Raw genomic sequence first — 72089 nt, 5'->3', positions numbered from 1 at the left:
TTCGATCCCTGCAGCTGTTCTGCTTGGCCTGCCTCTAATGATGGTAATTAGCATGGAGTGGGCCCAGGCCCAGAAACATCAGGCCTACAGCCTGACTGCAGCAAAGCAAGTCCTTCACACACACCACACATAACAGGTACACAGACAGACAGACAGACAGACACACGCACAACAGACGCGTGCACACACACAGACGCGTTGACACACACAGAGAAACAGACTTAGACACACATGTACAAAGACAGACAAACAGACACACCACACACGGACAAACTCTCACATACACACACAAAACACAGACACACAGACATAGCCACACTTACAAACCACACATATAACCAACCACACACACTCACAAACACACAAAGTCACACATACACACAAAAATGCTCACACACAGACACATACACACTCTCACACACACACACACTAGCCTATAATGCTCAATGGTCACTCTGAAAGGTTTCACAGAATCACAGAAACCCCACAGTGCAGATAGAGGCCATTTCGGCCCATCGAGCCTGCACCGACACATATCCCACCCGATCCCCGTAACCCCTACACCAACACATATCCCACCCTATCCCTGTAACCCCACGTATTTAATCCCACTAACACTAAGGGTCAATTTATCATAGCCAATCAACTTAACCCGCACATCTTTGGACTGTGGGAGGAAACCGGAGCACCCGGAGAAAACCCACGCAAACACGGGGAGAATGTGCAAACTCCACACAGACAGTCGCCCGAGGCCGGATTCGAACCCGGGTCCCTGTTCTGGAAGAACCCTTGATCCAAGTCTCTGACTGGTTAATTATGTAGCTCGCTCCACTTAATCATCTCCCTGTACACATGTAAAAGGTGATGTTTTAAGAGCCCAGAGTTTCCTCTTAATATTTTATGTATCATTAAGTTAAAATTCTCCTTTTTATATTCCAATCTGCACTCCCCCATGGCTAGTGCTGCCCCCTGCTGGGATACCATTCCACTGACACATCGGGCTGGATTTTCATTCAGGTGCGGGTTGGTGTCGTGTAATCCGCATTTCGTGTTATCCACACGGAACTAATTCGATGTGGGAGATTGATGCAATTTTAACTAAATTGCCCAATTGAGTTCCAGCGTGTGGGAACCCATGGCAAATGAGTTTCTCCAGTCTGAAAGTCGCCTCCGATGATGTCATCATTGCTGCTGCATTTAAGGTCTGCAACAAGCCTTGCTTCTTCTGCAGGCTGCCAACCTTTTGGCATTTGCTGATACACTGAGCTGAAGGCAGAATGGCCACAGAAAGACCGAGGTCTGCACCCCGATTCGACGACGTTGCCCTGCAGGCTTTAGTAGAGGGAGCAAGAGCTCACAAGGAGGTGCTCTTCCCTTCACCAGGGAGGAAGAAGCCTCCCCAGCAGACAAAGGCTGTGTGGCAACAAGTGGCAGAGGAGGTCAACTCCTTATCGGCTACCCGCAGAACCTGGATACAGTGCAGGAAGAGATTTCATGACCTTCAGCACATTGGAAAAGTGAGTATGAATTTCCCATCACTCTCAATCTGATCCCCATTGCCTTTCCTCACCAGCACTCAGCTTTAGCAATCTCTTCCTCCACATCCCACTTGACATGGACATCCATGCACCCTTACCCATTCCCTCTCTGTCTATGGTCACATTCACCTAACTATTCGACTATGCAGCCCTCACACTCCCTATCACTCTGATGCTATGAAAACAACTGACAACACACAGGAAGGGCCCTTGGTCTTGCCAACTCACTCCATCTTTGTCTCCTTCTACACATCTATGCAATGGATTCTCTATACTCACTCCTTCATTCTCACTCAACCTCCACTTGTCTCCCTCATTGCAGGAAAAGAGAGCTCACAATAAAAGAGAACGAGCGAGGACAGGAGGAGGGCCACCATCAGGAGCCCACCTCACCCCCTAGGAGGAGGCGGTCCTGGAGATCATAGGAGTGGAGGACGACGCGCATGTGGGGGATGGACAGATGGGTGCATCACAGCAAGCTGGTGACAGAATAGTTTTCCATCTCTCTCATTGACATAGCATGAGTTGCTGATAATGTTTCGGAAGCTCTAACAGATGGACCAATGATCATCTGCAATATGCAATGTGCATGTAACCTTGGCATCACATCTCTGACTCTTTCCTTTACCCTCCCACAGGACCATCGCAAGCACCCGTCCCCACTAGCCAGGAGGAACAGCATGAACATCAAGACTCCTCAGAGGAAGCTGCAACCTCTGAGAGCGCAGTGTCAGCAGAATTCAGCGCACCCAGCACCAGCGCAGACACTCACACCTCGGTGGGACCTTCGGGGCATAGAGTAGTGTTGTCACCTGGTGTATCACAGCTCACAAGTGAACATCAGCAGATTGTGGAGACAGGGACAGCAGTGGAGTGTCCTAGTCGGAGCGCGCAGGACTCTGCCAGCTCGGCTCAGCTGCATGTCGACCCTCTGCCTCTGGGTCCATCCACAGTATCAGCGGTGATGGCACTCCAGGAAAAGATGCAGGAATCTCTGGCAGGTTTTGTCTCCAGGGTCGCTGCGAGTGTGGAGCGAATGGAGGAGTCCATAGCGAACATGAGCAGAGCCTTTGTGGAGTAATTGGCACATGAACGCATCACCACGGAAAGGATGGCAACTTCCGTGGAAAGGATGGCTACAGTAGACGAGAGGATGGCTACGGCCATGGAGGAGCAAAGTTGCCAGAGTGCTGAAAACATGGTGAGTGTTCAGAATAGACTGACATCTCTGGAGGAGCGATGGGCAGCTATTGAACAGAGAAACCAGACCTTCATGGCAGTCCCCCTGAGTAGGACTGCCAGTGCAGATACGGGTCCCCATAGCCCCCCTGATGTGCAGCAATGCACTCTCAAGCCACGTGCAAGTGATGAGGGAGACCTGACCCATGAGAGGGAAGTTGGTGGCAGACATCAAGGAAGTGAGGGCTCCTCTCCAAGCGCTCACACTTCCATGCCACTGCAGAGCCATCGGTCAGAGCCCCACCAGAGTCCACACCCAACTGAGATCGGCGTCTCAACCCCTGCACAGCCACAGGAGCAGCAGACTGTTGACAAGCCCTTACAGGTTCGCACCCCAGAGGACGCCCGCCAAAGGTGTCAAGACAGGAGCAGCAAGAAAGTGAGCAAGGGGCCTCCACATCTGCTGAAGCCACAGGGGAAGCACCACGTAGGAGCAGGTGTAAGAGAAAGATACTGCACAAATAGTCACAAGGCTAGTCACTTGGGTGAAATTTGATGTTTTATATGTAAAAGCCATCATATTAATCATGTACATAAAAAATCTGATGGCTACTGCTGTAGTTGTGGCGTGTGTCATTTCGCAAATGAGACTTCCACATTGAGGACTTAGGATTAATTGCAATTGTCAGTATGGTGGTCAAATTGCTAGGAATCAGTTGGTTCGTGGCCATTGTTGATGCTCAAGTAAGAAGATGCGAGGCAAAAGTGCTTGAGTGGCTAGGCTAAGCAAATCTGGCCAAGACGAGTGCGTTCCTTGCATCCCGGGCAGCTATGTTCTCGCGTACTGCTGCCGCTGGTTGATGGGCCTCTGCAGGATGCTCGTTTTCGCTCTCCTCCTCCTCCTCCTCATCTGAGGAGGATATGTGAGAATCCACTTGGTCCTCAGGAATCTGCAAGCCACGACGCTGTGCCATGTTGTGAAGTGCACAGCAAACCACGACAATTCTGGAGACCCTGGCTGCTGAGTAATGCAGGGCTCCACCTGATCTATCCAGGCATCTGAAGCGCATCTTCAGCAAACTGATGGTTTGCTCGATTATGGCTCTGGTGGACATGTGGCTGGAGTTGTAGCTCTCCTCAGCTTTGTTGGATGGTCTCCTCAACGGCGTCATTCGCCACGTCCTCAGGAGATAGCGCTTGTCTCCAAGTAGCCATCCGTTAAGTTGGTCTGGCGGACTGAATAGGCACTCTAGACTGGCGCAGTATGAAGGAGTCATGGCAACTGCCAGGGTACTTGGCACAAACATGCAAAATGTCCTTCTTGTGGTCACACACCAGCTGAACATTAAGGGAGTGGAAGCCCTTGCGATTGACAAAAATACCTGGATTGCGAGGGGTGCCTTAAGGGCCACATATGTGCATCAACGACGCCCTGCACCCTTGGAAAGCCTGCTCAATCCTTGGTGAAATGCATGTGATGGCAAAGAGGGCAAAGAGGGCATCGGTTACCTGCGTGATGCAAGTGTGTGCGGCCGCCTGGGAGATGCTGCTGATGTCTGCTGCTGATCCCTGGAATGAGCCCGAGGCAAAAAAGTTGAGTGCGGTGGTGACTTTGACGGCCACTGGTAAGGGTTGTCCACCTGGTCCTCTGGCCTGCAGGTCTTGTTGCAGCATTGCGCAGATGTCACCCACTACCTCTCGCGAAAGCCGGAGCCGCCTTTGGCACTGCTGCTCAGACATGTTGAGATAGCTGACCCTGTGTCTCTAGACCCTGTTTGGGGGGTATCTCCTGCGCCGACGGGCTTCCAAGCGCTGGTCCCTTCTGGCCTGTGCATCTTCAGGTGGGTGAACAGCAGCCTGGCGCTCCTGTTGTTGCTGCTGCTGTTGGGGCTGCTGTTGTTGTTGCTGCTGTTGTTCGGCCTCATCTAATATCCAGAAGGGAAGGAAATAAATGGCTCCCATGCTTCTGGTACATGCCTCAGTTGAGGAAGTGCTCAGTGAAGGTGGTGAGAGGGGTTTCCCAGGAGGTCACACTGGAGATGGGTGTCAGGCTCCAAACTTCCACAGCTGTGGTTATGCCTTCTGAAAGTTCCCCCAGACCTGAGACTACAAAGCCCTGCCACTTGCAAATGGTGGCTCATCAAATCTCCTCTTTAATGGTTGACCTGCAGCTGATAGTCAGCAATCCAATTGTGCTCCCGCCAGGTTTCAGCTTCGTGTTTCCCACCAGGTGTGTTTCACGTGGGAAAAGGGTTAAAATCGCAAGGGCCATTCAAAATGGCATTATAGAGGCAATTTAGTGCTTGTTAAAGGCCTTGACAGCCTATCCCGCCTCTTGGAGGCAGGACGGAGACGGGACCATCAGACATGAATTTTTGAAAATTGCGTGGAGGAGGGATGGAGGTGGGGTCGGGCCCGCCCTCCAGTTTTTTCAACTTTAACCACCTGCACGCCTTCAATCCCGCCTCCACGGCCCAATGAAAATCCTGCCCATCAAATCTCTCCAGTACTTCACACCATCCTTTCCCTGCCCTGGGAGTGTTTGATGGGACAGAGTAGAGGAAGCTTTACTCTGTATCTAACCCGTGCTGTATCTGCCATGGGAGTGTTTGATGGGACAGTGGAGAGAAAGCTTTACTCTGTATGTAACCTGTGCTGTACCTGCCATGGGAGTGTTTGATGGGACAGTGCAGAGGGAGCTTTACTCTGTATGTAACCCGTGCTGTACCTGCCCTGGGAGTGTTTGATGGGACAATGTAGAGGGAGTTTTGCCCTGTATCTAACCCGTGCTGTACCTGCCCTGGGAGTGTTTGACAGGACACTGTACAGGGAGCTAAACTCTGTATCTAACCCCTGCTGTATCTGTCTTGGGAGTGTTTGATGTGACAGTGTAGAGGGAGCTTTACTCTGCACCTAACCCCTGCTGTATCTGTCCTGGTAGTGTTTGATGGGACAGTGTATAGGGAGCTTTACTTTGCATCTAACCCCTGCTGCAACTGCCCTGGGAGTGTTTGATGGGACAGTGTAGAGGGAGATTTACTCTGTATCTAACCCGTGCTGTACCTGCCCTGGGAGTGTTTGATGGGACAGTGTAGAGGGAGCTTTACTCTGTATCTGACCCCTGCTATATCTGTCCTGCGAGTGTTTGATGCGACAGCGTAGAGGGAGATTCACTTTGTATCTAACCTGTGCTGTACCTGCCCTGAGAGTGTTTGACGGGACAGTTTAGAGGGAGCTTTACTCTGTTTCTAACCCGTGTTGTACCTGCCCTGGGAGTGTTTGATGGGACAGTGTAGAGGGAACTTTATTCTGTATCTAACCTGTGCTGTACCTGCCCTGGGAGTGTTTGATGGGACAGTGTGGAGGGAGCTTTACTCTGTATCTAACCCGTGCTGTATCTGCCATGGGAGTGTTTGATGGGACAGTGTAGAGGGAGCTTTACTCTGTATCTAACCCGCGCTGTATCTGCCATGGGAGTGTTTGATGGGACAGTGTAGAGGGAGCTTTACTCTGTATCTAACCCGTGCTGTATCTGCCATGGGAGTGTTTGATGGGACAGTGTGGAGGGAGCTTTACTCTGTATCTAAAGTGTGCCAATGTGCTGGCTTTAGGTCCCTGCCTACCTGAAACTTCATTTGCTGCTGTTTATTCAGCTAATCGGTTCCATTTGGAGTACAGGGGGTGGAGATAGGGAGGAAGGAGTAAGTGAAATGCTGTGGGCTCCTGGGATTTGGGAATAATTGCTGACTTTGCTTTCCCCACCCACTGTATCCTTGCAGAGGTTTCCACTCCCCGTGCCCCTTCTTCTGTTTAAACTAACTCTCAGAACCTGTAAGAACACATCACACCTGGCACCAAAGGCCTATTAAACCCACAAATTCATGTTGTGTCGTGCACACCAAGGGAAGGGAGTGTGGTGGCGTGAAGTATGCACAGAGGCCACAGCTTTGCACCTCAAAGCGCAGTGGTATCAATGACCTGGGGCAAGGAAGAAGGGAGTAGTTGGAAGGTACGGCCCTGAGTTACAAAGGCCATGGAAAAGGCCGGGGTACAGGAGGGGTAACAGGTCCCTAGGGAGCCGAGGGTTGCCAACCCTCCAGGATTGCCCTGGAGTCTCCAGGAATTACAGACTGATCTCCAGGACACTGCTGTCAGCAAAAAATCAGGAGAAAAATCATAGGGGCAATAAAAAAAATATGGCCTTCTGCGCATGCGCGGTATACTAGAGCTGTGCACGCGCAGCCAAACCCCTTCTGCGCATGTGTGCGTTTTACAGAAGTCACGCATGCGCAGTACCCAACAGTTGCAGCCTGCAATGTGGGCCACACTTTCCTCAGCTCCAGGAGAAGGTCACTGGATCCATTGGTGTCTGGGGGGGAAAGAGAGAGGGATCGAGGGGGGGAGAGAGAGAGAGAGAGAGAGAGTGATAGAGAGGTTTGGACAGGGGAGAGAGAGAGAGAGAGAGCGATAGAGAGGATCGGACAGGAGAGAGAGAGGGGGATCAGTCGGCGGCGGGGTGGGAAGTGAGAGGGAGAGAGAGAGAGAGGGATCGGAGTAGGGAGAGAACATAAGAATTAGGAGTAGGAGTAGGAGTAGGAGTCAGCCATAGAGCCCTTCGAGCCTGCTCCGTCATTCAATACAATACAATACAATACAAATCGCTTTATTGGCATGATAAGGTACATCTTATGTTGCCAAAGCATCAAAATACATTTATGGTTGAACACATAAACGCGGTTCCATTCATACAGTGTATAAACAGGTATATCCCTGAGTTTATAAATATATTTTCGCCTTGTTTATATATACTCTTGTCTTAGTTTACTGGTTGTCCCTCTGTTCATGGCAAGCTGTAACATAGTGTGCCGCCAGTGTTACACAGCTTCTCTCCTCCCCCAGTAGGAATGGGAGTTTTTGGTTGTCAGTCAGATTTCTGAATTCAGGGCATATTTGTGAGAATTTTTGATAGAAATTCTCTCTGATGCCCTGATATTTTCCACAGGCTGTGAGGAAGTGCATCTCTGTCTCAACTACTCCCTGACTGCAGTGAGAGCATATCCTGTCTTCTCTTGGCAGCCTGGTCTGCCTGTGTCTGCCTTTTTCAATCGCTAGGCTATGTTCGCTAAGTCTGTACCTTGTCAAGGTTCTTCTCAGTTTGTTATCCTTTACCATGGTCAGGTAATCAGCTATGTTGTATTGTCTGTTTAGGGCCAAGTAGCAATTGAGTTTGCTTTGGGTTTTTGTTGTTTCTGCCCAATATGACAGATATTTTTCCTTTTGCTTAGCGACGATTGTGTTGGGTCGAATTCTTTGTGTTACCCTGTCACTGTCCTGGGGCTGGTTATTGTTAGTATTGTTATTAGTTACTTTATTGAGTCCCAGGACTAGTTGACTGAGGGTATTCTTCTTTATGGTCAGCTCTTGGCATTTCAGGGCGTCGTAGTGATAGCATTGGGGGTTGCTCATTTGTAGGTGATTCCAAAATTTGGTGGCTCTTTTTTGGATAGTGATTATTAATGGGTATTGGCCTAGTTCCGCCCTGCATGCGTTGTTTACTGTTTTCCTTTGAGTCCGGAGGATACTTTTACAGAATTCCGCATGTAGGATCTCAATTGGGTGTTTGTCCCATTTTGCAAAATCTTGTTGTGTTAGTGGTCCCCAGACCTCACTGCCATAGAGTGCAATTGGTTCAATTACTGATTTGAAAATTTTGAGCCAAATGCTAATTGGGATTTCTATTTGGATTGATTTTTTGATGGCATAGAAAGCCCTTCTTGCTTTCTCTTTCAGTTCATTCACAGCCAGTTTGAAGTTTCCCGTAGAACTGATTTTTAAGCCCAAGTATGTGTAGTGAGTGGTTTGTTCAATTTTGGTTGTTCCTACTGTGAAATTTATTGTGGGTCCATGTTGTTTGGATCTTTGCTGGAACACAAGGACTTTGGTTTTTTGGGGATTTATTGTCAGGGCCCAAGTCTGGCAGTACGACTCCAGCAGGTCCAGGTTCTGCTGTAGACCCTCCTTAGTTGGTGACAGCAGAACCAGGTCGTCGGCATAGAGGAGGAATTTAACCTTGGATTCATATAGGGTGAGGCCGGGTGCTGTAGATTGTTCAAGTAGTTTTGCCAATCCATTAATGTAAATATTAAAGAGTGTCGGTGAGATTGGCGAGCCCTGCGTCACCCCCCGCCCCTGTGGGAAGTATTTTGTTTGTTTGTCTCCAATTTTAACTGCACATTTATTGTTTGTATACATTGATTTAATTACATCATATGTTTTACCTCCTACCCCGCTTTCGATAAGTTTCAGGAATAAACCGTCATGCCAGATGGAGTCGAAAGCCTTCTGGAAATCTACAAAGCATGCGTAGATTTTGCTTTTGTTATGGTGAACGTGTTTGTCAATTAGGGTCTGTAGGGTGAAGATATGATCGGATGTTCTATAGTTTGGCAGGAATCCAATTTGGCTTTTACTCAAGACATTGTGCTCTTCAAGGAAGTTTATAAGTCTTTTGTTTATGATGCTACAGAATACCTTCCCCAGGTTACTGTTTACACAGATGCCTCGATAGTTGTTTGGGTCGATTTTGTCCCCACTTTTGTATATGGGTGTTATGAGTCCTTTGTTCCAGATGTCAGGGAAATAACCGACACTCAGAACCAAGTTGAAGAGTTTTAGGATAGCCAGTTTCAGTTTGTCGTCTGCGTGTTTAATCATCTCGTTTAGTATGCCGTCTGTCCCGCAAGCTTTTCCTGGTCGCAGGTCCTTGAGTTTTTCAAGAAGTTCTTTTTCTGTTATTATGGCGTCTAGCGGGTTTTGGTTATCTTTTATGGCCATTTCAAGCTTTTCAAGTTTTTTGCGTATTTGGTGTTGCTCTGGTCCTAGTGTGTTTTTCTGGTATAATTTTTCAAAGTGGTTTACCCATGTGTCCCCATTTTGAATGGACAAATCGTCGTGTTGTTTTTTGTGTAGTGTTTTCAAGTTGTCCCAGAAACAATTCGACTCAATGGATTCCTCCATGGAGCTGAGTGTATTCTTAATAAATTGCTCTTTTTTGGTCCTGAGTGTGTTTCTGTATTGTGTTAGCGTCTGACAATAAGTAAGGCGTAATTCCTCATTTTCTGGATGTCTGTGTTTTTGGTTTGATAGTTTTCTAAGTTTTTTCCTCATGTTATGGCAATCATGGTCAAACCATTTTTCATAGTTTTTTGTTTTGGGTTTGTTCTTGCGAGCTTTCAAGTTTGCATTTGTTGCCAAATTATCAAAAATATTGTTTAGTTTACTAACTGCCCGGTTTACGCCTTCTTTATTGTGAGTGTATATGTTATCCAGAAAGGTGTCTAAGAGAGCTTGAGTTGATGCATTGCTAATTGTTTTCTGGTATTTTTCCGTGTCGTTTTTGGCCCATCTGTACGATTTTTTGGTGTTGTACAGTTTACTGGGTTGTGTTTCTATGTTGTTTGTTTCTGTCTTTTTGAGAAACATAGTAATTTGACTGTGATCTGACAGTGTTGTTTGTGGTTTGACTGTGAATGCTCTGAAAGAGGATGGGTCCAAGTCTGTAATCATATAGTCTACTGTGCTGCAGCCAAGAGGTGAGCAGTAGGTCGATCTTCCTAGGAGGTCTCCTATGAACCTACCATTGACAATGTACAGACCCAGGTTTCGACAGAGCTGTAGTAGCTGTTTACCGTTGGTATTTGACTGCTTGTCGCAGTTATGCCTGTATGGAAGGGAAGGGATGTCAAAGTGGTTATTCCCGAATACGTAATTGTTTCCCTGATTATTGGTGAAGTCTGGTTCTTCGCCCGTTCTTGAATTGAGGTCAATAAGATCATGGCTGACCTTTGATTCAACTCCACTTTCCCGCCCGATCCCCATGTCCCTTGATTCCCCTAGAGTCCAAAAATCTATCTATCTCAGCCTTGAATATATTCAAAGACTCAGCATCCACAGCCCACTGAGGCAGAGAATTCCAAAGATTCACAACCCTCTGAGTGAAGAAATTCCTCCTCATCTTGGTCTTAAATGGCTGACCCCTTATCCTGAGATTATGCCCCCTAGTTCTAGACACTCCAGCCAGGGGAAACCACCTCTCAGCATCTACGCTGTCAATTCCCCTCAGAATCTTATGGGCTAGAAATTCCGTAGCGTCTTGTTTCAGGCGCTAACTTTTGAAAAGTAGAAAAAGTAGCGGCAGGCGCTAATGATTCTCTTCTGCCGGGAAATTCAACTTTAGCGCTCCAAGAGGGAAGTGGAGCGTTAAATCAAGCGCAAACCACTTCTCTTAGGGTGCTAAAGTCCGAGAGACCTGTTTATCCCTACTCTCTGTTTTCTGTCCATTAACTAATCCTCTATCCATGCTAATATATTATCCCCAACCCCATGAGCCCTGATCTTGCATAGCAACCTTTTATGTGGCACCTTATCGAATGCATTTTGGAAATATACGACATCCACTGGTTCCCCTTTATTTATCCTCAAAAAACTAATAAATTTGTTAAACACGTTTTCCCTTTCATAAAATCATGCTGACTCTGCCTAATCATACTATGATGTTCTAATGCTTCGTTACCACTTCCTTAACAATGGATTCCAGCATTTTCCCTACTACTGATGTCAGGCTAACTGGCCTGTAGTTCCCTGTTTTCTCTCTCCCTCCTTTCTTGAATAGCGGGGTTACATTTGCTACCTTTCAATCTGCTGGGAACGTTCTAGAATTGAGGGAATTTTGGAAGATCACAACCAATGCATCCACTATCTCTGCAGCCACCTCTTTTAGAACCCTAGGATGTCGGCCATCGGGTCATTGGGGAGGCCAGCCATTATTTTCTCAGGTACTTTTTCTCTACTGATATTAATTACTTTAAGTTCCTTACTCTCATTAGCCCCACGGTCCCCTACTATTTTCGGTATACTTTTTGTGTCTTCCACTGTGAAGACAGACACAAAATATTTGTTTAAAGTCTCTGCAATTTCCTTATTCCCTATTATAATTTCACATGTCTTAGCCTCTAAGGGACCAACGCTTACTTTTGTTCCTCTCTTCTTTTTTACATACTTGTAGAAGCTCTTACAATCTATTTTTATATTTCTTGCTAGTTTACTCTCCTATTCTATTTTCTCCCTTTTTATCAATTTTTTGGTCATTCTTTGCTAGTTTCTAAAGCTCTCCCAATCCTCAGGCTTACTATTATTCTTCACAACATTATAAACCTCTTCTTTTAATCTAATGCTATCCTTAACTTCTTCAGTTAGCCACAGATGGATCACTTTTCCCATGGAGTTTTTATTTCTCAATGGAATGTATATTTGTTGAGAATTTTGGAATTTTTTAAATGTTTGCCACTGCTTATCTACAGTCATACCTTTTCATTTAATTTCCCAATCTACCTTAGCTAACTTGCCCTTCATGTACAGGAAACTTTGTGCTATCCGGAGGTGAGCTATCCGGCAATCTGGAGCCACCGGCAAAAATCAGCAGCCGTTTTTTATTCTTTTTGTTTGTTTTTTTTGCTTTGTTTGAACAGTCAAGCTGTGCAAGGTCTGTAGCTATAGCAACAGCTTCAGCTACAGAGCTTTAGGGCCACACCTGAGTGTTTAGAAGCTGTTGCTAAGCAACAGTGTTTGTTGTCAAATACGGAGATAAGAATCTCCGTATCTCTCAACAATAACTCTGGAGAGTACGGCAGTTTTAAGGCAACGGCAGCAGCTCGGTCCCGTGGGTGCCGGATAGCACAAAGTTTCCTGTAATTGGCTTTTATGTTTAATACTCTGAGGGAGCGAGGATCGAAGGAGGAAGAGAGGATCGGGTGTGGGGGGGGGAAAGAGAGACAGACAGACAGACAGATATAGAGAGAGAGAGAGAGAGAGAGAGAGAGAGATCAAAGCAGACAGAGAGAGAGAGAGGATCAGAGGGGGGAGAGAGGGATCAGAGGGGGGAGAGAGAGAGGGGATCAGAGAGGGGAGAGAGAGAGAATTGAAGGGAAAAAGAGGATCAAAGGAGGAAGAGAGAAGATCAGAGGGGAGGGGAGAGTAGGTCAGGAACTCAGGGGCGGCAGGTAAAAGAACATGGAGAGCACAGTGGGAATGGGGGAAGAACGTGATCCAGGTCTAAAGTGGGGGGAATGAATGCAAGAACGTGATCCAGATGGTAAGATGGATCACATTCTTCCAACCCCAACCCCATTACACCCGCATCACATTCTTCCTCTCCTCCCTCTAGACCTGGTAGATTTCTCAGAATGTGTGTGGCAGGTTACATCATTGGACTGGATGAAATTCGGAAGTCATGACACTGTCACTATTCACTTCATACCCAATAAACCTGTTAACAATCCGTGACCCACACACAATGCCCCATCTATGGCGGGGTGGTGGGGGGGTGATGGCCAGGAACTTGTTGGGGGGGGGTGGAGGGAGGGTGGAGAAGGTCAGGGACTGGGGGGCGGGGAGGGAGGAGGTCAGAAACTTGGGGGGCGGAACCAGCCACTTGGGCAGTGGGAGGAGGTCAGAAACTTGGGGAATCAAGTCAGAAACTTGGGGGGTGGAGTCAGGCACTTGGGCAGTGGGAGAAGGTCCAGAACTTGGGTAGGGGTGGGGGGAGGTCAGGCTCAGGAACTTGTTGGGGAGGGCAAAGATCAGAAACTCAAGGGGTGGGAGGAAGGTTAGGAAAATGTTTGGGGGGTGGGAGAAGGTCTTACCCCGCGAGGGTGAACTCTGTTCTGTCTGGATCCTGGCAGTCAGAATGGCTCGAATTATACTTTGCAAAGTAATTGATTACTTAGGCAGGCAGGATCCAATTACACATTCCAGAAAAACTGCTAGGTGTGTCTTGTCCTCCAAGGGGACCAATCAAAAAATCAGGTCTTGTCCTCCAAGGTGACCAATCAGAAATATGGTGTTGAAAATAAACGCAACCATTTTTTAATTTTCTTTACTAGTTATAAAATATTGAACATGGGAAAAAAGAATGTTTGACTGACAGGAAGAATCATCCAATCAGGCAATGAAGAGTCTATTCGCTTTCCGATTGGTGTGGGAAGGCGGGGCTCTGCGAGGATGGACGAGTCAGGCGACCAAGGGCGGGAGTGTGGAGGCGGGGTGGTTAGAGGTCATATGATGAAACCTCCAGTAAGACGTACAACCAGAGTTGGCCACCCTAAGGAGCCTTTATCCACACTAAAGAGTCAACGTCTTCTGATGGGGCATGGTAGGTTCTGGTCAAGGGAGGAGGATATTGAAAAAGAACTTGAAAAGAAAGGGAGAGGAAGTGATTAGCTCATCACTCTCACACGAGATGACAGAAGGGTAAGGAGCGAGAGAGACAGGCCAGGGCCCTTTGTACCTGTCGAGGAGAATGAAGGGACCTGCCAGCTGTTTGCGAGCTAATGTCTGTCTGCCTGGCAGTTATCATAAGGCATCGCTCTTTGACTTGCCATGAGCGTATGTGTGAATAATTAATGGTAATTAATCCTCAATTACCATAATTACGCAAGTCACAGAAAATTAAGTGGCATCTGGAGGTGCCAGACCTCATGAACAGAGGCGGACAGTGTGATCCCAGGCCCGCTCAGCTCCTCTGACAGCCATCTGAGGAGTTCACCCTGTGCTGCAAAGTACCATCTCCAGAACATTTTAGTCCTCGGGAGGGCAGGAGGTCTGGGATTGGGGGAGTGGGCGGGTGTGGGGGCGTGCAGGAGAGGGCAAAGAAATTAACCAGGGTTCCTATTCCTGACACTGCACATTGACTCTCTTGCCGGGAAGTGTACGTGGGTTTTCCATTCTCCCCCCAGCCGAATAACCAGCTGCCACTCACTGTCTAGCCTCCCGGCAACAGGGACACCGGCTGCCATTCCCTGGAGTGGCTCAGCTGAGTGAGGTACCAGAAGGCTGCTGACGCCAGTGGAATCGTAACCCCAAGAACAGCAAGCTCCTTTGGGAGGAGAAGGGAGTGAGGGGAAAAAATACATCTGCAATGGTGCCTGGATTCCTGGTGGGTGGGCTGCACAGTGCCAGAACAACCTTGAACTCATTCCACTCGGTCATCCCAAAGTCACGATCCGTTGGCTAGCAGCGATCCCTACATTACAATAGTGACGACATGACAAAAAGTACTTCATTGGCTGTAAAGCGTTTTGGGAGGCCCTGAGGTTGTTAAAGGTGTATATAAATGCAAGTTCTTTCTTTCTATCTATCTGATGACAGACTGCATAAGCTTGGCGTGTATTCCCTTAAGTTTAGATGATTGCAGGATGAACTGATCGAGGTGTGATCGCTGTAAAGCCAGGCTGAACCACTCCAGAGAATGGCAGCCAGTGTCCCCATTGCTGGAGGCAATGGCAACCTCTAGCAGTGGCTCCCAGCACCAAGGCTGCCTCAGTTACAGTACACCCAACTCAACAAGGTGACTAAGCTATTGGTCTCACACCCTGCCGCATAATAGCTCACTGTGCAAGGGGCCTTTTACTCAGACAAACCGTATTAAATATCCTCTTTAGTACACCAGTTTATGGATTTTTTTATGGCTGCCATCAGGTGAGTGATACAGACGTACTGAACTAAATCATTGTACGGAATTAAAAGAGACCCATCAGTCGTTGCACCTTTATAAGCCAATGGGTGCCACTGAAAATAGGCTCCTGAGAAAATGCTATAGAAAGGACTTAAGTTCCTACTTTAGTGACCTGCTGCATTAATTTACCTCCAACACAATACCTTGTTGGATTTGTGAAATTCTCACTCTGTCAGAGTAAAATTAACCTTCTTAAAATCAATTTGGAAGAAATAGGATTAACTTCAATGTGTTTTTTAAAAAAAATCAGTTTAAAGGGATACTACTTGACAATCTCTTTGATCGTAGAGGGAAAGAATTTAATAAGTTCTGGAGCAAGGAAAGGCCACTTGGATTGATCAAGCCTTGGCTCATGGACTCCTCTGCCACAACACAAAGGGTAAACTCCACAATCCCAGGAGAGAGCTGCAATCACAGAGAGCGCGGGTCGGAGAAGTGGCACGACAGTATTATAGCTCCCTCCGAGGAAGCTCAGGTGAACTAACATAAGTTCCTTCCAAGCCTCTCCCCTGAGAAACAAGTGGTGGCATTAAATACCTCAATACTCCTGCTTCTCAAACACATCAGCTCCTATTAAAAGTTTTTTTTTGACCCCAAATCAGTTACCTCTGGGACTGAGTCACAATCCTGTGGAGGAAAACAAGTGTTTTCTAATCTCCATTCTTGTTCAAGGTGTGTGATTGTTGTACTTCAGTGGCTTACAACATGCTTCAGTTGGTAGCACTCTCGCCTCTGAGTCAGAACATTATGGGTTCGAGCCCCGCTCCAGAGACTTGAACACACAATCCAAGCCGACACTTCCAGTGCAGTACTGAGGGGGTGCTGCACTGTCGGAGGTGCTGTCTTTCAGATAAGATGTTAAACCGAGGCCCTTAGGTGAATGGAGAAGATCCCATGGCACTATTTCAAAGAAGAGCAGAGGAGTTCTCCCCAGTGTCCTGGCTGATATTTATCCCTCAACCAACATCACTAAAAGATAGATTATCTGGTCATTATCACTTTGCTGTTTGTGGGACCTTGCCGTGTGCAAATTAGCTGCTGCATTTCCTACATTACAACAGTGACAACTGACTGTAAAGCGTTTTGGACGTTCTGAGGTCAGCAACTAAGCTACATTCCCCAATTGATGCATCAAACAAACTTAGTACAATTGACTGTCTAATTACTTGCCCAGGTCCGTTCTCTGTACTGAGTGAATTAGACCGTTCACAGACAACAGAGGGCACATCTCAGCGGAGCTGCAGCTCGCTGGATACAGACATTCACCTGTTGAACTGGTTGGACGTATTCCTGGCGGTTTAATCACACATGACCACCCGCCTCCAATCACCCCGCCCCCCGCGCTCCCACCATTGGTCGCCCAACACCGTCCATCCTCAGAGCCCCTCATTCCCATGCCAACTGAAAAGTGAACGGACTCTTCCAATAGCTGATTGACTGAGAGTCAAGAATCATCCAAACAGCCTTTTCTCCCACCTCCAATTTTTTTTTGTGATCACTTTCATTATAACAAAATGAAAAAAAGCCCTACAATTTATTTTATTGCCCCTCTCTGACTTTTCTCCCGGGTATTCTGCTGGCAGCGGTGTCTGGGAGATTAATCTGCAATTCCTGGAGACTCCAGAGCAATCCTGGAGGGTTGGCCACCCTACTGACCACAAGGGAGAAGGGCAGTGTTCAAACTGCTGACACCGCAAAGCAAACTAAGCAACGTGGAGCAGGAGGAAGGGCAAGTAAACTTTGCCCTGGTAGTTGATGAGTCTGGCGTCCGACATGCAGACAGCGCACTGCGCAGGGATAAGTCATTCTCCCGGGTGGGTTCACGGAGCTCATATTAAGGATATGGAAAGCAGGGCAGAGGTCTTGATGAAGGCATCCAAAACTTTGCTGCCCGTATCCTAATTTGTACCAAGTCCCGTTCACCCATCACCCCTGTGCTCGCTGACCCACTCTGGCTCCAAGTCTGGCAACACCTCGATTTTAAAATTCTCATCCTTGTTTTCAAATCCCCCCATGGTGTTGTGTATGTACCTTTAAGAGAAGAACTGATTCTATACTGCAGTACCGGCAATGACCACCCCTGTATATAAAGCCATAGCAGGCTTCTGTATTTCAGTCTTAAGTTACCCTGACCCCCTGGAGGAGGATGGGGACTCGGTGATGGGCACGGAGGAAGATTTGGACTCCACCGTCCACGAGGCGCTGGATGACCTCGTGCCCCTCGCCGAGCCTCTCCTCATTCCCGTAAGGGAACTCCGGGACTTTATGGCCACGTGTCAGGGTCGGCAAAATAAGATCCGGCTGACCCTCGACAGGTGGTCGGAGCTGGCGCTGCTCATTGTGTCCGTCCGCGCCGCCGTTAAAATCATGGGTGCGGACGAGAGCGTGAACTCGCTCGAGCTGCGTCGGCTCAGAACGTTTCTCACTGGGCTGCTGAGGAAGTGGCGGCTGACCAGCGGCTGCGCGCCCTCCCCCCGTTAGGTGTAGGTAGAGGTTGCACTATGCTTCTGACATGAAGATAACCATAGCCAGCCTCAACATCAACAGCAGCAGGGAGGCGCGCCGCAGATTCAACAACTTCTCGGTCCTTCGGGACGGGAAGTATGCGGTGTGTTTCCTGCAAGTTTCCTGCAAGAAACCCACACCATTCCGGGAGATGAAGCCACATGGCTCCTGGAGTGGCAAGGAGGGGTCAGCATGAGTCACCTCTCCAACAATTCTAGCGGGGTGTCTATCTTGCTGGCCTCGCATTTTCAGCCGGAGATCTTGGGGGTCAAGGAGCACGTGCCGGGCCGCTTGCTCCAGGTCACTGTTCGCCTGGGCGGCATGCCGCTCCATCTAGTGAACGTGTACGCCCCTCAGACCGGTGCGCAGCCAGTGCGCTTCTTCGAAGAAGTGTCCGCTTTTTTGGGCTCCGCCGACGCGGGCGAGTGCGTCATCCTCGCGGGGGATTTTAACTGCACCCTCGAGGCGAGGGACCGTTCGGGTCCCTCGCGAAGCCCGGCGGCGATGGAGAAGTTGAGGGACCTGGTCGGGTCCTTCGACTTGGTGGACGTCTGCCGAAATCTCCACCCTGACTCCAGCGCCTTCACTAGCGTGAGGTCTGGGGGAGGAAGGTCCAGAATCGACCGCCTCTACATTTCCCGGGTGTACGTCTCCTGCGTTCCGGCGGCTTCCATGCGGCCGGTGCCATGCACAGACCACCAACTGGTGTGGGCGGAGCTCACTCCGCTGCGCGCGGGGGGGTCCGCGTACTGGCATTTTAACAACCTGCTGCTGGAGGATGCGCGGTTCCGGGATTCGTTTTGTTGGTTCTGGGCCGACTGGAGAAGGAAGCAGGGGGGCTTCCACTCCTTGAGGCTATGGTGGGACGTGGGCAAGGCTCACATCCATCTCTTCTGTCAGGAGTACGCGAAGGGGTCGACCAAGAGGCGGGAGGCCCGGGTCGGGCGGTTGGAGAAGGAGGTGCTCGACCTGGAGTCCCGTCTCGGTCAGGTCATCGAGGACCCGGCCCTGTGGAAGGTGTACGAAGAGAAGAAGGGCGCGCTGAAGGACCTGCAGCTCGTTGGGTCCCGAGGCGCGTACGTGAGGTCGTGGATCCAGCTCCTGCGGGACCTGGACCACGGCTCCCCCTTCTTCTACTCGCTGGGAAAAAGACGGGGGGTCCATAAGCAGCTCTTGGGGCTGCTGGCCGACGACGGATCTCTTGTCTCAGATCCGGAGATAATCAGCGCGGAGCCCCGCGCCTACTACGGGGCTCTGTTCTCTCCGGATCTGTCCAGCGAGGATGCGCGCAGAGTTTTGTGGGAGGACCTGCCGAAGGTCAGCCTGGAGGGCGCCGAAAAATTGGACGCTCCGCTAAGCCTGGCGGAGCTGACCGGCACCCTCTGCCAGCTCTCTAGGGGAAAGTCCCCGAGGCTGGACGGGCTGACCGTGGAGTTCCACAGGGCATTCTGGGACGTCTTGGGGGGCGACTACACGCGGGTCCTGGGGGAAAGTTTGGCGACCGGGGAGATGCCCCTCTCTTGGCGCAGGGCGGTCATTGTCCTGCTGCCTAAGAAGGGCGATCTCTGCCTCCTTAAGAACTGGCGCCCGGCCTCCCTCCTCAGCACGGACTATAAAATCTTTGCCAGGGCCATGTCTGCTCACCTTGGCACCGTGCCGGCCCACATGATCCACCCCGCCCAGTCCTACACGGTCCCGGGCCGGACCATCCACGATAACATCCATCTGGTCCGGGACCTGGTCCACCACTCCCAGAGGGCTGGTCTGTCGGTCGCCTTCCTTTCCCTGGATCAGGAGAAGGCGTTCGACAGGGTGGATCACGAATATCTCTTTGGGGCTCTGCGCGCATTTGGGTTCGGGACGCATTTCGTTGCCCGGATCCGACTTCTGTACACCGCCGCGGAGTGTCTGATTAAAGTTAACGGGTCCTTGACGGCGCCCCTTCGCTTCGGGAGGGGGGTGCATCAGGGATGACCCATGTCCGGTCAGTTATATGCCATTTGCGTGGAGCCTTTCCTGCGCCTCTTGCGGAAGAGGTTGACGGGACTGGCTCTGCAAGGGCCGGACGTGGAGATGGTCCTCTCGGCTTACGCCGAAGACGTGCTCCTCACGGTCACGGATCCCGCTGACTTGCGGAGGATGCGGGAATGCCAGCAGATTTACTCGGACGCATCCTCCGCCAAGATCAACTGGGAGAAATGTTCCGAACTCCTGGTGGGTCAGTGGCGGGTGGACTCCCTGCCGGAGGAGTTCAGGCCTTTCGCCTGGAGCACCACGCACCTCCTCTATTTGGGAGTCTACCTTAGCCCTGCCGAGGACGCCTGGCCGGCGAACTGGCAAGAGCTGGAGGCCAAAGTCACCGCTCGCCTAGGACGCTGGACAGGACTGCTCCGAGTGTTGTCCTACAGGGGTCGTGCACTGGTCATAAACCAGCTGGTGGCCGCCATGTTGTGGTACCAGTTGGTCACTTTGATCCCTCCCCCTGCGTTTGTCACCAAGATGCAGAAGAAGCTCATCGACTTCTTCTGGGACAAAAGGAAGCACTGGGTCTCTGCCACGGTTCTGTGTCTCCCGCTTAGGGAGGGCGGTCAGGCGCTGGTGTGCCTTCGCACCCAGGCTGCGCCTTTCCGTCTTCAGATGCTGCAGAGATACCTGTACGTCGAGAATCCTCCGAGATGGTGTGCGCTGGCGACGTTTTTCTTCCGCCAGCTGCACGGCCTCAATTACGACACGCAGCTCCTGTTCGCGAAAGTGGGCGGCAGGCGTGCCGGCCTGCAGGAGCTGCCTGTCTTCTACCAGGAACTGCTATGGGTTTGGAACTACGTCGCTTCCAGGCGGAGCTCTACCCCGTCAGGAGCGGCGGCTCTCCTTCGGGAGCCGCTGCTCAGGAATCCGCACCTCCATGAACGCGGGTTCGGGCGGCTGGCGCAGGGCAGGGCTGTGCTTGGCAAGGTGACCAGAGTCGGGGACCTGCTCGATGGTGGAGGAGCGGGCTGGATGGCGCCGGAGGAGCTGGCGCGGCACCTGTCCTGGGCCAACGTCCGGCTCGCGGTCGAAGCCATCGAATCGGTGAAATCGGCACTGGGCCCCGACTCCACTAGGTGTATCGAGGCGGCTCAAGCACGTGGGGCGATCCCATCCGAGCTTACCCCCGTTCGGACGGAATTCCTCATCGGCGCCCGGCCCCGAAACTCCCCTCGGGAACCGGCGCCTCACAACTTGAGCCATCTTCAGGAAATACCCTCCGTGCCTTTTCATTCCACGCGGAGGGGTTTCCTGTATGGGCTGCTCCTGCACACTCTCCATTTTGCCATCTTCGTCTACCATCCGGACACGCCTTGGCGTGGCGTCTTGCCGACTGGCTGGGGCGGAGGTCCCCAATGGAGTGCTCTCTACTCGGGAGTCCTCCCTTGTTCCATCGGGGACTTGGCCTGGAGGGTGTTGCACGGAGTGATCCCGTGCAATAAGGTTTTAAGTAGGTTCACGGACTCCCAGGCCGCCTGCATTTTTTGCGGCCTGGAGGAGTCTGTGTTTCACGTTTATATGGAGTGTGAAAGGTTGCAGCCCCTCTTTCACTACTTGAAGGGGCTGTTCCTCGATTTTTGGTTGCACTTCAGTCCCACGCTCTTGATCTACGGTCACCTGGTGCGGAGGGGAGCGGACAGGTTGGAGGACCTCCTTGTGGGCCTGCTCCTGGGCCTGGCTAAAAGAGCCATCAATTGGTCCAGGCAGCGGGCGGTCGAGGAGGTCGTCAAGCCGGATTGCCTGCCTCTCTTCCGCGGACATGTTCGCGCCCGGGTGGCACTGGAGATGGAGCACGCGGTGTCCGCCGGCGCGCTTGAGTATTTCCGTGACCGGTGGGCGCCGTGGGGACTGGAGTGCATTATCAACCCGGAAAACCATATTTTAATTTGATTTGTTAAGTTTTAGTTGAACTTTTGTTTATTTACAGTCCAATTGGGGTTTTTTTGGGTTCAAATAAAAGAGTACCCTCTGTTCAGTAAATACCTGTTATTATTGTTCTCCTGCAGTCCCTGTATTATTTACTCGCTGAAGTGCCCGGCGGTGCCGAGGGATTTTTGAGGGCATGTTGTTGTTGGAAGAGAGAGAGAGAGAGAGAGCAACTGGGGGGAAGAGAGAGAGCGACTGGGGGGAAGAGAGAGAGCGACTGGGGGGAAGAGAGAGCGCGACTGGGGGGAAGAGAGAGCGCGACTGGGGGGAAGAGAGAGAGCGACTGGGGGGAAGAGAGAGCGCGACAGGGGGGAAGGTGGGGGGGAAAAGGGGGGGAAAGGGGAGGGGGGAGGGGGGAAGGGGGGAAGGGGAGGGGGGAAGGGGGAGGGAAGGGGGGAGGGGAGGGGGGAAAGGGAGGGGAGGGGGGGAAAGGGGAGGGGAGGAGGGAAGGGGAGAGGAGGGGGGAAGTGGGGGGGAAAGGGGGGAAAGGGGAGGGGGAAGGGGGGAGGGGAGGGGGGGAAAGGGGAGGGGGGAAAGGGGAGGGGAGGGGTGGAAAGGGGAGGGGAGGGGGGAAGGGGGAAAGGGGAGGGGGAGGGGAGAGGGGAAAGGGGGGGAGGAGGGGAGGGGGAGGGGAGGGGGGAAGGGGAGGGGGGAAAGGGGTGGAGGAGGGGAGGGGGATAGAGGGGGGGAGGGGAGGGGGGAAAGGGGAGGGGAGGGGTGGAAGGGGGAGAGGGGGGAAGGGGAGGGGGAAAGGGGGGGAGGGGAGGGGGGAAGGGGAGGGGGGTAAAGGGAGGGGAGGGGAGGAGGGGGAGGAGGGGAGGGGGGGAGGGGGGAATGGAAGGGGAGGGGGAGAGGGGAGGGGGAGAGGGGGGTAGAGGTGGGTGAGGGGAGGGGAGGGGGGGAGAGAGGGGAGGGGTGGGGGAGGAGGGGGGGAGGTGGGGGAAGGAGGGGGGGAGAAATGGAGGGGGGAGCCAGCAGACCCTCTCCCCTCTGCCGGCGATGGCTCCACTGAGCTCCGTGCCGCCCCACGCACTGACATGCCGAGCGCAGCACCCCGGTTAGCCCGAGCCCCGCCCTCCCGAGGCCGGGCCTGAGGCGGCTTGAGATGGCCGATTGCGGCTGGCCGGGCCCGGTTGCCTTGGTAACCCTCCTCCCCTCTCCGCCTCCCGATCTCCGGGACCGGGCCTCGGCCTGAGCGGCTTGAGACGGCCGATTGCGGCTGGCGAGCCCGGTTGCCGGGGTAACCCTCTCCGCTCCCCATCCCACCCTGAGCACCGCACCCCCCCCGCTAACTTGCTCGCTTTCCTCAGGCCGCGCTCTGTGTGGAGGTGCGCGTGCGCCGTGCAGCGCGAGGAGCTTGCAGTGAGCCCAGCCAGCCTTTACCAAGATGGCTGGCCGCTGGTTCGGAATCGGGCCCAGCAAGGGGGGTGGGAGGAGCTTGCCACAAAACAATTGCCTAGGGTCCAGCATGGCTGGCAACAGATGCCCAGGCTTCGAGGCCTACCTGCAAAAACGGGGAAAGGTAGGATAATTAATGATATTAGATAAAAGATTTAGAAAGTAATTAACCTTTTTTAAAAACAATATGTGTTTTAAAAGCTACTTTTTTTTTAAAGATACAGAATGCGGGAAAAAGAAATGAAAAGTTTGGAATCAAGATGGCGGCGACTCACCTCGGTTCAGAACGATAAGGCCCGCCCACACACGCACCGATTGGTCGACCGTCAGGTCACCGAAGCGTAGGATTGGTCTATCGTCCCGTCACTCAATTCTAGGACGGCCTGCCTGCACGCGCCAGGAACCCACCCCCGCCACGCAGCGATTAGTCGACCGTACGATTGGTCGACCTCGACATCACTCAATGCTAATGAGCAGATAATGAGCGGAATTTTGAACGTTTTTTGGATACCGCAGGCACACTTTTTGTCTCACCGAAATGTAAATACGCTTACGACCGTTCTGGAATTGTAAGCTTTCTTTTGATGTAACACACGTGTAGGTACGCTCTATAACTTCTGATTGCATAGCCGGACAGCGAGACAGAAAGACAGACAGAGAGACATACCGTTTTATATATATAGATAGATACTCGGACACTACATTGGTGACGAACATGTTCGAACTCACCTGCAGTACTGCATCACCTCACGGGGACCTTTCCCTGCGAAGAAGCTTCTTGGAGTTTGAAGTCAGAACAACGGGCGTCGACCGCGGGCAACCGCCCAAGGATCCATCGGAGTTCAGAGAGTTGCAGGAGAGGCTGTGGAGAGCTGGGCTTGGCTCCCCAGTCAAGGTGTTCCAGCAAATCGTGCTGGTAGCAGGTCGTGCGCTGACCCTTCCGGACTGCGGCGGGCTCGAGCTCGATTGAGCAGCTCTGCAAAGGGGCCGTGCAGCGTCGTCGGGAGGAAAAGAGAGAGAGAGAGAGGGTGGAGCGCACAGGGCGTGGTCGGTGCTCAAGAACCGGGCAGCGTAGCGAAAATAAAACAAGGGGAAGGAAAAGTGAGACGCGCCGAAGCCGCGGGTCGCCACCATTACCCTGCAGAAAGCTACGAGCAGCGTGGCAGCAAGGGGAAGAAGGAAAAGCGTGGGAGGCGCCATTTTAATCCATTGGTGAAGAAGAAAAAGCGCGGGAGGCGCCATTGTAAATCACCCAAGATGCCGAAAAGTGGCAGTATCACTGCTTTCGACAACGAGTTGGAAGACTGGACCACGTATGTGGAAAGAATTGAAGTGTACTGCAAGGCAAATGAGGTGGCCGATGGAAAGAAGGCGTCGGTATTATTAAATTTGATGGGCGCGAGAATGTACGGCCTATTGCGGAATTTAATTACCCCAGCTAAACCAATGGAGAAAAGTTTTGAAGAGATTGTTAATATCTGACAGGAACACCTAAACCCTACACCGCTGCTGATAGCAGAAAGATTCAAGTTCCATAAAAGAAACCAGCACAAAGATGAGAGCAATGCTGACTATCTTACGGAACTATGCAAGTTATCGAAGCACTGCCAGTTCGGAGCAGGACTGGCAGACACCTTACGGGATAAGTTTGTCTGCGGGCTCCAGAGTGAAGGAACCCAGAAACGACTACTTTCAGAAAAGGACCTGGCGCTAGAACAGGCTTTCAGCGTGGCAGTATTCTACGAAGCAGCAGCGCGGGGAGCTACGGAAATACAACAGAAACCACAAGAATACAGCACTAACGAAATGGCGTATGGAGCAGAAAAGTGCTATCGCTGCGGCAGAACAACCCATGACCAGAAGGACTGCTGGTTTAAGGACAAAGTATGCAGGCAATGTGGGAAAATGGGACACATAGCAAGAGTCTGCAGGTCGGGAAAGCAAACCAACACTACAAGAACTACTGAGGAAAAGTACAAGAAAGTAAAGAAATTGACAGACAGTAGTTCGGAAGATCAGGAGAGTGATAAGGACTCTGGGAGCAGGAGACTAAGTTGTCTAAAGTTACACAACGTGATCACAAAGGAGGATCACTGAACCATTTGGGTCACCCTCATGATAGCAGGGTCCCCAGTAAAGATGGAATTGGACACAGGATCAGTCCTAACTGTCACGAATCGACGAGACTATCAGCGGCTATTCTCACACATGCCCTTGAAGGACACGTCCATTGTATTGAAGACATACACGGGCAAAAAGTCTACCCCAGAGGAAAAATAAGGGTGCCAGTTGAATACAACGGCAAGGAAACACAGAAACTGTATCTATATATACTACCAGATGGAGGACCACCATTATTGGGACGTGAATGGATCCGAAAAATACAATTGGATTGGCATTCCATTCAGGCGCTAACTGTGACTGATAAAAAGGATGATAACGTCACACCTGGACGACTGTCAAAAATTCTAACTGACGCGAAAGAGGTGTTCCAACAAGGACTTGGGACTCTAAAAGGAGTAACGGCAATGATAAAAATCGAAGATAACGCAAACCCAAAATTTTTTAAGGCCGCGATCCGCCCAGCCATTGAAGCAGAGCTGGAGAGTCTGGCACGTTCGGGTGTGCTGTCCAAGGTGGACTGGAGTGAGTGGGCCACACCCATCGTTCCTATAATGAAGAAATCATTGAGCAGCACGCCTGGGGAACCGAAGGAGGTTCGCATCTGTGGGGACTTCAAGGTAACTGTGAACCCAGTCCTGCACACAGTACAATATCCACTTTCATGAATAGAAGATATTTTCGCCTCACTATCTGCAGGGAAATGCTTTACAAAGATTGATCTGGCCCAAGCGCATCTGCAAATGGAGGTGGAAGAAGCGTCTAGGAAATACCTCACGATAAACACTCACAAAGGCCTTTACCAGTACAATCGACTGGTATTCGGGGTAGCATCAGCCCTGGCTATTTGGCAGAGGGCGATGGAACCAGTCCTGCAAGGGATCCCTGGGAGCCAGTGTTATTTGGACGACATCCTGGTTACGGGCGAAAATGACAGTGAGCACCTTGCCAACCTGGAGCAGGTGCTCACGAGATTACAGGAATATGGGCTATGAGCCAACCGCCCCAAATGCGAGTTCTTCAGGAGACAAATCTCGTATTGTGGCCACATGATTGATGAGGAAGGGTTGCATAAGTCGCCGGACAAGATTGAGGCTGTAGTCAAGGGTCCAGCACCGGAAAATGTGTCGCAACTGAGGTCGTTCCTCGGGTTGGTGAACTACTACCATAAGTTCTTGCCGAATTTATCTACAATTCTGCACCCACTGAACACCCTACTGCAAACTGGAGTAACATGGAAATGGAGTGATGAGTGTAAGCGTGCCTTTCAGAAATTTAAATGCCTAATCACTTCAAAAGAAGTATTGGCCCACTACAATCCAACACTACCGATTCAGTTAGCATGTGATGCGTCTCCCTACGGCATCGGAGCGGTGCTGTCACACAAATTCCCTGACGGTTTAGAGAGGCCAATAGCCTTTGCGTCGCGTTCGTTTACCTCAGCCGAGCGTAACTACGCCCAGATTGACAGGGAGGCCCTCAGCCTGGTGTGGGGGGTGAAGAAGTTCAATCACTATCTGCACGGGCAGAAATTCACCCTACTGACTGATCATCAGCCCCTGGTCTCCATTTTTAACCCAAAGAAGGGCGTTCCGGTGATGACGGCGCAACGGCTGCAAAGATGGTCACGTTTTCTAGGGGCACATCAGTACGACATAGAGTACAAGGGTACGAAACAGCATGGAAATGCTGATGGGCTGTCGCGCCTACCGTTGCCTATGGCAGAGGAAGAACCTGCAGTGGACCCTGTTGAGATATTCCATGCGACCATAGTCGAATGTCTACCTGTTACAAATTCAAGTATAGAGAAGGAAACCCGAAATGATCCGACACTCTCTCGGGTCTATGATTTGATGGTGAAGGGATGGCCAGCACATGGCGACTCACTGTTGCCAGCATTCTCGCCAAGGAGAGAACAGCTGTCAGTGTGCCGGGGTACCTTGATGTGTGGATCCCGAGTGGTAATTCCACCCAAGTTGAGAGATAGAGTGCTCAATGAGCTTCATGAGGGTCATCTGGGAGGGGTAAAAATGAAGAGCCTAGCCAGGGCATTTGTGTGGTGGCCGGGAATTGATAAAGATATCGAGGATATGACCAAGAGATGCACAGGATGCCAGAAGGTCCAAAACGCTCCACCACAGGCCCCGCTACATCCATGGGAGTGGCCCTCATCTCCATGGCAACGGGTACACATTGATTTTGCTGGTCCATTTATGGACTCAATGTCCCTAATCGCTGTGGACGCCCATTCGAAATGGCCAGAGGTCATCAAAATGTCCTCCACCACCACGGAGAAAACTATTGCAGTCCTACGGACCATCTTCGCCAGGAATGGCTTGCCAGAACAGATTTGCTCCGACAATGGGCCACAGTTTGTGTCAGAGGATTTCCAGAGGTTTCTGAGGAATAATGGGGTGAAACATTACACATCTGCCCCATATCATCCAGCCACAAATGGATTGGCTGAGAGGTTTGTTCAGACCTTTAAAAAGGCCGTAAAAGCAATGCATAATGATGACATACCACTACAACACAAGGTGGATAATTTCTTGTTTGCTTACCGGAATGGGACACATGCAGTCACCAACCAAGCTCCAGCCATAATGTTCTTCAACCGAAGGCTAAGATGTCGCCTGGATTTGCTCAAACCAAACATAAGACGAGATGTTGAGGATAAGCAATTCCAGCACATAAATGAGAAGCCAACCAGGAGCTTCAAGATAGGCCAACAAGTCTTGGCCCGCGACTACCGAACAGAAAAATGGCAGCCAGGAACGATATGCACACAGCAGGGACCACTAATGTACACAGTGGACGTTGGAGAGAGCATCGTGAGATGCCATGCTGACCAGATTCTAGAGTCACAGGAACAAGCCAAACCCATACCACGAGCAGGTGCACCTGGTAATCAACCCGAAGTACAGATTGCGTCTATCTCAGAAGCAGTGGTATTGGAAGCTGACGAACCAACCAATGACAATGAGCCAGAATCAACTCCACCGCAAGAACAGGATACTCGAGAAAGGCGCTATACAGTCAGGATCAGGAAGCCTCCTCAAAGACTGAACTTATAAATGATTATTTCAGTTGATGTATATAGTACAGAGAAAATTGTAATTGTAATTAGTTATTATTTAGTTGTTAAATGAATGTTATGTACTGTTTATCTAAAAGGGGAGGAATTGTTGTGTATGTACCTTTAAGAGAAGAACTGATTCTATACTGCAGTACCGGCAGTGACCACCCCTGTATATAAAGCCATAGCAGGCTTCTGTGCGTCAGTCTTAACTTACCCTCTGTTCAGTAAATACCTGTTATTATTGTTCTCCTGCAGTCCGTGTATTATTTATACTTGGACACTACACATGACCTCGACCCTCCCTATCTCTGTAACCTCCTCCAGCCCTACAACCCTCAGCTCTCTGCCAATTCTGGCCTCTCGCCTATCCCCAATTTTTTTCACTCCACCATTGCCGGCTGTGCCTTCAGCTCCCTAAGCCCTAATCTCTGGAATACCCTCCATCAACCTCTTTGCCTCTCTACCTCTTTCTCCCCTCCTTTAACACATTTCTTTGGCCAAGCTTTTGGTCACCTGCCCCAATATCTCCCGCTTTGGCTTGGTGTCAATTTCTGTCTGATTACACTCTTGTGTAGTGCTGTGGGATGTTGAAATGCTCTATAAATGCAAGTTATTGTTGAAGGGGATGTGTAAGGTATCATGATACCTGAAAATGTGTACATGAATGGGGCAATAATCTAATCTAATGGGGCTAATAAAGTGGCATGGGCAGAGCAGAGCCCAGTGTCACCAGAGCTAATGCAAGTGCCCCACAATCACCCACCCACTCCCCTGAAGAAGGGTATCGCTAATACACCACAAACAGCTCTTACAAGCCAACAGTGGTTACTGGTAAGGTCATTATTGGCCCAGAAATTCGGGTCTCCATGAGTGAGTATGCACGGGGTACTCACCCGTAGGCCCAACGGAAGTGCCGGTTTCATGCATGCACTGCGCATGCGCGGGAAACTGGAACTTCCGTTCCCTTAAAGGAAGGGGTTCAGAGGTCGACCACGTACGCCGGAGAGGCAGCGCGTGTGCATCGAACTTACATTTTTTTTGCAGGTTTCTCCAGGAGGGTAAGTCTCCAGGAGTTACACATGTAAAAAGCAGGCGCAAGGCCTGCTTTTAACAAGGTAAGTGTTGAATTAATTAAAATTAAAACATTTTTTCCACAGGTTTATTATTTTTAAATACTTTAAAGAAAGATAAGTTTATTTTTAGCCCCATTAGAAAATGTAATTAACTTTTTCAAAAATTTAAATTATTGTGTAAAATAGTTATTTTATGTAATTTATAGTTATTTTAAAAATGTGATTTTAAAAAAAAATGTATTTGAAGTTTTAGTGATGTTTTGGGGCTTATAGTATTTATAGTTTTGACAGCTCTTCTTGTCAATTTTATGAATGGGCATTTCCCTGCTACCATTGGCTCTCCATGGGCCACGTGTTCCCAGGGGACGCATCGAACTAACTGCGCCCCTGGGATACGCAAGCACTGCGCGCCGGCAGTTGGAGCAGGCCCAGGATCGGAATCCCATGCGGGCCCACAGCTCAACGGCTGGCACGCTAGGTAAGTGCAGGTCAGATGCTTGCACCCACGGGAAGCCTCCGACCCGAATTTCTGGGCCAATATCTATTAAACAGACAATATCCTGCAGTGCCCGCTGGTTGGCATCCACGGCAGTCCTACGCATTCCCAGGAGCAGTCCCAGCAGGAGGTCCTCTCACCTGCCCACCATGTAGACTGGGTGACCAAAAATGAGGAGTGTGAGGGAGATGTGAAACCAAAGGTTGAAGAGCAGCCCCTTCAGGTAGTGGAGGAGGGGCTGCAACCTCTGGCAGAGTGAACAGATGTGGAATGCAGATTCATCCAGGCCGCAGAATGGGAGTGCAGTGGTGACAAAATTGGGAGAGCTGTCCCACAGACCCTTCAAGCAAGAGCCTGACATAGGTATGAGTCTGTGAATATGACTATCAGCCAATGTCCCAGACGCCTCCAGTATGTCCTATCCCACCAGCAAGTCAAGAGTGGCCCTGGGAGTCCTCAACATTGACCTGAAGCCATGAGACTTCATGGGGTCTGGAGTCAAACATGGGCTACTGATTACCACCTACTGCCCTCCCTCAGCTGATGAATCCGTACTCCTCCATGTTGAACACCACTGAGAGCAGCAAGGGCACAGAAGATACTCTGGGTGGGGGACTTCAATGCCCATCACCAAGAGTAGCTCGATGGTGCCACCACTGACCAAGCTGGCCAAATCCTGAAGGACATAGCAGCCAGACAGGTCTGAAATGTCAGCCTAGATTATGTGCCAGATCTCTGAAGTGAGGATTGAACCCATGACCTTCTGACTTGGGTGAGTACCACACTGAGCCACAGCTGGCACATTTACTGAAGGAAAGGGACCTTTCTTTTGCTCATATTGTCCCAGCTATCAACAAATGTCATTTACCAGATTCCTGAGCTCAGCACTTGAATGGAGTTACCCTGACAGAATGCACCAAATTCACAGCAATGGAACACTGGCTGGGAAAGAGGAGTGCAATGGTGAATGGGACAGACAGTCAATCAGGCAGACTGCAGCTCACTGTTAAAGGGACAAGGTTGTGAAGTCATAGGTGTCTCCAGGACACTTTACCATGACTGCAAGCACAGAGGGAAAGAATGTTCATATTGTGATGCCTTGGCATCTCAAACAGGTCGTGTGACCATAGTGACCTATGGAGGAGGGTGGCAGCGGTGATTTCCCAGCAGATTATGCCAGTCATTGGGTGGGGTCAGAAACCACCCAAGGAGATCATAATGACCCTTCAACGAAAGTTCACTAGATTGATTCCTGGGATGAGAGGGTTGTCCTATGATGAGACATTGAGTAGAATGAATAGTATACTCTCTGGCCTTTAGAAGAATGAGAGGTTGAAAGGTATGAAATTCTTGAGGGCTTGACAGAGTAGATGCTAAGAGGTAGTTTACCCTGGCTGGAGAGTCTACAACTGGGTGTCATAGTCTAAGGATAAGGGGTCGGCCATTTAGGACTGAGATGAGGAGGAATTTCTTCACTCAGAGGGTTGTGAATCTTTGGAGTTCTCTACCCCAGATGGCTGTGGAGGCTCAGTTGTTGAGCATATTTAAGATTGAGGTTGATAGATTTTAGGGCACTAAGAGAATCAAGGGATATGGGGATCGGGTGGGAAAGTGGAGCTGAGGTAAAAGACAGTCATGATCTTACTGAATGGAGGAGCCATATGGCCGACTCCTGCTCCTATTTCTTACGCTCAGAAAAAGTCAGCTGGGTTGGCAAATCTCCGCTGAGACGATGGTAAGGCTCCTACTGTTGACTTCAGTGTCTGTGTATGTGTGAGTACGTGTGTGGGAAAAGGGTCAGTTCAGACAGGGATTAGACTTGGGTGTGAAGCTTCCCATGGTTGAATAACCTACAAACACTCCTTGAAGAATGGCTACTTGAAGGAGGTACTGGAGGGCTGCGGGTACCAATGGGGCTGAATCCTTTGGCATCAGGGGAAGGGAAGTGGATTTGATGCACAAGCCCACTTGTCATTATTTTGGGATTGTTGATGGTCTTACTTTGCACAGAGAGGATTTGACGCTTTTAAATGGTGGCTTTTAAAAGCAAAGTGTATGCACACAAGCTTTTAATATGCACAGATATGAAAGGTAGTGAGAATGATAATCAGTTAGGTACTAAAATTGTTTCCCCAAAGGATATAAACATTAACAAATTCACTCGCCTGTCTCCATACCAATAAATACATCATACCCACTGTGTTGGGAAGTCCTTGGTTCTGGGTGCTCACCAGTGATTGTCCAGCTTAAGGCCCTCTGCCCGAGATGTGAACACAGGGAGATGAATGCCAGAGTCTGAGATACTCATTGATAACCAGGCTTTTAAACAGAAAGCTGCGACAGAAACCTCGAGCCAGGCTCAGGAGGTCGGAATTCAGGAAGTTCGTTTCTTTAAGTTAAACAAAGGGTCCCACTGATGTGGGGAAGCGTAGCGACTTTATGGTTTTGTACCCTTACGCAGCAATGCAAGTGCGAAAGAGACGGATATCCAGTTCAGACCACAAGGGGGTGTTATTGTTACACAGCTGGGTGGATTGTGGGGTTAAGAGTGGGGCAGCGCAGGCACTCCCCTAGCACGAGATGTTCAGTCCACTTACAGGGGTGGTGGGCATCGCTGTACCCCAGAGAATATCCAAGACAATTCACGAATTTGTAAATATTCATGCTGCATGAGCCTCCTGGAAAGAAGTACAAAATATTTACATCTGTCACAACAACTGATCTAAACAGGAGAGATGGCAGGGGTGCTGCAATGAAAGCAGATAGGTTGAAAAATCTCATTCTGAAGCACGCAGCAACTTGTCTTGCTGTCTGATACAGTCTCGCATTCGCTGAATGGAAAGTGACAATGGCAGGGACGGAGAGTAGAATTTCTTCATTTCCTCATCCTAGCATTTTCACTCACCATCTCAATTTAACAAATATTGACGGACTTCTGCCAGCAGAGAGCAGCCGTGCGGTGCAGCACAGAGAGCTTCTCACACACCAGAAAAAAGTCCCTGTCAGCAAACCCAGCACTGTGACAGCACAAGGGTCTACATGGGGCCAAGGATCACTCATTCCATACCTCACATTAGTACACATATACAGAGCATACTGACCCCCTAGAGTTACTGTCTCCTTTCACACACACACTGACCGGCAGTGTTACTGACCCATTTAACACACACTCTGACCCCTAGAGTTACTGTCTCCTTTAAAACACACTGACCCCGAGAGTTACTGTTTCCTTTAACACACACACTGACACGTAGTGTTACTGACCCATTTAACACACACACTGTCCCCTAGAGTTACTGTTTCATTTAACACACACTGACCCGTAGTGTTACTGACCCATTTAACACATACACTGACCCCTAGAGTTACTGTCCCCTGTAACACACACTGACCCCTAGAGTTACTGTTTCCTTTAACACACACTGAACCGTAGTGTTACTGACCCGTTTAACACTTAATCTGACCCCTAGAGTTACTGTCTCCTTTAACACACACTGACCCATAGTGTGACTGACCCCTTTAACAAAACACATCGACCCCTAGAGCTACAGTTTCCTTGAACGCAAACTCTGACCACTAGAGCTATTGTCTCCTTTAACACACACACACTGATCCCAGAGTTTGTGTCTCATTTAACACACTGACACCTGGATTTACTGTCTCCTTTAACACGTACACTGAACGCTAGAGTTACTGTCTACTTTAACACACACACTGACCCCTAGATTTACTGTCTCCTTTAACACACACACTGAACCCAAGAGTTACTGTCTCCTTTAACACACACTGACCCCTAGAGTTACTGTCTCCTTTAACACACACACTTACCCCTATAGTTACTGTCTCCTTTAACACACACACTGACCCCAGAGTTACTGTCTCTTTTAACACACACTGACCCCTAGAGTTACTGTCTCCTTTAACACACACACTGACCCCTAGAGTTACTGTCTCCTTTAACACACACACTGACCCCGAGGTTTACTGTCTCCTTTAACACACACACTGACCCCCAGAGTTACTGTGTCCTTTAAAACACACACTGACCCCTAGAGTTACTGTCTCCTTTAACACACAGACTGATCCCTAGAGTTACTGTCTCCTTTAACACACACACTGACCGCTAGAGTTACTGTCCCCTTTAACACATACTCTGACCCCTAGAGTTACTGTCTCCTTTAACACACACACTGACCGCTATAGTTACTGTCCCCTTTAACACATACTCTGACCCCTAGAGTTACTGTCTCCTTTAACACACACACTGACCCCTAGAGTTACTGTCTCCTTTAACACACACAATGACCCTAGAATTACTGTCTCCTTTAACACACACACTGACCCCTGGAGTTACTGTCTCCTTTAACACACACACTGACCCCTGGAGTTACTGACTCCTTCAACACACACACTGACCCCGAGAGTTACTGTCTCCTTTAACACGCAAACTGACACCTAGAGTTCCTGTCTCCTTTAACACACACACTGAACCCTGGAGTTACTGTCTCCTTTAACACACATACTGACCCCTAGAGTAACTGTATCCTTCAACACACACACTGACCCCTAGTTACTGTCTCCTTTAACACACACACTGACCCGTAGAGTTTCTGTCTCCTTTAACACTCTGACCCCTAAAGTTACTGTCTCCTTTAACACACATACTGACCCCTAGAGTAACTGTATCCTTTAACACAACACTGACCCCTAGAGTTACTGTCTCCTTTAACACACATACTGACCCCTAGAGTAACTGTATCCTTTAACACACACACTGACCCCCAGAGTTACTGTCTCCTTTAACACACACACTGACCCCTGGTGTTACTGTCGCCTTTAACACACACACTGACCCCTAGAGTTACTGTCTCCTTTAACACACACACTGACCCCCAGAGTGCCTGTCTCCTATAACACACACACTGACCCCTAGAGTTCCTGTCTCCTTTAACACACACACTGACCCCTGGAGTTACTGTCTCCTTTAACACACACACTGACCCCTAGAGTTACTGCCTCCTTTAACACACACACTGACCCCTAGAGTTACTGTCTCCTTTAACACACATACTGACCCCTAGAGTTACTGCCTCCTTTAACACACAGACTGACCCCTATACTTACTGTCTCCTTTAACACACACACTGAACCCTAGAGTTACTGCCTCCTTTAACACACAGACTGACCCCTATACTTACTGTTTCCTTTAACACACACACTGACCCCTAGAGTTACTGTCTCCTTTAACTCACACACTGACCCCTAGAGTTACTGTCTCCTTTAACACACACACTTACCCCTAGAGTTACTGTCTCCTTTAACACACACACTGACCCCTGGAGTTACTGTCTCCTTTAACACACACACTGACCCGTAGAGTTACTGTCTCCTTTAATACACACACCGACCCCTAGAGGTACTGTCTCCTTTAACACACACACTTACCCCTAGAGTTACTGTCTCCTTTAACACACGCACTGACCCCTAGAGTTACTGTCTCCTTTAACCCACACACTGACCCCTAGAGTTACTGTCTCCTTTAACACACACACTGACCCCTAGAGTTACTGTCTCCTTTAACACACACACTGACCCCTAGAGTTTCTGTCTCCTTTAACACTCTGACCCCTAGATTTACTGTCTCCTTTAACACACACACTGACCCCTAGAGTTACTGTCTCCATTAGCACACTGACCCTAGAGTTACTGTCTCATTTAACACACACACTGACCCCGAGAATTACTGTCTCCTTTAACACACACACTGACACCTAGAGTTCCTGTCTCCTTTAACACACACACTGAACCCTGGAGTTACTGTCTCCTTTAACACACATACTGACCCCTAGAGTAACTGTGTCCTTTAACAAACACACTGACCCCTAGAGTTACTGTCTCCTTTAACACACACACTTACCCCTAGAGTTACTGTCTCCTTTAACACACGCACTGACCCCTAGAGTTACTGTCTCCTTTAACACACACACTGACCCCTAGAGTTACTGTCTCCTTTAACACACACACTGACCCCTAGAGTTTCTGTCTCCTTTAACACTCTGACCCCTAGAGTTACTGTCTCCTTTAACACACACACTGACCCCTAGAGTTACTGTCTCCTTTAACACGCTGACCCCTAGATTTACTGTCTCCTTTAACACACACACTGACCCCTAGAGTTACTGTCTGCATTAGCACACTGACCCTAGAGTTACTGTCTCATTTAACACACACTGACCTCTAGAGTTACTGTCTCCTTTAACACACACACTGATCCCTAGAGTTACTGTCTCCTTTAACAAACACACTGACCCCTAGAGTTACTGGCCCAGAAGTTCAGTTGGCTGCGCCAGGCATTAGCGCCTTAGGAGGAACAGATCTCGAGCGCTAGGCGCTTAGCGCCCGGGCGCAGCGCGATCTGCGCCTCGCCCCAACTGCAGTAGACATTTAGCGCCGGCGCAAAGTCTTTGCGCGCGCTCTGCTGCGCGCGCAGATCATGACGTCATTTCGTCGTGCAACGCCCTTTGTGCACCCGGAACCGGAACTTCACTCGCGCCGCCACATTGTGCGCCGGGCGGCCCTAACGACTGTGAAGTGGAACGGTACACAGCCGAGGCGGGCCGCAGGGAGCGCAAATTAAATGGCACTTACCGTGCACTATAAAGGGCAGCCATTTTGCAGCATTCACTCTTGTGCAACGGATTTTTGGAGAGAGACCAAGGAAGAGAGCTTACTGCTTTGGCCCAACACTAGGACAGGTCTTTTTGGCTTCAGGCCAGAGCTGTGCAATTCTCTTTGCCTTCATTGAGATCTCAGTGTTTGCCAGCATATTATGGGGGCTGCATTGGGTGCCAACGCTGAGTTTCAGCCTTATGTCGGAAGGGCTTACAGACGCCGTGAGAGAGTGGCAGCCCTGGCTAGACGCAGAGGGGGCAACAGGCCTCGCCAAGTGAGGCCTTACCCACCCAGGGTATACCGCCAGCAGTTCTCCTATCTCAACATGTCTGCCGCGCAGTGTGTTAGGAGGCTGCGATTCAGAAGGGAGGTGGTTGCAGACATCTGCCAGCTGCTTCACAGAGATCTGCGTCCACAGCTGATGCGCAGGACGTCTCTGTCGATGGCAGTGAAGGTGACGGTGGCTCTCAACTTCTATGCCACCGGCTCCTTCCAATCCGCTGCTGGGGACATCGCTAACATCTCCCAGTTCGCCGTGCATTGCTGCATCCGCCAGGTGACCAATGCCCTTTTCAGAAGGAGACGTCAATTCATCTCCTTCCCCATGACCCTGGACAAGCAGCAGCAGCGTGCAGTGGGATTTGCAAGAATAGCGGGCTTCCCCATGGTGCAGGGCGCCATTGACTGCACGCATGTGGCTTTGCGGGCACCTCTGGAGCATGCCGAGGATTACCGCAACCGGAAGGGTTACCATTCCCTCAACGTACAGCTGGTGTGTGACCACAGGCAGCGCATCCTAGCTGTCAATGCCCGCTTTCCAGGCAGCAGCCATGATGCCTTTATCCTGCGACAGACAACTGTGGCTGACATGTTCCAGGCACAGCCTCACCCAAGAGGATGGCTTATCGGGGACAAAGGCTATCCTTTGTGTACCTGGCTCATGACCCCGCTCCGCGCGCCCACGACCCCTGCTGAAGAGGCATACAACGAGAGCCATCAAGCGACCAGGAACCTCATCGAACAAACAATCGGCGTCCTGAAGCAACGGTTCCGCTGTCTGGATCGCTCCGGGGGAGCCCTCCAGTATTCGCAGGAGCGAGTCTCCCAATTCGTCGTTGTTTGCTGCATGCTGCACAACCTGGCTATCCGCAGGACTCAGGCACTGCCACCTCACGTTGGACCACCACCTCAGGAGGAGGAGCAGGAGGAGCATGAGGAGGAGGAGGACGAGGAGTACCAGCCCAGGAGGGAGGCAGAAGGTCTAAGGGCCGCCCGTCGGCGGCTTATTGAACGTCACTTCTAGGCCCCCTGTCAGGGAATGGCTTGTGCCAATGAAAGAACATGATTGCAGCCGCTCCGCAAGCCCTCAGCCGGTTAAGGCAACAAACACTTCAAAGATCAAATATGGACAATGTGAATAAATAAAATGGTTTATTGTACAAACTCAGGGCCCTTCCCACATGAAAACCAAGAACACACGAAACCCCCAAAAAACACTCACACACATGAGTCACTCCCACAACCTGGGGAGGATTAACCAAAGATGTAAATAAAAATGGCCTCATCCTCGGCCTTCAAAAAACAACCATTCCACAAAACACAACATTTGGACACACCCTCTACTTTGTGTCCCGCGAGGGCGATGCCCTCTGCAAACTTTGCCGGCCCCTGGACGCCCTGCTGCTCCTCCTCAAAGTGAGGCCAGTGGCTGCTGCAAGGCTGGGGGAAGGCTCCTGAGGGGCACATGTCGTGACGGCAGATGCCCTTGGGGGTCGGCCTAGACGAGGTCTGGCCCTCGAGGGGCCGGCTGGTGAATGCTGCAGCTGTCGCTGGCCAGCATCAGTCGCTGCAGCAGCTCGTGGCAGCTCCACTGGGGGAGTGGCAGTGGCGGCTGGAGGAATGGGGGCAAGCTGGCGGATGGCAGGCGCTCGCTGGTCGCCTGAGACACTGGCACTCGCCCGGGCCAGCACTGCAGCATGCGCAGCAATCTGCCGAGGGACAGACCGCTGTGCTGCTGCAGCGCGCCGGGTGCCCTGGCGATGCCGGGCTGACACAGCGAGTGTGGCAGCAGTGAGTGCCCGTGTTGCCCTGTTCTGAGACCGCATCAGAGCAGCCAGTGACTGCACGGCACCACTGATCACCTGGCCAGTCGCTGTCAGAGAGGCCCCGAATTCGGTGACACTCTGAAACAGGGACTGGATGGCCTCAGGCATCCGGCCCACTACCCCCATGAGCTCCGTGTGCCGGCGCTGCTAGTCCGCGGACATGTCCTCGAGGCGGCGCATCTCCTCGGCGTTGACCGTCTCTGGACTGGAGGCCAGACTCTCCCTCTGGGGAGAAGGCCGCCGAACTGGCCGACCCTTCCTGCGTTGCTGGACGCCGCTGGGCCCAGCAATTGGACTCCCCTCCGACGCTTACCCCCTCTGGGGAGAAGGCCGCTGAGCTTCCACCCCCCTCCCGCGTTTCTGCAGGCCGCTGGTCCCAGGAGCTACATTCCCCTCCGACACATCCGCCACGCTCCCCTCCATGGAAGACGTCTCCCCTACAGTGACATGGCTTGCCGCGGCTGAGGGTTCCCCTGATGGGCTGCCTTCCTCTTGCTCCTCCTCCTCCTCCTCTTCTGAGGGGCTGTCACTGGCAACTTCAGGGACCTCCTCCTCACCATCTGAAAGCAGGAAGGCACAAGAGTAGCTTTAGCGTGAGGAGAGGGCGTCAGCGAGGGATGCATGAGTGGCGGCATTCAGCGAATTGGTCGGACAGTGGCAAAGGATGTAGATCAGATGCGCAAGTAGGACGAGAGAGGTCCAAAAAATGATGTCCTTACCATTGGTGCCCAGAACAGGGTCGGCATCTCCAGATGCAACGGGGCCAATCACCCGGGCACCCAAGATGTGCTCCACGCGCTGTTGCAGCTTGGTGAGCGGCTGGATCTGGGGGCCGCCTCCCCCGGTCACAGTCCGGCTCCTCTTATTATTGGCCAGCTTGGCCTGCAAGAGAAAGGACGGCCTCTAAGTACAGTGTGTAGCCCTGATCTTGTGTGAACTGCCTCCCATGGTCGAATAGCCTGGCCAGTGCGTAGCCCTGGTCTTGTGTGCACTGCCTCCCATGGTCGAATAGCCTGGCCAGTGTGTTAAGAGTACAATGTGCAATTGATGTTCATGACTGACCCATAGCTGCTGCATGAGGGCTGGCCATTAGGGCTTTCAGGTCCCTTTGCCCATAATGTGAGGTGCACATGCAAGGATGAGGAGGACACTGGAAAGGGTACTCACACTGACAATCCTGGTGAGGTCATTTAGTTTCTTGCGGCATTGTACCGCGCTCCTGGGGACCTCACTGTTCGATGTCACCCTGGTGGCGACATGCCTCCAGGCTCTCCGGTAGACGCGGGCCGGCGGCTTCCTCCCATTGTCTGGGAACAAAATATGGCGTCTCTTCTCCACAGCGCTAACCAGCACCCTCAGATCAAGCTCTGAGAAGTGCTGCGCTCGTTCACGGGCCTTCTCCATACTTTGAGGCGCTATATGGGTCCAGTGTGCAGGGCGTGGCAGCAGACCAAGTCGACCCTTCCCCCTTAAGAGCTGGCCGGCGCCAGGGTGTCTGCTGTCAATCAAGAAATGGCCGCACCTGCGCTGCGCCCGGCCTCGGCGGTATCGCTCAGCACCTCCGGCTTAGCGCCTAAAGAGAGCCGTGCGTCGCCAGTTTTAGCGCTCGAGCAAACTCTTAAGGCGAAGCTAATGAATATCGGCGAAGTGGCCTCGAATTTGCGCCGGGCGCAAAATTTAGCGGCCGCCCGAATTTACCGCCCCAAAAGTGGCTATAATGAATTTCTAGACAACTGTCTCCTTTAACACTCTGATCCCTAGAGTTACTGTCTCCTTTAACACACACACTGACCCCTAGAGTTACTGTCTCCTTTAACACACACACTGAAAATAGAGTTACTGTCTCCTTTAACAAACACACTGACCCCTAGAGTTACTGTCTCCTTTAACACTCTGACGCCTAGAGTTACTGTCTCCTTTAACACACACACTGACCCCTAGAGTTACTGTCTCCATTAACACACACACTGACCCTAGAGTTACTGTCTCCTTTAACACACACACTGACCCCTCGAGTTACTGTATCCTTTAACACACACACTGACCCCGAGAGTTACTGTCTCCTTTAACACACACACTGACCCCTCGAGTTACTGTATCCTTTAACACACACACTGACCCTAGAGTTACTGTCTCCTTTAACACACACACTGACCCTAGAGTTACTGTCTCCTTTAACACACACACTGACCCTAGAGTTGCTGTCTCCTTTAACACAGACACTGACCCCGAGAGTTACTGTCTCCTTTAACACACACACTGACCCTAGAATTACAGTCTCCTTTAACATACCCTCTGACCCCTAGAGTTACTGTCACCTTTAACACACACACTGACTCCTAGAGATACTGTCTCCTTTAACACTCTGACCCCTAGATTTACTGTCTCCTTTAACACACACACTGATCCCTAGAGTTACTGTCTCCTTTAACACACACACTGAAAATAGAGTTACTGTCCCCTTTAACACTCTGACCCCTAGAGTTACTGTCTCCTTTAACACACACTGACCCCTAAAGTTACTGTCTCCTTTAACACACACACTGACACCGAGAGTTACTGTCTCCTTTAACACGCTGACCCCTAGAGTTACTGTCTCCTTTAACACACACACTGACCCGTAGAGTTACTGTCTCCTTTAACACTCTGACCCCTAGATTTACTGTCTCCTTTAACACACACACTGACCCCTAGAGTTACTGTCTCCTTTAACACACACACTGAAAATAGAGTTACAGTCTCCTTAAACAAACACACTGACCCCTAGAGTTACTGTCTCCTTTAACACTCTGACACCTAGAGTTACTGTCTCCTTTAACACACACACTGACCGCTAGAGTTACTGTCTCCTTTAACACACACTGACCCCTAGAGTTACTGTCTCCTTTAACACACATACTGACCCCCAGAGTTACTGTCTCCTTTAACACACACATTGAAATTAGAGTTACTGTCTCCTTTAACAAACACACTGACCCCTAGAAATACTGTCTCCTTTAACACACACACTGACCCCTAGAGTTACAGACTCCTTTAACACACACACTGACCCCTAGAGTTACTGTCTCCTTTAACACACACACTGACCCCGAGAGTTACTGTCTCCTTTAACACACACACTGACCCCTAGAGTTACTGTCTCCTTTAACACACACACTGACCACAAGAGTTACTGTCTCCTTTAACACACACACTGACCCCTGGACTTACTGTCTCCTTTAACACACACACTGACCCCTAGAGTTAGTGTCTCCTTTAACACACACACTTAACCTAGAGTTACTGTCTCCTTTAACACACACACTGACCCCTAGAATTACTGTCTCCTTTAACACACACACTGATCCCTAGAGTTACTGTCTCCTTTAACACACACACTGACCACTAGAGTTACTGTCTCCTTTAACACACACACTGACCCCTAGAATTACTGTCTCATTTAAAACACACACTGACCCCTAGAGTTACTGTCTCCTTTAACACTCTGACCCCTAGAGTTACTGTCTCCTTTAACACAAACACTGACCCCTAGAGTTACTGTCTCCTTTAACACTCTGACCCCTAGATTTACGGTCTCCTTTAACACACACACTGACCCTTGAGTTACTGTCTCATTTAACACACACACTGACCCCGAGAGTTACTGTCTCCTTTAACACACACACTCTGACCCCGAGAGTTACTGTCTCCTTTAACACACACTGACCCCTAGAGTTACTGTCTCCTTTAACACACACACTCTGACCCCGAGAGTTACTGTCTCCTTTAACACACACACTGACCCCTAGAGTTACTGTCTCCTTTAACACACACACTCTGACCCCGAGAGTTACTGTCTCCTTTAACACACACTGACCCCTAGAGTTACTGTCTCCTTTAACACACACACTCTGACCCCGAGAGTTACTGTCTCCTTTAACACACACACTGACCCCTAGAGTTACTGTCTCCTTTAACCCACACACTGACCCCTAGAGTTACTGTCTCCTTTAACACACACACTGACCCCTAGTGTTACTGTCTCCTTTAACCCACACACTGACCCCTAGAGTTACTGTTTCCTTTAACACACACACTGACCCAGAGAGTTACTGTCTCCTTTAAAACACACACTGACCCCTAGAGTTACTGTCTCCTTTAACACACACACTGACCCTAGAATTACTGTCTCCTTTAACACACACACTGACCCCTCGAGTTACTGTCTCCTTTAAAACACACACTGACCCTTAGAGTTACTCTCTCCTTTAACATGCACACTGACCCGAGAGTTACTGTCTCCTTTAACACAGACACTGACCACTAGAGTTACTGTCTCCTTTAAAACACACACTGACCCCTAGAGTTACTGTCTCCTTTAACACACACACTGACCCTAGACTTACTGTCTCCTTTAACACACACACTGACCCTAGAATTACTGTCTCCTTTAACACAGTCACTGAACCTAGAGTTACTGTCCCCTTTAATACACACACTGACCCTAGAGTTACTTTCTCCTTTAACACACACACTGACCTCGAGATTTACTGTCTCCTTTAAGACACACATTGACCCCTAGAGTTACTGTCTCCTTTAACACACACACTGACCCCTAGAGTTACTGTCTCCTTTAACACACACACTGACCCCTAGAGTTACTGTCTCCTTTAACACACACACTGACCCCTAGAGTTACTGACCTAGATATTGGGTATAGCCCCGCCAGTACGTTTGCGCCGAAAATTTTGCGCCCGCCGCGGAGCCAGTTGTGCCAGCCCCATATTCACTTTCAGCGCCCCAAAGCGGAACTGGGCGCTGGTACAGGGAGTGTCCGCCCCGCTTGGGGCGCTGAAAGTGAATTTCAGCGCTCCCGGTCCCGCTACGCCACCCGATGCGGTGCGGCATGCTGCTGTACTGCAGGCCTCCCCCTTCTCTTAATGGGGAGGTGCCTGCAACGGCCGGAGCCCGGATTGCAAGTGCCGGCAAAAGAGCCCGGCACAACGGAGAAGTGCCGGGCTCCATGGAAACCAGCCGGCAATGCCGCAGGGGTTGGGGTGGAGGAGGCCGGGAAAGGAGGTGCGGGCAGGCGGCCGCCGAAATAGCGGCCGCCCCGCACCTCCACCTTAACTTGCGCCGCTAAGGCTGCAGTAAGGACCCGGTCTCCCGATGTTGTTAGCGCCCGCCACCCAAGAGGCGGCCGCTACTGAAGATGGGGATCGGCGTGGTTTCGGGCGGTACCGGGGCACTGCGCACACCGACGACGTCATCGGTGCCGGCGCAGCGCTACCGGCTAACGCTGATGTTAGGGCCCACCTAATTTCGGGCGCGACGCAACTTCCGGCGCAACCCACTCTTTCGCCCCTAATTGGGCGCAAACGCAACTGAATTTCTAGGCCACTGACCCTAGAGTTACTGTCTCCTTTAACACACACACTGCCCCCTAGATTTACTGTCTCCTTTAACACACACACTGACCCCTAGAGTTACTGTCTCCTTTAACACACACACTGATACCTAGAGTTACTGTCTCCTTTAACACACACACTGACCCTAGAGTTACTGTCTCCTTTAACACACACACTGACCCCTAGAGTTACTGTCTCCTTTAACACACACACTGACCCTAGAGTTACTGTCTCCTTTAACACATACACTGGCCTAGAAATTGGGTATAGCCCCGCCAGCACGTTTGCGCCGAAAATTTTGCGCCCGCCGCGGAGCCAGTTGTGCCCGCCCCATGTTCACTTTCAGCGCCCCAAAGCGGAACCGGGCGCTGGTACAGGGTGTGTCCGCCCCGCTTGGGGCGCTGAAAGTGAATATCAGCGCTCCCAGTCCCGCTGCGCCACCCGATGCGGTGCGGCAGGCTGCTGTACTGCAGGCCTCCCCCTTCTCTTAAGGGGGAGGTGCCTGCAACGGCCAGAGCCCCGATTGCAAGTGCCGGCAAAAGAGCCCGGCACAACGGAGAAGTGCCGGGCTCCACGGAAACCAGCCGGCAATGCCGCGGTTTGGGGGGTGGAGGAGGCCGGGGAAGGAGGTGCGGGCAGGCGGCCGCCGAAAAAGCGGCCGCCCCGCACCTCCACCTTAACTTGCGCCACTAAGGCTGCAGCAAGGACCCGGTCTCCCGATGTTGTTAGCGCCCGCCATGGAAGAGGCGGCCGCTACTGAAGATGGGGATCGGCGTGGTTTCGAGCGGTACCGGGGCACTGCGCACACCGATGACATCATCGGTGCCGGCGCAGCGCTACCGGCTAACGCCGATGTTAGGGCCCACCTAATTTCGGTCGCGACGCAACTTCCGGCGCAACCCACTCTTTCGCCCCTAATTGGGCGCAAACGCAACTGAATTTCTAGGCCACTGACCCTAGATTTACTGTCTCCTTTAACACACACACTGCCCCCTAGATTTACTGTCTCCTTTAACACACACACAGACCACTAGATTTACTGTCTCCTTTAACACACACACTGCCCCCTAGATTTACTGTCTCCTTTAACACACACACTGACCCCTAGAGTTCCTGTCTCCTTTAACACACACACTGATCCCTAGATTTACTGTCTCCTTTTACACATGCACTGACCCCTAGAGTTACTGTCTCCTTTAACACACAAACTGACCCCTAGATTTACTGTCTCCTTTAACACACACACTGACCCCCAGAGTTACTGACTTCTTTATCACACACACTGACCCTAGAGTTACTGTCTCCTTTAACACTCTGCACCCTAGAGTTACTGTCTCCGTTAACACACACACTGACCCCTAGAGTTACTGTATCCTTTAAAACACACACTGACCCTAGAGTTACTGTCTCCTTTAACACACACACTGACCCTAGAGTTACTGTCACCTTTAACACAGACACTGACCCCTAGAGTTACTGTCTCCTTTAACACACACACTGACCCTAGAATTACAGTCTCCTTTAACATACCCTCTGACCCCTAGAGTTACTGTCACCTTTAACACACACACTGACCCCTAGAGATACTGTCTCCTTTAACACTCTGACCCCTAGATTTACTGTCTCCTTTAACACACACACTGATCCCTAGAGTTACTGTCTCCTTTAACACACACACTGAAAATAGAGTTACTGTCTCCTTTAACACACACACTGACCCCTAGAATTACTATCTCCTTTAACACACACACTGACCCCTAGAGTTACTGTCTCCTTTAACACACACACTGACCACTAGAGTTACTGTCTCCTTTAACACACACACTGACCCCTGGAATTACTGTCTCCTTTAATACACACACTGACCCCTAGAGTTACTGTCTCCTTTAACACTCTGACCCCTAGAGTTACTGTCTCCTTTAACACACACACTGACCACTGGAGTTACTGTCTCCTTTAACACTCTGACCCCTAGATTTACGGTCTCCTTTAACACACACACTGACCCTGGAGTTACTGTCTCATTTAACACACACACTGACCCCTAGAGTTACTGTCTCCTTTAACACACACACTCTGACCCCGAGAGTTACTGTCTCCTTTAACACACATTGACCCCTAGAGTTACTGTCTCCATTAACACACACACTGACCCCTAGAGTTACTGTCTCCTTTAACACACACACTGACCCCTAGAGTTACTGTCTCCTTTAACACACACACTGACCCCTCGAGTTACTGTCTCCTTTAACACACACACTGACCCCTAGAGTTACTGTCTCCTTTAACCCACACACTGACCCCTAGAGTTACTGTCTCCTTTAACACACACACTGACCCCTAGTGTTACTGTCTCCTTTAACCCACACACTGACCACTAGAGTTACTTTTTCCTTTAACACACACACTGACCCTGAGAGTAACTGTCTCCTTTAAAACACACACTGACCCCTAGAGTTACTGTCTCCTTTAACACACACACTGACCCTAGAGTTACTGTCTCCTTTAACACACACACTGACCCCTAGAGTTACTGTCTCCTTTAACACACACACTGACCCTTAGAGTTACTGTCTCCTTTAACACACACACTGACCCTAGAGTTACTGTCTCCTTTAACACAGACACTGACCACTAGAGTTACTATCTCCTTTAAAACACACACTGACCCCTCGAGTTACTGTCTCCTTTCACACACACACTGACCCTAGAGTTACTGTTGTGTATGTAATATGTGTGCTACTTGAACCTATGGACAGAACTGCACTACTTGTAGGGCGTAGTGATACGCAGTACCACTCCTGGCCATAGGGGTATAAATAGTACTGTGGGTACTGATCTCCCCTCAGTTCCCGCCTGTGGGCATGAAGTAAAGACCTACGTGCAGTCCCTACCTCCAACCAGTAAAGACCTGTTTGAGTTATACGTTTAAGTCTTTGTGTTAATTGTTCAATACAATGCACATACTTAACACTGGCGACGAGTCAGGTTCTTACCCTGCGGCAGTTATTCCACGGCGGCTTCGTCCAAAGACAGGACGTTGAAGAGAGGTTTCAATCCTCAACACCCCACTCAAAACTGAAGGGCTGCAGAAATCCTGACAGCTTCCAGCGATTGGAAGCGACAGGCATTAGGACCCTGAAGCCTCCATAACCTCGTGGGTAAGCCAGAGCCCGGGAGGGAGCGAGCAAGAGCCGCACGAGCGGGTGAGCCAGAGGCCGGGAGCCGCTTCAAGTGCGAGGCGCAGCGCGGGCCAGCGATCGGGACCAAAGATAAGGGCCGCACTCGGACTGAAAGGCGCGGCGTCTGCAGAAGCTCAAGGTGCGAGAGCCGCGGTGCACAGCGCGGGCTATCGATCGCGGCGAAGATAAGGGCCGCACTCGGGGGCTGAAGGGAGACGGCGTCGGGGGACGGGTGAAGACCACCAAGCGCGGGAAAACCGCCATTTTGTGGGCGGAGGACGACGGCAAGAGCGGGAAGCCGCCATCTTTGATAACAAGTAAAGAAAAGAAAATCTGAGAAATTGCAAATCTACAATGCCTAAACACGGGAATATTAGCACCTTTGATAGTGACCTCGAAGATTGGGCCATATATGTTGAAAGAGTAAAAAATTATTGTAAGGCCAATAAAATTCGTGACCAAGATAAAGCTCTAACATTATTAAATTTAATGGGTGCGAAGACATACGGGCAATTGAAACACCTGTTATCACCAGATGAACCGGCGGATAAGACGTTCGATGAGATTGTTACTGTCCTGAAAGATCATCTAAACCCCACGCCGCTGATGCTAGCGGAACGATTTAAATTTTACGACAGAAGGCAGCTACAGCATGAAAGCAATGCTGAATATTTGCTGGAATTGCGTAAATTAGCGAAATATTGCCAGTTTGGAACGGGACTGACAGATGCACTACGAGACAAATTTGTGTGTGGTTTATTTAAACAGGATACACAAAAGCGACTGCTCGAGGAGAATGAGCTGACGCTTGAGAAGGCGGTCACTATGGCAGCAGCACACGAAGCCGCAGCGAGAGGCACGGCAGTAATGCAGCTACGGTCACCGGAGCTCAGTGCACACAAATTGGGTGTGAGTTCTGGCAAATGTTATCGTTGTGGAAAGACAACGCATGATCAGAACCAGTGTTGGTTTAAAAACCAAGAATGTAGAACTTGTGGTAGGCTTGGACATATAGCTAGAGTATGCAGGTCAGGGAAGAAGACCAGCAACAAGAAGTCACCGCAAGGAAAATACGCAAAGGTACACAAGGTGACCGAACAGGAGTCCGATTCAGACGCTAGCAGTAATGAAATGGCTAGCTTAAGCTGTAATGAACTGGCTAGCTTAAGAGTACTCAACGCTGGTAAGGGTGCAGACCTCCAGACAATTTGGGTCACTCTTCAGATAGAAGGAGTCCAAGTAAAACTGGAATTGGACACTGGATCGGCATTGACAGTCATAAATAAGAAAGATTACGGAAAGTTATTCCAACATATTCCCCTACAGGATACGGGGATTATATTGAAAACATACACGGGGCAAAGAGTGTACCCCATCGGGAAAATAGAGGTTGCAGTGGTCCACAAGGGCGAAGACAGTCAAATAATGGACTTATATGTGATATCTGAAGGAGGTCCTCCACTACTAGGACGGGAGTGGATTAGGAAAATGAATATGGACTGGCATTTCCTACAAACAATAACGAGTGAGAACTCGGTGAAGATAGTCGGCCCAGACTCTGGAACGGATGATGGTAAGCCCAACTCAGGTGCAAAAGACAAAGTTTCAGCACAGAATTCCACTGAGCAACAACAACATAGTTTAACTGTGGATTCTGAGTCTGGCAAGTCTACTGATGTGCCCATTTCTGAGGGACACCGGGCTCGAACTCAACTCCATTTCAAACTACAACAGCAATTAGAACAAATGCTTCGCCGTTTTGAGCAAGAGTTGAATGCAACGAAAGAGTTCTTTGATATAGAGTTGGAGAATCTGGAAAGACAACAGAAGCAGCTGATGGAGAAAATGGAGCAGGAGCACACAAAACGTCTGATGTCAGAGGAGTTAACGGTCAGCCAACTCCTGCATATGCTGAAGGACAGGACTCTGAAATGGGAAAAACTTGAACACGACCTTCAATATTCAAACGAAAGGGGTTCGGAGCTCTCAAAGGTTATTGGAAGAGCTGAGGTGGCAACACAGACTGAGATGACTGCAACAGAGCAGCCCTTGGATGCCAAAAGTACGCTGACTCACGTCAACGTAGAACAACAGACCGCTGAAACAGCTGCTCCGGTAGAGGGATTGAATAGTCCGATCAATCAATCTCCAAAAGAAGTTGAAGTAGTAAAATCTCAAATGAGGTCATTAGTAAACGACTTGCTGAAAGCCCAGAAAAAGCTGGATGAAGAGGTACGCATGAAGAAGTCTCTTCAAGAAAGATGTCTGGACTTGGAACAAAAGCTGGCTAACGCCCAGCTGGGTATGGAGGAAATAGAAGACCCTCTTGCTGGCCTAGATCAGGACGACACCGAATATTACTATGTCCTGTCCTGCCCAACTTGTAACTTCGACTCCCACCATACAGAAATCATGGAGGAGCACCGAAAGTCTACGGAACATCGGGAGAAGGTGGCTCTACTACGGAAAAAGGAGGAAGAGAAGGAGGAACTGCGCATGCAGCTGGCAGCTGACAGTGGAGCCCAGAGAGTCTCCAAGAAGCAGAAAAGGAAAAGTCGAAACAGAAGATGACCCATCTGAACCATTATTACCTCTACCAGATCACACACGTGGTCCCTCCGAACGGAGCCAATTCAGTTCGGAAGTTCAAACTGTTAAATCCATGGAAGGACTATTGAATGAGTCACTCCAGCAACGTGAACCGACTACACCACAGAGATTGAATCTGTGAACTGTTTTCCGCAGAGACTGAATCTGTGATCTGTTTTGACATGAAGTTATCTATGTATCTATGTTATTCTGTTATGTAAACCTGAAGTTATATATGTATATATGTTATTACGTTATGTTAAATGGGGAGATGACTGTAAAGCTAAGAAGGGAGGAATGTTGTGTATGTAATATGTGTGCTACTTGAACCTATGGACAGGACTGCACTACTTGTAGGGCGTAGTGATACGCAGTACCACTCCTGGCCATAGGGGTATAAATAGTACTGTGGGTACTGATCTCCCCTCAGTTCCCGCCTGTGGGCATGAAGTAAAGACCTACGTGCAGTCCCTACCTCCAACCAGTAAAGACCTGTTTGAGTTATACGTTTAAGTCTTTGTGTTAATTGTTCAATACAATACACATACTTAACAGTTACTGTCTCCTGTAACACACACACTGACTCTAGCATTACTGTCATCTTTAACACACTCACTGAACCTAGAGTTACTGTCCCCTTTAACACACACACTGACCCTAGAGATACTTTCTCCTTTAACACACACACTGACTCCGAGATTTACTGTCTCCTTTAACACACACACTGACCCCTAGAGTTACTGTCTCCTTTAACACACACACTGACCCCTAGAGTTACTGTCTCCTTTAACACACACACTGACCCCTAGAGTTACTGTCTCCATTAACACACACACTGACCCCTAGAGTTACTGTCTCCTTTAACACACACACTGACCCCGAGAGTTACTGTCTCCTTTAACAGACACACTGACCCCTAGAGTTACTGTCTCCTTTAACACACACACTGACCCCTAGAGTTACTGTCTCCTTTAACACACACACTGACCCCTAGAGTTACTGACCTAGATATTGGGTATAGCCCCGCCAGCACGTTTGCGCCGAAAATTTTGCGCCCGCCGCTGAGCCAGTTGTGCCCGCCCCATATTCACTTTCAGCGCCCCAAAGCGGAACCGGGCGCTGGTACAGGGAGTGTCCGCCCCGCTTGGGGCGCTGAAAGTGAATTTCAGCGCTCCCGGTCCCGCTACGCCACCCGATGCGGTGCGGCATGCTGCTGTACTGCAGGCCTCCCCCTTCTCTTAATGGGGAGGTGCCTGCAACGGCCGGAGCCCGGATTGCAAGTGCCGGCAAAAGAGCCCGGCACAACGGAGAAGTGCCGGGCTCCATGGAAACCAGCCGGCAATGCCGCGGGGGTGGTGGTGGAGGAGGCCGGGGAAGGAGGTGCGGGCAGGCGGCCGCCGAAATAGCGGCCGCCCCGCACCTCCACCTTAACTTGTGCCGCTAAGGCTGCAGTAAGGACCCGGTCTCCCGATGTTGTTAGCGCCCGCCACGGAAGAGGCGGCCGCTACTGAAGATGGGGATCGGCGTGGTTTCGGGCGGTACCGGGGCACTGCGCACACCGATGACGTCATCGGTGCCAGCGCAGCGCTACCGGCTAACGCTGATGTTAGGGCCCACCTAATTTCGGGCGCGACGCAACTTCCGGCGCAACCCACTCTTTCGCCCCTAATTGGGCGCAAACGCAACTGAATTTCTAGGCCACTGACCCTAGAGTTACTGTCTCCTTTAACACACACACTGCCCCCTAGATTTACTGTCTCCTTTAACACACACACTGACCCCTAGAGTTACTGTCTCCTTTAACACACACACTGATCCCAAGAGTTACTGTCTCCTTTTACACATGCACTGACCCCTAGAGTTACTGTCTCCTTTAACACACAAACTGACCCCGAGATTTACTGTCTCCTTTAACACACACACTGACCCCCAGAGTTACTGACTCCTTTATCACACACACTGACCCTAGAGTTACTGTCTCATTTAACACTCTGCACCCTGGAGTTACTGTCTCCATTAACACACACACTGACCCCGAGAGTTGCTGTCTCCTTTAACACACACACTGACCCCTAGAGTTACTGTCTCCTTTAACACACACACTGACCCCTGGAGTTACTGTCTCCGTTAACACACACACTGAACCCTAGAGGTACTGTCTGCTTTAACACACACACTGACCCCTAGAGATACTGCCTCCTTTAATACAATGACCACTAGAGTCACTGTCTCCTTTAACACACACAGTGACCCCTAGAGTTACTGTCTCCTTTAACACACACACTGACCCCCAGAGTTACTGTCTCCTTTAACACACACACTGACCCCCAGAGTTACTGTCTCCTTTAACACACACACTGGCCCCTAGAGTTACTGTCTCCTTTAACACACACACTGATCCCTAGAGTTACTGTCTCCTTTAACACACACACTGACCCCCAGAGTTACTGTCTCCTTTAACACACACACTGACCCTAGAGTTACTGTCTCCTTTCACACTTTGACCTCTAGAGTTACTGTCTCCTTTAACACACACACTGACCCTAGAGTTTCTGTCTCCTTTAACACACACACTGACCCCTGGTGTTACAGTCTCCTTTAACACACACACTGACACCTAGAGTTACTGTCTCATTTAACACACACACTGACCCTAGAGTTTCTGTCTCCTTTAACACACACACTGACCCCTAGAATTACTGTCTCCTTTAACACACACACTGACCCCTAGAATAACTGTCCCCTTTAACACACACACTGACCGCTAAAGTTACTGTCTCCTTTAACACTCTGACCCCGAGAGTTACTGTCTCCTTTAACACACATACTGACCCCTAGAGTTACTGTCTCCTTTAACACACCCTCTGAACTCTAGAGTTACTGTCTCCTTTAACACACACACTGACCGCTAAAGTTACTGTCTCCTTTAACACTCTGACCCCTAGAGTTACTGTCTCCTTTAACACACACACTGAGCCCTAGAGTTACTGTCTCCTTTAACACACACACTGACCTCTAGAGTTACTGTCTCCTTTAACACACACACTGACCCCTAGAGTTACTGTCTCCTTTAACACACACACTGAAAATAGAGTTACTGTCTCCTTTAACAAACACACTGACCCCTAGATTTACTGTCTCCTTTAACACACACACTGACCCCTAGAGTTACTGTCTCCATTGGCACGCTGACCCTAGAGTTACTGTCTCATTTAACACACACACTGACCCCAAGTGTTACTGTCTCCTTTAACACACACACTGACCACTAGAGTTACTGTCTCCTTTAACACATGGTGTGGAGATGCCGGAGTTGGACTGGGGTGGACAAATGTAAGAAGTCACACAACACCAGGTTATAGTCCAACAGCTTCATTTGAAATCACAAGCTTTCGGAGCGCTGCTCCTTCTTCAGGTGAAGTGGAGAAATGCATAAAGACACAGCTTATATAGTCAGAGAATCATGTCAGATGTTTACAGGTAACCTTTCCAACTGCCATTTATCACACCTCGGCAGAGAGATAATCACAGCAGTCAAAGGTGTGAATGATGTCCAAACAAGTCAGTCAGGGAAACATTACATCAAAGAACAATGAGGTGGGGTCACAAGGGGTCAAATATTGCAGATGCTGGGGTCTGTATGAAAAACAAAAAAACAGACAAAAAACATTTTTTTTTGGCTGGAAATCACAGCAGGTCCGGCCGCATCTGTGTAGACAGAACAAGCCAATGTCGACTCGAGTCTGGATGACCCTGCGTCAGGTGGGGTTACATTTAGCGTGACATGAACCCAAGATCTATGTTGGACACATTGACCCCTTGAGTTACTGTCTCCATTAGCACACTGACCCTAGATTGACTGTATCACTTAACAGACACACTGACCCCTAGAGTTACTGTCTCCTTTAACACACACACTGACCCCTGGAGTTAATGTCTCCGTTAACACACACACTGAACCCTAGAGGTACTTTCTGCTTTAACACACACACTGACCCCCAGAGTTACTGTCTCCTTTAACACACACACTGACCCCTAGAGTTACTGTCTCCTTTAACACACACACTGACCCTAGAGTTACTGTCTCCTTTCACACCCTGACCCCGAGAGTTACAGTCTCCTTTAACACACACACTGACCCCTAGAGTTACTGTCTCCTTTAATACAATGACCCCTAGAGTTACTGTCTCCTTTAACACACACACTGACCCTAGAGTTTCTGTCTCCTTTAACACACACACTGACACCTGGTGTTACTGTCTCCTTTAACACACACACTGACCGCTAGAGTTACTGTCTCCTTTAACACACACACTGACCCCTAGAGTTACTGTCTCCTTTAACACACACTCTGACCCCTAGAGTTACTGTCTCCTATAACACACACACTGACTCCTAGAGTTACTGTCTCCATTAACACACACACTGACCCCTAGAGTTACTGTCTCCTATAACACACACACTGAACCCTGGAGTTACTGTCTCCTTTAACACACACACTGACCCCTAGAGTTACTGTCTCCTTTAACACACACACTGACCCTAGAATTACTGTCCCCTTTAACACACACACTGAGCCCTAGAGATACTGTCTCCTTTAACACACACACTGACCCCTAGCGTTACTGTCTCCTTTAATACACATACTGACCCCTAGAGTTACTGTCTCCTTTAACACACAGACTGACCCCTATAGTTACTGTCTCCTTTAACACACACATTGACCCCTAGAGTTACTGTCTCCTTTAACACACATACTGACCCCTGGAGTTACTGTCTCCTTTAACACACATACTGACCCCTAGAGTTACTGTCTCCTTTAACACACACATTGACCCCTAGAGTTACTCTCTCCTTTAACACACACACTGACACCTAGAGTTACTGTCTCCTTCAACACACACACTGACCCTAGAATTACTGTCTCCTTTTAACACACCCTCTGACCTCTAGAGATACTGTCTCCTTTAACACACTCACACTGACCCCTAGAGTTACTGTCTCCTTTAGCACACACACTGACCCCTAGAGTTACTGTCTCCTTTAACACTCTGATCCCTAGAGTTACTGTCTCCTTTAACACACACACTGAGCCCTAGAGTTACTGTCTCCTTTAACACTCTGACCCCTAGACTTACTGTCTCCTTTAACACACACACTGACCCCTAGAGTTACTGTCTCCATTGGCACGCTGACCCGAGAGTTATTGTCTCATTTAACACACACACTGACCCCTAGAGTTACTGTCTCCTTTAACACAGACACTGACCCCTAGAGTTACTGTCTCCTTTAACACACACACTGAAAATAGAGTTACTGTCGACTTTAACAAACACACTGACCCCTAGATTTACTGTCTCCTTGAACACTCTGACAGCTAGTAACTGTCCCCTTTAACACACCCACTGACCCCTCGAGTTACTGTCTCCATTAGCACACTGACCCTAGATTTACTGTATCATTTAACACACACACTGACCCCAAGAGTTACTGACTCCTTTAACAGACACACTTACCCCTAGAGTTACTGTCTCCTTTAACACACACACTGACCCCTAGAGTTACTGTCTCCTATAACACACACACTGACCCTAGAGTTTCTGTCTCCTTTAACACACACACTGACCCCTGGTGTTACTGTCTCCTTTAACACACACACTGACCGCTAGATTTACTGTCTCCTTTAACACACACACTGACCCCTAGAGTTACTGTCTCCTTTAACACACACTCTGACCCCTAGAGTTACTGTCTCCTATAACACACACACTGAACCCTGGAGTTACTGTCTCCTTTAACACACAAACTGACCCCTAGAGTTACTGTCTCCTTTAACACACACACTGACCCTAGAATTACTGTCCCCTTTAACACACACACTGAGCCCTAGAGATACTGTCTCCTTTAACACACACACTGACCCCTAGCGTTACTGTCTCCTATAATATACATACTGACCTCTAGAGTTACTGTCTCCTTTAACACACAGACTGACCCCTATAGTTACTGTCTCCTTTAACACACACATTGACCCCGAGAGTTACTGTCTCCTTTAACACACATACTGACCCCGAGAGTTACTGTCTCCTTTAACACACATACTGACCCCTAGAGTTACTGTCTCCTTTAACACACACATTGACCCCTAGAGTTACTGTCTCCTTTAACACACACACTGACACCTAGAGTTACTGTCTCCTTCAACACACACACTGACCCTCGAATTACTGTCTCCTTTAACACACCCTCTGACCTCTAGAGTTACTGTCTCCTTTAACACACACACACTGACCCCTAAAGTTACTGTCTCCTTTAGCACACACACTGACCCCTAGAGTTACTGTCTCCTTTAACACTCTGACCCCTCGAGTTACTGTCTCCTTTAACACACACACTGACCCCTAGAGTTACTGTCTCCATTAGCACTCTGAACCCTAGAGTTACTGTCTCATTTAACACACACACTGACCCCTAGAGTTACTGTCTCCTTTAACACACACACTGAGTCCTAGTGTTACTGTCTCCTTTAACACACACACTTACCCCAAGAGTTACTGTCTCCTTTTACACACACTCTGACCCCTAGAGTTGCTGTCTCCTTTAACACACACACTGACGCCGAGAGTTACTGTCTCCTTTAACACACACACTGACTCCAAGACTTACTGTCTCCTTTAACACACACACTGACCCTAGAGATACTGTCTCCTTTAACACACTCACTGACCCCTAGCGTTACTGTCTCCTTTAACACACACACTGAACCCTAGAGTTACTGTCTCCTTTAACAGAAACACTGACCATCGAGTTACTCTCTCCTTTAACACACACATTGACCCTGAGAGTTACTGTCTCCTTTAACACACACACTGACCCCTAGAGTTACTGTCTCCTTTAACACACACACTGACCCCTAGAATTACTGTCTCCTTTAACACACACACTCACCCCTAGAGTTACTGTCTCCTTTAACACACACTGACCCCTAGAGTTACTGTCTACTTTAACACACACTCTGACCCCTAGAGTTACTGTCTCCTTTAACGCACACATTGTCCCTAGAGTTACTGTTTCCTTTACCACACACACTGACCCCGAGAGTTGCTGTATCCTTTAACACACACACTGACCCTGGAGTTACTGTCTCCTTTAACACACACACTGACCCCTAGAGTTACTGTCTCCTTTAACACGCACACTGACCCCTAGAGTTACTGTCTCCATTAACAAACACACTGACCCATAGAATTACTGTCTCCGTTAACACACGCACTGACCCCTAGAGTTACTGTCTCCTTTAACACACCCACTGATCCCTAGAGTTACTGTCTCCTTTAAGACACACACTGACCTCTAGAGATACTGTTTCCTTTAACACACACACTGACCCCTAGAGTTACTGTCTCCTTTAACACACACTCTGACCCCTAGATTTACTGTCTGCTTTAAAACACACACTGACCCCTAGAGTTACTGTCTCCTTTAACACACACTCTGACCTCTAGAGTTGCTGTCTCCTTTAACACACACACTGACGCCTAGAGTTACTGTCTCCTTTAACACACACACTGACCCCTAGAGTTACTGTCTCCTTTAACACACAAACTGACCCGGAGAGTTACTGTCTGATTTGACACACATACTGTGACCCCAAGAGTTACTGTCTCCTTTAACACACACCCTGACCCCTAGAATTACTGTCTCCTTTAACAAACACACTGACCCCTAGAGTTACTGTCTTCTTTAACATACACATTGACCCCGAGAGTTACTGTCTCCTTTAACACACACACTGACCCCGAGAGTTACTGTCTCCTTTAACACACACACTGACCCCTAGATTTACTGTCTCCTTTAAAACACACACTGACGCCTAGAGTTACTGTTTCCATTAACACACACACTGACCCCTGGAGTTAATGTCTCCTTTAACACACACTCTGACCCCTAGATTTACTGTCTGCTTTAACACACACACTGACCCCTAGAGTTACTGTCTCCTTTAACACACTCTGACCTCGAGAGTTGCTGTCTCCTTTAACACGCACACTGACGCCTAGAGTTACTGTCTCCTTTAACACACACACTGACCCCGAGAATTACTGTCTCCTTTAACACACACGTTGACCCCTAGAGTTACTGTCTCCTTTAACACACACACTGACCCCTAGAGTTACTGTCTCATTTAACACACAAACTGACCCCTAGAGTTACTGTCTGATTTGACACACACACTGTGAACCCAAGAGTTACTGTCTCCTTTAACACACACACTGACCCATAGAGTTACTGTCTCCTTTAACACACGCACTGACCCCTAGAGTTACTGTCTTCTTTAACATACACATTGACCCCGAGAGTTACTGTCTCCTTTAACACACACACTGACCCCGAGAGTTACTGTCTCCTTTAACACACACACTGACCCCTAGATTTACTGTCTCCTTTAACACACACACTGACGCCTAGAGTTACTGTTTCCTTTAACACACACACTGACCCCTAGAGTTACTGTCTCCTTTAAGACACTCTCTGACCCCTAGATTTACTGTCTGCTTTAACACACACACTGACCCCTGGAGTTACTGTCTCCTTTAACACACACTCTGACCTCTAGAGTTGCTGTCTCCTTTAACACACACACTGACGCCTAGAGTAACTGTCTCCTTAAACACACACACTGACCCCGAGAATTACTGTCTCCTTTAACTCACACGTTGACCCCTAGAGTTATTGTCTCCTTTAACACACACACTGACCCCTAGAGTTACTGTCTCCTTTAACACACAAACTGACCCCGAGAGTTACTGTCTGATTTGACACACACACTGTGAACCCAAGAGTTACTGTCTCCTTTAACACACACACTGACCCACAGAGTTACTGTCTCCTTTAACACACGCACTGACCCCGAGAGTTACTGTCTTCTTTAACATACACATTGACCCCGAGAGTTACTGTCTCCTTTAACACACACACTGACCCCGAGAGTTACTGTCTCCTTTAACACACACACTGACCCCTTGATTTACTGTCTCCTTTAACACACACACTGACGCCTAGAGTTACTGTTTCCTTTCACACACAAACTGACCCCGAGAGTTACTGTCTCCTTTAACACACACACTGACCCCTAGATTTACTGTCTCCTTTAACACACACACTGACGCCTAGAGTTACTGTTTCCTTTAACACACACACTGAGCCCTAGAGTTACTGTCTCCTTTAACACACACTCTGACCCCTAGATTTACTGTCTGCTTTAACACACACACTGACCCATAGAGTTACTGTCTCCTTTAACACACGCACTGACCCCTAGAGTTACTGTCTTCTTTAACATACACATTGACCCCGACAGTTACTGTCTCCTTTAACACACACACTGACCCCGAGAGTTACTGTCTCCTTTAAAAGACACACTGACCCCAAGAGTTACTGTCTCCTTTAACACACACACTGAATCCTAGTGTTACTGTCTCCTTTAACACACACACTTACCCCTAGAGTTACTGTCTCCTTTTACACACACTCTGACCCCTAGAGTTGCTGTCTCCTTTAACACACACACTGACGCCTTGAGTTACTGTCTCCTTTAACACACACACTGACTCCTAGACTTACTGTCTCCTTTAACACACACACTGACCCTAGAGTTACTGTCTCCTTTAACACACTCACTGATCCCTAGCGTTACTGTCTCCTTTAACACACACACTGAACCCTAGACTTACTGTCTCCTTTAACACACACACTGACGCCTAGAGTTACTGTCTCCTTTAACACACGCACTGACCCCGAGAATTACTGTCTCCTTTAACACACATGTTGACCCCTAGAGTTACTGTCTCCTTTAACACACTCATCGACCCCTGGAGTTACTGTCGCCTTTAACACACAAACTGATCCCTAGAGTTACTGTCTGATTTGACACACATACTGTGACCCCAAGAGTTACTGTCTCCTTTAACACACATACTGACCCCTAGAGTTACTGTCTCCTTCAACACGCACACTGACCCCTAGAGTTACTGTCTCCTTTAACACGCACACTGACCCCTATAGTTACTGTCTCCTTTAACACACATACTGACCCCTAGAGTTACTGTTAATTCAACATGCACACTGACCCCTAGTGTTACTGTTTCCTTTAACACACACACTTACCCCTAGAGTTACTGTCTCCTTTAAAACACACACACTGACCCCTAGAGTTACTGTCTCCTTTAACACACATACTGACCCCTAGAATTACTGTCTCGTTTAACACACACACTGACCGTAGATTTATTGTCTCCTTTAACACACACACTGACTCCGAGAGTTACTGTCTCCTTTAACACATACACTGACCCCTAGAGTTACTGTCTCCTTTAACACACGCACTGACCCCTAGAGTTACTGTCTTCTTTAACACACACATTGACCCCGAGAGTTACTGTCTCCTTTAACACACAAACTGACCCCGAGACTTACTGTCTCCTTTAACAGACACACTGACCCCTAGAGTTACTGTCTCCTTTAACACACACACTGACTCCTAGTGTTACTGTCTCCTTTAACACACACACTTACCCCTAGAATTACTGTCTCCTTTAACACACACACTCACCCCTAGAGTTACTGTCTCCTTTAACACACATACTGACCCCTAGAGTTACTGTCTCCTTCAACACGCACACTGACCCCTAGAGTTACTGTCTCCTTTAACACACACACTTATCCCTAGAGTTACTGTCTCCTTTAACACACACACTTACCCCTAGAGTTACTGTCTCCTTTAAAACACACACATTGACCCCGAGAGTTAATGTCTCCTTTAAAATACACACTGTCCCCGAGAGTTACTGTCTCCTTTAACACACACACTGACCCCTAGATTTACTGTCTCCATTAACAAACACACTGACCCCTAGAGTTACTGTCTCCGTTAACACACGCACTGACCCCTAGAGTTACTGTCTCCTTTAACACACCCACTGACCCTAGACTTACTCTCTCCTTTAACACACACAATGACCCCTAGAGTTACTGTCTCCTACAACACACACACTGACACCTAGAAATACTGTCTCCTTTAACACACACACTGATCCCTAGAGTTACTGTCTCCTTTAAGACACACACTGACCTCTAGAGATACTGTTTCCTTTAACACACACACTGACCCCTAGAGTTACTGTCTCCTTTAACACACACTCTGACCCCGAGATTTACTGTCTGCTTTAAAACACATACTGACCCCTAGAGTTACTGTCTCCTTTAACACACACTCTGACCTCTAGAGTTGCTGTCTCCTTTAACACACACATTGACGCCTGGAATTCCTGTCTCCTTTAACACACACACTGACCCCGAGAATTACTGTCTCCTTTAACACACATGTTGACCCCTAGATTTACTGTCTCCTTTAACACACACACTGACCCCTAGTGTTACTGTCTCCTTTAACACGCAAACTGACCCCGAGAGTTACTGTCTGATTTGACACACATACTGTGACCCCAAGAGATACTGTCTCCTTTAACACACATGTTGACCCCTAGATTTACTGTCTCCTTTAACACACATACTGACCCCTAGAGTTACTGTCTCCTTCAACACGCACACTGAACCCTAGTGTTACTGTCTCCTTTAACACGCACACTGACCCCGAGAGTTACTGTCTCCTTTAAAACACACACTGATCCCTAGAGTTACTATTTCCTTTAACACACACATTGGCCGTAGATTTATTGTCTCCTTTAACAAACACACTGACCCCGAGAGTTACTGTCTCCTTTAACACACACACTGACCCCAAGAGTTACTGTCTCCTTTAACACACACTCTGATAACTGGAGCTACTGTCTCCTTTAACACACACACTGACCCATAGAGTTACTGTCTGCTTTAATGCACGCACTGACCGCTAGAGTTACTGTCTTCTTTAACATACACATTGACCCCGAGAGTTACTGTCTCCTTTAACACACACACTGACCCCGAGAGTTACTGTCTCCTTTAACACACACACTGACCCCTGGATTTACTGTCTCCTTTAACACACACACTGACGCCTAGAGTTACTGTTTCCTTTAACACACACACTGACCACTAGAGTTACTGTCTCCTTTAACACACACTCTGACCCCTAGATTTACTGTCTGCTTTAAAACACACACTGACCCCTAGAGTTACTGTCTCCTTTAACACACATGTTGACCCCTAGAGTTACTGTCTCGTTTAACACACACACTGACCGTAGATTTATTGTCTCCTTTAACACACACACTGACTCCGAGAGTTACTGTCTCCTTTAACACATACACTGACCCCTAGAGTTACTGTCTTCTTTAGCACACACTCTGATAACTAGAGTTACTGTCTCCTTTAACACACACACTGACCCCTAGATTTACTGTCTCCTTTAACACACGCACTGACCCCTAGAGTTACTGTCTTCTTTAACACACACATTGACCCCGAGAGTTACTGTCTCCTTTAACACACACACTGACCCCGAGACTTACTGTCTCCTTTAACAGACACACTGACCCCTAGAGTTACTGTCTCCTTTAACACACACACTGACTCCTAGTGTTACTGTCTCCTTTAACACACACATTTACCCCTAGAATTACTGTCTCCTTTAACACACACACTCACCCCTAGAGTTGCTGTCTCCTTTAACACACACACTGACCCCGAGAGTTACTGTCTACTTTAACACACACTCTGACCCCTAGAGTTACTGTCTCCTTTAACACACACACTGATACCTAGATTTACTGTCTCCTTTAACACACACATTGTCCCTAGATTTACTGTCTCCTTTACCACACACACTGACCCCGAGAGTTGCTGTATCCTTTAACACACACACTGACCCTAGAGTTACTGTCTCCTTTAACACACACACTGACCCCCAGAGTTACTGTCTCCTTTAACACGCACACTGACCCCTCGAGTTACTGTCTCCATTAACAAACACACTGACCCTAGACTTACTCTCTCCTTTAACACACACAATGACCCCGAGAGTTAATGTCTCTGTTAACACACGCACTGACCCCTAGAGTTACTGTCTCCTTTAACACACCCACTGACCCTAGACTTACTCTCTCCTTTAACACACACACTGACCCCTAGAGTTACTGTCTCCTATAACACACACACTGACACCTAGAAATACAGTCTCCTTTAACACACACACTGATCCCTAGAGTTACTGTCTCCTTTAAGACACACACTGACCTCTAGAGATACTGTTTCCTTTAACACACACACTGACCCCTAGAGTTACTGTCTCCTTTAACACACACTCTGACCCCTCGATTTACTGTCTGCTTTAAAACACACACTGACCCCTAGAGTTACTGTCTCCTTTAACAGACACTCTGACCTCTAGAGTTGCTGTCTCCTTTAACACACACATTGACGCCTAGAGTTACTGTCTCCTTTAACACACACACTGACCCCGAGAATTACTGTCTCCTTTAACACACATGTTGACCCCTAGATTTACTGTCTCCTTCAACACACACACTGACCCCTAGAATTACTGTCTCGTTTAACACTCACACTGACCGTAGATTTATTGTCTCCTTTAAGACACACACTGACTCCGAGAGTTACTGTCTCCTTTAACACATACACTGACCCCTAGAGTTACTGTCTCCTTTAACACACATTCTGATAACTAGAGTTACTGTCTCCTTTAACACACACACTGACCCCTAGAGTTACTGTCTCCTTTAACACACGCACTGACCCCTGGAGTTACTGTCTTCTTTATCACACACATTGACCCCGAGAGTTACTGTCTCCTTTAACACACACACTGACCCCGAGACTTACTGTCTCCTTTAACACACACACTGACCCCTAGAGTTACTGTCTCCTTTAACACACACACTGACTCCTAGTGTTACTGTCTCCCTTAACATACACACTGACCCCTAGAGTTACTGTCTCCTTTTACACACACTCTGACCCCTAGAGTTGCTGTCTCCTTTAACACACACACTGACGCCTAGAGTTACTGTCTCCTTTAACACACACACTGACTCCTAGAGTTACTGTCTCCTTTAACACACACACTGACCCTAGAGTTGCTGTCTCCTTTAACACACTCACTGACCCCTAGCGTTACTGTCTCCTTTAACACACACACTGAACCCTAGAGTTACTGTCTCCTTTAACACACACACTGGCCCTAGAGTTACTCCCTCCTTTGACACACACACTGATCCTAGTGTTACTGTCTCCTTTAACAGAAACACTGACCCGAGAGTTATTGTCTCCTTTAACACACACACTGACCCCTAGAATTAATGTCTCCTTTAACACACACACTCACCCCTAGAGTTACTGTCTCCTTTAACACACACACTGACCCCTAGAGTTACTGTCTACTTTAACACACACTCTGACCCCTAGAGTTACTGTCTCCTTTAACACACACACTGACCCCTAGATTTACTGTCTCCTTTAACGCACACATTGTCCCTAGAGTTACTGTCTCCTTTACCACACACACTGACCCCGAGAGTTGCAGTATCCTTTAACACACACACTGACCCTAGAGTTACTGTCTCCTTTAACACACACACTTACCCCTAGAGTTACTGTCTCCTTCAACACGCACACTGACCCCTAGAGTTACTGTCTACTTCAACACACACACTGACCCCTAGAATTACTGTCTCGTTTAACACTCACACTGACCGTAGATTTATTGTCTCCTTTAAGACACACACTGACTCCGAGAGTTACTGTCTCCTTTAACACATACACTGACCCCTAGAGTTACTGTCTCCTTTAACACACATTCTGATAACTAGAGTTACTGTCTGTAGAAGTGCATTCGCATAGATATATATATCCACACATATTAGTATAAAATAAGCACACATACTCTGTTATATTAAAATGGAGTCTGGAACGTTCAGCAGGCCAAAATGGCTTCACACAGTACAAAATAAGGGGAAACAGGCAGGCCCATATTAGGAAGCGGTTTAAGGAAGAGGATGTGACTCCTTTGTAGCTTGCAGGCTAGACAGTTCCATGAACAAGATAAGCTTAGCAGAACAAATTAATGATAACCGAAGGACATGTACTGTAAACATTCATATGAATGTCCAGAACCAAAGTGAGAGACAAACCGTCTCCATTGTATAAAATTAATTAACTTTATCTAAAGGTATTCCTGCATCATGACTTTTGATTATCTATTGGCTAACCTTATCTTAAGACACCGAGGCTCTGCTGACCCTTTAGTCATCTTCTTGTTGACCTTAAACATTCCTTACTCATCTCTTTTTAATGTTATTAATTGTGTCTCTCAATACTATACCATGTGATAAAAGGTTTTGATCTTTGTGTATAAAAAGAGGTGTTTTTGTCCATGTATTCGGAGAACTCATGATAGCCATTGCCTACGTGAAGCTCCCCTTGCTAGCAAGAAGTTAAATAAAGTCTGCCTTTGACGATCACTTTGTTTCACAGAGTCTTATTGAACAGTCGAAACTTCGACAGTTTCTTGGAGGTTCCACCGAGATCGCTTGCTGCCTTTCGGTAAGTCACGGACGAGGACACCATACTTTGCTAACGACAAATCCTGAATGGCCATAAGTGAGGTTTTCTCACAGAAAAGGATTTCTCTTTAGATACATAGTTGGTGTAGTCTGTTACTTCCGACAGGAGCACTGCGATCTGTTAAGACTCATGTGTGTTTGGAACTTGAGTTAACTTGTGTAACCTTTTGCTTCTTTTGTCTTGACATTAAAAGGAGGAGGATACTGTCGGTTCAGGTTTCAAAACTGTCGGACAAAGGGAGACAGCAGAAAGGTCGCGACCAGGTTGAGTTCCGGAATATATGTGAGTGTACTGTGAAGGGATTAGCCTGAAGGATAGACACAGAAAGGGCACCAGAAGACCTGTGAAGAGACTAGCTCGAAGGATAGGCAGAGAGTGCACAGTGACGTAAATCTGTGAAGGGACTACCTAGTAATCCCGAAGGATAGATTGGTAGTTAGAATAAGGATAAGTATAGAATAAGGATTCAGAAATAAAACACAACTGTTTTGTAAAATAACGCTTATATGCATATGTAAAATTTGTAAAGATTTAAAGGAAAACTGTTAGTGACTGAGTTGATCGACTAGGACAAGGAAGTGCCTGTCTCAAACGCGCAGCCTTAGACCGGTTGTTAAGAGGGGAAATCCCCCACGCGAAGGTCAGGACCCTGAAGTGGGCGGAGAGGCATAAAGGCACTTAGGATCGTGATACTCAGTCATTAGTTGTTAAAAGCTTCTAAAATAAGGCCTCGATCTGTAGAGCGTACCACGCAGATCGAGAAAACTGTCGGATTGTAATTTAGCTTTTGTAGAAAGCCTGCATAACTGTACTTATGTTATTTTATGTCTGAGTTCTTTTGTGTACCTGTTTGGACCTTCAAGTTATTCCTTAGTATTTTCTTGATTGTTATTATTGTATGTTATTGTTCATCGCTCTCAGTACTTTGGTCAGCCTGTAGGGGTCGTAAGAGGGTTGAGGGTAAAACTTGCGACCCAGAACAAGTGCAGCTAGTGGAAATTAAGAACTAACTAGGATGGGAGCTGCAGAAAGCAAGGTCCCCGAAAGGGGAACCCCAGCTTTCCATATTTTTCAAAATTGTGGCCGATCATCCACAATTGATTTACCTAAATGGTCTAAATGGACCAAGAATGACAAATACCCATTTCCTATAGATGGAACTTTTAATTTAGACAGAATAACATGCCTAGAGAATTGCCTCATAACTAGAGACCCGCAGAGAAAAGGAAAAAAAGCAGTAAATTGGTCAGCCTTTTCAGATTGGAAAAAGGAAGCACAGACAATTAACGAACTTAAGAGCATCGTTATTTGCCATCAACCCACCATTGTGGATGCTGACCAGTTGTTTAGAGCTTGGCTGAAAGATTCAAAGTATCGCTTGTTAACCGAAGGCGAAGAAGGATTTAAAAATTTTAATGATCATAAAACCAACAACAATTGGAATCCAGAAACACTACCAAGCGAGCAGTTCTGGACTGAGTTATATAGAACAATGCATATTAAATTCCCAAAAAGAATTAATTGGTCAAAAATAATCGAAAAAAAAAGGACGAGGATGTTGAGGATTATATTGAAAGAATAGAATTAATCATGGGACAACATTCCGGGATGGCTAAGGAAAATTATCAAATTCCCCTGATTAACGCCCTTGTAAACGGTCTCAGATCAGAATTTAGGGAACCATTGACTCTAGTCTGCTTAGACTGGAGACATAAAACAACCCCCGAATTAACACAAATTCTGAAAGGAATCCAGGAGAGGAATAGAGACCAAAAGAATAAGGCTTCTCTCTTTATGGAACAATCGGCTGTGGAAACCCCGACTGCCAAAACCACTATCTGTTATCGAGGTCAGCAAGGCGGACGGGGCAGAGGGGGTAACAGGGGAGGATTTGGAGGAAGTAATAGGAGAGGCTTTGGCAGAGGACAGTGGAATGGAAGAGTCACAAACTCTGCGTGTTATAACTGCGGTCAGATCGGACACTGGAAGTCTGACTGCCTGCTTCCAAAACAGTCAAACCAAGGCTGGGGAAGCGCACCTAATAATATAAATACCCAAGCCCAGGTTTACACTCATCCGCAACCAAATTTTACAACAGGGAATCCTTGGGGAGGTCAAATTATTGGAGAACAATTCGGACCCCCAGGCCAAAACTATGCATGACGCAGAGACAAAGTCCCGACCGTTACCCACCCGACACAGTTGCCTTCAGTTTCAGTAAATTCTAGGGAAGAGCCAGTTTTATCCATAAAAGTAGAAGGTAGAAAAGTCCCATTCTTAGTTGACACCGGAGCCACAACCTCGCTGCTAACAAAGCAACACGCAAGAGGAACCCCGTGCACTGACGCAGAGGTCACGTGCGTGGGACTCTCCGGTGCCCTACAAAAAATGACGTGGTCAGAGCCACTAGAAGTACAGACAGACAGTTTTTCTGGTCAACATGCCTTCCTCTTATCAGAAGATACCCCTATGAACCTATTGGGAAGAGATTTACTGTGCAAAATGCAAGCAACAATAGTTTGTTCAAAAAAAGGGACTGCAAGTATACATCCCTACCGAAAGATGCATTATGTGTCCTTTATATGAAGTTACACAAGAAAACCCACCTCTAAGTATCCCAAGGGAAACACAACAATTGCTTGATCAGGTTTCGCCGCAAGTCTGGTCTAACCATCCAAATGAGGTCGGCAAGATGTTAACTGCTAAACCATATAAAGTTACACTAAAACCATCCATTCAACTGCCTCGGCGTTCCCAGTACCCACTGTCAGCGGCAGCTGAGCAAGGAATTCAGCCTGTCATTAACTCTTTGTTGCAACAGGGAATAATCGTCCCGACACAGAGTCCATGCAACACACCGATTCTTCCTGTCGAAAAGAAAGAAAGTGGGAAATGGAGACTAGTGCAGGATTTAAGAGCAGTTAATGAATCAGTACTCCCAGTTTATCCAGTTGTGCCAAATCCTGCCACAATTCTAACTAGCATTCCTTCTGGATCAAAATACTACACTGTTATTGATTTATGCTCAGCATTCTTATCCACCAAGATTCGCAGTTCCTGTTTGCTTTTACGTTCAAGGGAACACAGTATACTTGGACAAGGCTACCGCAAGGCTATACAGAAAGTCCCACAATCTTTTCTCAAAGTCTCAGGCATGATCTAGAGGACGTTATCTTTACGGGAGGGTCCACATTAATCCAATATGTCGATGATTTACTAATAGCCTCGCCTGATAAACAGTCATGTCAAACCGACTCGCTTATTATGCTGCATGCCTTGGCCGCAAAGGGACATAAAATATCACGGTCCAAGATGCAGTTTGTATCAGAGAAAGTGCAGTATTTGGGACATGAACTCCGTGGAGATAGTCGCTGTTTGACACAGAACAGAGTAAAAGCAATTTACGAAGCATCATTGCCTGTCACTAAACAACAACTGAAACATTTTCTTGGCATAACGGGATACTGTCGACAATGGATTATGGGGTATTCGGATCTAGTCAGACCATTGCTAGATATCTCTATGCCACTACAGGAAGATCCTCTCATTTGGAATCAAAAGGCAAAGGACGCTTTAAAAAAAATGTAAAACAAGCCTTGTTGTCAGCTCCAGCATTAGGACTACCAGATTATCAGAAACAGTTCAATCTTTTTGTGCGTAATAAAGCAGGATTCGCCCAGTCTGTTTTGACTCAAACCCACGGAGATAAACAGAGACCTTTAGCCTATTTTAGTACTCAGTTAGACCCCGTAGCACGTAGTCTGCCTGGATGCTTGCCAATTTTGGCAGCCGCTTATTATGCTGCAAAACAAGCTCAGAGTATTACGCTTAATCATCGAACTGTTTTGTTTGTGCCACATTCAGTTGAAGTACTATTGACGAAATGTGCAACCCAACATCTGACGTCAGCCTGCAGCAGTAAATATGAGGTTGAATTACTATCTAACCCCAACCTCGTAATTCAGAGATGTTCAGTTCTCAATCCTGCCACAATGTTACCCACAGAAGATGGAATCCCACATTGCTGCGAAACAGTCACCCAATTAGTGACCAAGCCTCGGGCAGACCTAACAGAGACTCCCATTCCTAACAGCGACCTGACATACTATGTAGACGGGTCGGCTTTTAGAGATGAAATGGGATCACCTAAAGCCGGATACGCCATATCAGACGACCACACAACCATAGAAGCACACTCACTACCTCAGTCCTTTTCAGCAGAACAAGCAGAACTATTTGCCCTTACAAGAGCGTGTATACTAGCAACAGGCCAATCAGTCAACATTTACACTGATTCCAGGTATGCCTTTGGAGTCGCTCATGACTACGGACAGATTTGGAAATTGAGGGGATTCTTAACCTCTTCAGGATCAACCATTAAAAATGCAGAACAAATCAATAATCTTCTGAAAGCTTTGATGTGTCCTGCTAGAATTTCAGTTATAAAATGTCAGGCTCACACAGGTAGTCAGGATCAGATATCATTGGGTAACGATCGGGCAGACAAAGCTGCTAAATCAGCAGCTCTGTCCAATACAGGGCTGCAAGTATCAGTCTTTGCACTGCGTCAGCAAAAATCAGATAATGACCCACCTTCGATTAAAGATGTTTTAGCCTTCTAGTCACAGGCTGATTCGGACGAAGTGTTAGGTTGGGCAAGGGATTTCTGTTTTAAAACGCCCGAAGGGGTATGGGTTCACCAGGATGGCCGTATGGTGGCTGCTAAATCTTTAATTCCATGGATTGCCCGATGCGTTCACATGTTCACGCATGCGGGCAAAGGGGGGATGGCAGACTATATTAATCAAACATGGTATGCACCAGGAATTACGACAGTCGTAAAGCAAATCAGTGAAAGGTGCACCACTTGCCAGGAAATGAATCCAGGCAAGACAGAGAAAGTACAGGCTGCCTCCCACCCAAATCCATCAGGCCCTTTTGAAAATTTGCAAATGGATTTTATTGAACTACCTGTATGTCTCGGATTCAAATATGTATTAGTAATCATAGACATGTTTTCAAGATGGGTGGAAGCTTTTCCATGTAGGAAAAATGATGCCTTAACGGTTGCGAAATGTTTACTGAAAGAAGTCACACCAAGGTTTGGAATACCTACGCAACTTTCATGCGACAACGGATCACACTTTACTGGAACCATTATAAAGGAATTATGTAAAGCTTTACAGGTCAACCAACATTTTCACTGCAGCTACCACCCGCAATCTGCAGGATTAGTAGAAAGGTACAACGGGGTACTGAAGAATAAACTTTCTAAACTTTGCAATGAAACTGGACTTAAATGGGTCGAACTATTACCCCTAGCATTGATGATAATGCGAGCAGCAACTAACAGGACAACCGGACTATCACCACATGAGATTGTTATGGGACGACCCCTAAGACTGCCATTTTCAGCGCCACTTACGGTTAAGCAAATGGACATCCATAAAATGGATGAGAACATGTTAAATTATTGTATTGCATTAACGAGATGTATTTCCAGCTTTCACCAGCAGGTTAAAGAGGCGCAAACGGAACCAGCGGAAGGAAGGTGCCATAACTTGGAACCAGGAGATAACGTATACGTAAAGGTCTTCAAAAGAAAGAACGGACTACAGCCACGCTTTGAAGGGCCATACCAAGTACTCCTGACAACAAACACAGCTGTTAAAATCAAGGAAAGACCGACTTGGATACACGCATCCCATCGTAAGAAGGCACCAGACGGGGACATTTAAAAAAAAAGGGACTTGAAACGATGAAATTATTGTTTACGCTGTATGTAATCATCGAGATGGTATGCGTAAGCTGTCAGAGAGATAACGAAGAACCCCGAAAGAAACGAGGACCGACAAAAGGGACTGAAAGAATTAATGTGGGCTATATTGTCCTAGGAAGGACAAAATGGGGGAATGTAGAAGTGCATTAGCATAGATATATATATCCACACATATTAGTATAAAACAAGCACACATACTCTGTTATATTAAAAAGGAGTCTGGAACGTTCAGCAGGCCAAAATGGCTTCACACAGTACAAAATAAGGGGAAACAGGCAGGCCCATATTAGGAAGCGGTTTAAGGAAGAGGATGTGACTCCTTTGTAGCTTGCAGGCTAGACAGTTCCATAAACAAGATAAGCTTAGCAGAACAAATTAATGATAACCGAAGGACATGTACTGTAAACATTCATATGAATGTCCAGAACCAAAGTGAGAGACAAACCGTCTCCATTGTATAAAATTAATTAACTTTATCGAAAGGTATTCCTGCATCATGACTTTTGATTATCTATTGGCTAACCTTATCTTAAGACACCGAGGCTCTGCTGACCCTTTAGTCATCTTCTTGTTGACCTTAAACATTCCTTACTCATCTCTTTTTAATGTTATTAATTGTGTCTCTCAATACTATACCATGTGATAAAAGGTTTTGATCTTTGTGTATAAAAAGAGGTGTTTTTGTCCATGTATTCGGAGAACTCACGATAGCCATTGCCTACGTGAGGCTCCCCTTGCTAGCAAGAAGTTAAATAAAGTCTGCCTTTGACGATCACTTTGTTTCACAGAGTCTTATTGAACAGTCGAAACTTCGACATGTCTCCTTTAACACACACACTGAACCCCAGAGTTACTGTCTCCTTTAACACACGCACTGACCCCTAG

The sequence above is a fragment of the Somniosus microcephalus genome, chromosome 3 (assembly GCF_052327205.1).
Source record: "Somniosus microcephalus isolate GS21.2 chromosome 3, FLI_Smic_1.0, whole genome shotgun sequence".
NCBI lineage: Eukaryota > Metazoa > Chordata > Chondrichthyes > Squaliformes > Somniosidae > Somniosus > Somniosus microcephalus.
The sequence above is the reverse complement of the archived record's forward strand: the minus strand, read 5'-3'. Positions refer to the sequence as shown.